General features: G+C 41.9%; 1 protein-coding gene across 1 annotated transcript; it reads right to left on the reverse strand.

Moving 5' to 3' along the window:
* Positions 1-26,998: 26,998 nt before the first annotated feature.
* Positions 26,999-43,951, reverse strand: AQP6 (aquaporin 6). Its single transcript, XM_070736013.1, has 4 exons — positions 43,543-43,951; positions 33,311-33,469; positions 31,708-31,788; positions 26,999-28,982 (listed from the first exon to the last, which is right to left on the reverse strand). The coding sequence occupies exons 1-4, from the start codon at positions 43,900-43,902 to the stop codon at positions 28,785-28,787; spliced, it is 798 nt and encodes a 265-aa protein (XP_070592114.1). The 5' UTR covers positions 43,903-43,951; the 3' UTR covers positions 26,999-28,784.
* Positions 43,952-72,089: the final 28,138 nt, after the last annotated feature.

Below are 72,089 nucleotides of genomic sequence, written 5' to 3' on the forward strand. Positions count from 1 at the left end.
AGAAATGGGGCCGTTTGCTAATCCTTTTAAGAAAATTACAGGTAAACAAAAAAAACAATTAACACTACACAAATCTCAAGATAATATCGCACAGCAGTTGCGAAGGACATCAGAGTAAACACACGGACCACAGAGCTGGGATTTAAAGGGTCACTTTATTTATTAAATCAGGGCCTGTAGAAGTGAAATAAATGGGGCGGAAATCAGGTTCAAAATTCGTGGGCAACTATGGGTGAAGCTTCCTGCTGTCCATGGGAGTGAAGCCTTGACCTTGTCCCTGGCCATGAACTTCGCCATGAACTTGGCCTTGGCCTTGACCTTCCCTGCTCTTAGCCATGCCCAATGCATGTGGGAAGGCATGTCACCTGTAGGCTTGTGTGGGTGAGTCCCAAGGGCATCCCCCCTCCTTCACCCTGGCCGGGTCGGCACTGAAGCTTCTGGAAAGGGGTGGTCCTTCACCTTCCAAAAGGTGCTCCAAAGGAGATCACATAGTTGCTGTTAGCCCATTTTTTCTGCCCCATACCGCCTTCCCCAGCGACCAAAGGGATTTAATCAAATTGACCTAGTCCTAGTGAGATGACCCATGCTGGCACCCCCTAACCACTCCACTCCGCAACCATCCCCCAGTGTGAAGTAGGGGAAAAATGGCTGATTGTAAGTGCATTGGGGCCACCCAAAATTCCTACTCAGCCCCCGGCGACCACTATTCACACTGAGATAAGGGGAGGGCAGGTGGGTGCCCGCAAATGTGCCAACGAGCCGAAGGGGAAAGAGGGCAGGGTTGGCGAGCCTGCCTTTATATGCAGCTCACCTCCCTGCCCTCAGGCTTCATCATGCTCCTGTGCCAAGCACAGGGCATGACGGGTGATTGCGCAATGGCGCGATCATCCTGCTATCTCTTGTGGTGCTGGCGGTGGTCCGTGTTGCCCGATCCCGCTGCAACCGCTGACCAGCCTTGAGCGGCTAGTCCTCTATTTCTGGCCCAGTTGAAACAAGTTGTGACTCCTGACTCACACCTTTCAGAAACCACTTGAACAAATTTAAATTCTTTCAATAAGCTTGTTCCATATGTACCTTCAGCTGGGTTGTAGCTGACGTAAGCAATTATCCTTGGGTGACCCAGCTTAAAGCTTGATCAATATTTGCAAAGAGCTGTGAGCTAACACACACTTCAATCTGTTGATAGATACGGTAATTTCTTAGCATTGTTTATTATGGGAATTTTGACATCACCTTTTCAGAAGTATTCCTCAGTGGATATTACTAAAAGGAAAATTACAATGCAGAAAAAAAGCCCAACTATTATAAATTACAAAGGTTGAATAGAAGCCTGCTTTTTTAGAGAAAAATGACTAACACAACAGTCACTGTAAAAGGCCGTCAGGAATACTAAAAGGCCAAGAAAATAAGTGCCAGGAAGTGCCAAGAAGACTTCTGGAAAAAGCATTCTGGGGATCGGTCACCTTTTCATAATCAGCTGTCACGCTTTGATCTTGGAATGAAGGTAGTCCTCAACTTATAACTTATAGTGACCATTCAAAAATACTACGGCACTGGAAAAGGTGAATTTATGACTGTTTTTCAGGTTATGACCTTTGCAGCAACCGTATGATCATGTGATCAAAATTCAGATGCTTGGCACTTGGTTCATATTTATGACCGTTGCTGTGTTCCAAGGTCATGGGATCGTCTTTTGTGACCTTCTGACAAAGCACTGCCAATGAGGAAGCCAGATTCATTTAACATGGCAGCCCTACATAACATTGGACCAGAATACTTATGGGACCGCTTTCTGCCTCATACATCCCAGCGACTGATAAGGTCCCACAGAGTTGGCCTTCTCCAGGTCCCATCGACCAAACAATGTTGCCTGGCGGGACCTAGGGGAAGAGCCTTCTCTGTGGCGGCCCTGGCCCTCTGGAATCAGCTCCCCCAGAGATTCGTATTGCCCCCACCTTCCTTGCCTTCCGCAAAACACTTAAGACCCATCTATGTCGCCAGGCATGGGGCAGCTAGATCATGCCCCCTTCTTCTCTGACTGTTAAATGTTATGTATGGATGTGATTGAGTAGTCTGACTGTTTTTTATATAATGGGATTTTAATTACTGTTTTTAACTATTAGATTTGTATACATATTGTTTGTATTGCATGTTGTGAGCTGCTCCGGGTCCTCTGAGAGGTGCGGCATACAAGTATAATAAATAATAACAACAACAACAACAACAACAACAGCAACAGCAACCAGTTACTAACTTATCAACTGCAGTGATTCACCTAACAACTATGGGGCAAAACTAACATAACAAGTGTCTCACTTAACAACAGCAATTTTGGGCTTAATTGTGGCCATAGTCCGAGAACTACCTGGATATGCTAAGACTAAGTACTTAGGCCAGTGCTTCTCAATTATTTTCTATTACACCGCACCCCTAGGAAGAAGTAAACATTTCACACCCCACCCAACTCTCCCCTCTGGGCCCCAATGGAATTTTAGTGTTAATATTTATTATTTTACTTATTATCAGCTGCAAGCAAACTATAGGCTGTGGAAGGCTGCTCTACCCACTTACCTGGGAGCAGGGGCACATTGCTCCTACTGCTTCTACCAGTGCGCTGCATGCGCTGCTTTGGGTGTCTGGTGTGCATGCATGCACACATCTCAGTATGGTTTTGCTTCTGCACATGCGCAGGAAGCAAAATCTTGCAAGGGGAAGCAAGCATGTGCGAGATTTTGGCCTCTTTTTTTTTGCTTACATGTATAGAAACATAGAAACATAGAAGATTGACTGCAGAAAAAGACCTCATGGTCCATCTAGTCTGCCCTTATACGATTTCCTGTATTTTATCTTAGGATGGATCTATGTTTATCCCAGGCATGTTTAAATTCAGTTACTGTGGATTTAACAACCACGTCTGCTTGAAGTTTGTGCCAAGCATCTACTACTCTTTCAGTAAAATAATGTTTTCTCACGTTGCTTCTGATCTTTCCCCCAACTAACCTCAGATTGTGTCCCCTTGTTCTTGTGTTCGCTTTTCTATTAAAAACACTTCTCTCCTGAACCTTATTTAACCCTTTAACATATTTAAATGTTTCGATCATATCCCCCCTTTTCCTTCTGTCCTCCAGACTATACAGATTGAGTTCATTAAGTCTTTCCTGATACGTTTTATGCTTAAGACCTTCCACCATTCTTGTAGCCTGTCTTTGGACCCATTCAGTTTTATCAATATTGTTTTGTAGGTGAGGTCTGTAGAACTGAACACAGTATTCCAAATGTGGTCTCACCAGCGCTCTATACAGCAGAATCACAATCTTCCTCTTCCTGCTTGTTATACTTCTAGTTATGCAGCCAAGCATTGTACAGAAAAGGTGAAGCCATTGTTGAATCAGGCAAGTGTTGCGTGGGAAAAACCAGAGCTGGTTTTGATTCCCCAGTGCAGAAATGGAGTATCCAATAAAGTTATGCTTTGGGGATTACAAAGTTCCTGAGAGTCCGGCTGTTGACACTGTCCCAAAACCATATGCCATGGTGTCCCCACAGCACAACATATCACTGTTGATCAGGGCAGATTTTATCAGACAGAACCACAATCTCATTTCTCAATAGCAATAGCATTTAGACTTATATACTGCTTCACAGTGCTTTACAGCCCTCTCTAAGTGTTTTAAGAGAGTAAGCAAATTGCCCCCAACAATCTGAGTCCTCCTTTTACCGACCTTGGAAAGATGGAAGGCTGAGTCAACTTTGAGCCTACTGAGATTTCATCTGCCAAACTGCTGGCAGCCAGTGATCAGCAGAAGTAGCTTGCAGTACTGCCCTCTAACCACTGCACCACTGCGGCTCAAGCATCCCCAATGGGAATATAGCAAATCCATTGTGAGATCCACTAACTGGAACAGTTAACACTCGCTGAGGAATGCACCAGTTGGCTGTGGGAGCCCATCCTCAGACAATTTCTCTGTTGTACAGCTGGTAAAAATCTGTGGTTAACCTTTCAAAAGAGAAGGATGGTGCTCTGGGCTGCTCTGCCTGCAATGCGTCCTGTTTGCCCAACTCTGCTACTTTGCTGATGAGTGAGTAAGCAAGTCCCCTCCCCGCACTTCCTCTGGCTAAGCGCCCGTTCCTCCACTTGGCCTTTGCTCTCTTTGTAACCTCGGTCCTCTAATGAGCACTGTGCTTTCAGCAGGCAACTGGGAACGGAAAGCCCTAGAGGGAGAGAAATATAATTAATCACTATAATTATTGCTTAATCCACTTGCTCCTCTAATTGCTTTTGTGAGTGATAATTAGTAAAGGCAAAGTCCCGCATAATTGCCATGTAACCACTAAACAAACGGTGGAACGGGGAAAGCTGGCAGGTCCCCAAGAGACACCGGGAACCAAGCAGCAGGTGGGACTCACTGAGAGTTATTGTTAAGACCATAATTACAGGGCCCGTCAGACGGTCCAGGGTTAAGCACGAAGCGAGAGGTCCAGGATGCTGAGCGATTTCCAGCTCTTTCCACTCTTGCCAAAACGGAGACAGTCAAACTGATCTCACCGAATTGTTTGGTATGATTAGTTGTTGCTGGGTTTTTCCCCCTCCAGCCCAGAGAGAATGATTCAAGAATTACCATACTGTAAGGTGTCATCTCAACCCAACAACTACAACTGTTTGGGAAGCATGAGCATGATTTCCAGCTATATCCTGCCTAAGCAAGGGGTTGGACTAGACCTCTAAGGTTCCTTTTATCTATTCTATTCTATTCTATTCTATTCCATTCCACTCCACTCCACTCTATTCTATTCCATTCCATTTATTCTCTTCCTCTTCCATTTTATTCCTATATTATTCTATTCCTATTCTATTAACATATTCATTAGCATCCAATCAGACACAACATCTAAGTCACATATGAATAAAATTAAACCCTAGCTTGTTGCCATGACTAAGCAGACCCACGTTTATGGCCTTGAAAATTTGAATCTGGCATTCTCCACTGCTCTGGTGGGGAGAGACAGTTCTTCTCCAGCAGAGCTAAAATGTGCTTTCCTTGCCTTTGGAAAAATCACATAAATAAATAAAGGCTCTATTTCAAAATTGGAAATCCTGGTCAACAACCGGATTTGCCAGAGGAAAAACAATTCTAAAGAAGAATTAAGGTGCCATTTTTATTTTCTCTGGATTTGTCTAGGCCTCTAATTTCCCTAATACAGGTAGTCCTCTGCTTACAACAGTTCATTTAGTGACAATTCAAAGTTATGACAGCATTGAAAAATGTGACCTATGGCCATTTTTCAAAGTTAGGACCTTTGCAGCATCGCCCTGAACATGTGATCAAAATTCAGATGCTTGGCAACTTACTTGTATTTATGACTGTTGCTGGGTCCCAAGGTCACGTGATCCTCAAAGCAAAGTCAATGGGAAAAGCCAGAGTCACTTAACAACCGTGTTATTGACTTATCAACTGCAGCAATTCACTTAACAACTGTGGCAAGAAAGGTCGTAAAATGGGCAAAATTCACTTAACAACCGTCTCACTTAAAAACAGAAACTTTGGGCTTATTTATGGTCCAAACGTCTAGGATTACCTGAGACTAGTACTTTGCTTTTTTCCTCCTGATGCCTAAAAAATTATTTTAGGAAAAAAATGGTAAAGGGGTACAGTTGTAGAACAATTGCGGGCTCTTAGGTTCGACTCAAAGGCATTAGTTTCATGCTTTCAAAAATGCATCCCCCTGACTGAAATAGTCCTCTGTTTATAATCACAGTGGAATCTGGAATTTTGGTTTTATGTTACTGTTGTTTGATTGGGCTGTAAAACAAGGTGTCACATCTTTTGACTGTTTCTATCTTTTGACCATTTTTACAACAGACATAAAATGAGTTATCGTAGTTCAAATCTCACCACCGGCTCAAGGTTGACTCAGCTTTCCATCCTTCCAAGGTGGGTAAAATGAGGATCCAGATTGTTGGGGGCAATAGGCTGGTTCTGTAAACCACTTAGAAAGCACTATGAAGCAGTATATAAGTCTAAATGCTATTGAAAATTATTTATTTTATTTATTTATTGGATTTGTATACCGCCCCTCTCCGTAGACTCGGGGAGGCTAACAACAGTAATTAAAAACAGCATATAACAATCCAATACTAAAACAACTAAAAATGCTTTTGCTATAAAACAAAATATATGATCATTAAGGAAATCCATTCTTCCGAATGGGCGTATTTTTCCCCCCACCTTCCCAAAACCAATACAAATGTTGCAAACCCACAGTTACATGACTACAGGGCATTGTAACCGGTCGTAAATACAAGCCAGTTGCAAAGCCCCTGAGATGCAACCATGTGGCTGCGGGAGAGCATGGGTTGTAAGTAGCTGAATGAAGCCTGTCTTGATTTTGAACTGTTGTTAAGAAATTGGTTGTATGTCAAGGACTACCCGTACTTAAAAAATGATTTAAAAGACATCGTACTTCTCAGCCAGTCCCTATAGCAGTCTGGCTTATTTCTAGATCTTGTGGTGCTCATGAGTCAAATGAATGAGTGTGGTAGAAGTAGGCCATGCTGGTTCAATAGTGTCAGAGACATGCAATATTTTTACAGATTTGAAGTCCTTCCTCCAAATCAATGTACTTCTGAGAAATGGGGGCACACAAATTAAGCAAATACAGTGTTCCCTTGATTTTCGCAGGTTCAAATTTCGCAAAAAGTCTATACCATGGTTTTTCAAAAATATTAATTAAAAAATACTTTGTGGTTTTTTCCACTATACCATGGTTTTTCCCGCCTGATGACATCATGTGTCATCGCCAAACTTTTGTCTGCCTTTAATAAATATTTTTTTAAATAAACTTTAATAAATAAACATGGTGAGTAATAATCTAAATGGTTGCTAAGGGAATGGGAAATTGTAATTTACGGGTTTAAAGTGTTAAGGAAAGGCTTGTGATACTGTTCATAGCCAAAAATAGTGTATTTACTTCCGCATCTCTACTTCGCGGAAATTCGACTTTCACGGGCAGTCTCGGAACGCATCCCCTGCGAAAGTCAAGGGAACACTGTAACATCTTTGTTAAGCAACATCTTTGAAGTAACCCAAACTTCATATTGCTTCTCTAACTGATATAGCCCGGTACATCAATTGTACATCAAACTTGTTCTGGCCCAGCAGCCGGACAAATGAAAACAGCACAAATAGGTGCCTTGTTTTAATAGTAACAACTACTAATTATCTTTCTTAGCAGTCATTCTAAAGTCTATGAAAGTATACATCAATCCTTTGTGCGCAACAGCTGTTAATTAGCCTTCTTAACAGCCGGCAATAGTCCAAGCAAAAAACCCCCACAAGTCTGACAAAGAGTCTTTCTGATAACAGCAGTTAATCCACACAATCTTACTGTTGTTGGCAAAATGCCCAAGAACAATTTGCAGGAAATGTGACGATTTTCAAACAAGACAGGAACAGGAGTTTTGAAGTCAAAGACAAGACATGGAATAAATGAAGTTGTTTCGTGAAAATAGGTCACTCAGTTTCCTCCCTTAAATAGGCTATGGGAGTGCCGATTAGCCTCAGACCTACTCCCGAGTAGTCCTTCTACTCAGGAGCCATTCCTGCCTTTTGACAGCTCTGTGCATGGACACATTGAGAAAAGGTTCCTCCTCCTCTTCTTCTCCTCTCCTCCTCCTCCTCTTCTCCTCCTCCTCCTCCTCCTCCTCCTCCTCCTCCTCCTCCTCCTCTTCTTCTTCTTCTTCTTCTTCTTCTTCTTCTTCTTCTTCTTCTTCTTCTCCTCCTCCTCCTCTCATGGCATCTTCTGCAGGTTCTGATGGCCCTGGCTGAGTCCCAGCTTCTGGCATTGAGCCTTCTTCAGCCTCCTCGCTGTCCTACTCTGATACCAGCTGCACAGGCCACTGGTATATCACAACACCAGCCTTCTCTCTGTCTGAATCAGCTACCAGCTGCACAGGCTACTGACAGCCATAACAACCTTCCCCTGTACTGTAATACTCCCTAGTCTTTCCTGGCTATCAGTGCTACAGGCAAGCAGATGGAAACAGATGAGCTTATATAGATTAAATAAATTTTAATACAGCTGTAGCAGAGATCAAATACTTAGGAGCAGAATTGCTGCAATGTGTACAACCTATATATCCTTCCTCAAAAACGAAGATGTAAAGAAAGTAGTTTATGCCCTCTTACTGATTCTGTAAGAATAATTCTTAAAGTAGAGCAAAATACTAAAGGGCAATGTCAAACATTTATGATATATAATTCAGACCTTAAACTTCTATGAGAAAGCAAACGATAAAATAATGGAGATAAAACACTGGATATTTTATGAAAGCAGATATAAAATGAAATTTGACTCTTGAAAGTTTTCTTGGAAATTAATATACTGATAATATTCCATCTTGATTCTTACGGCAAAAAAGTATCTTAAAAAAAATAGGATTACCGGTATATCTCAAGATTGCTGGAAAGCATGTGACATGTATATTGGCATATATATGGAATATATTAGCAGAACCAGGGGCGTTGTTGCCATATGGAATTGTTTTTAGGGAGAAAACAAGCTCTTTGCACCACCAGTTTAAGCAACACAAGAATTACATATTTTACCATTATTTAAAGGGGGGGGGGGATCAAAATATTAAAAAGGCAGAATAAAATTGAACTGCTGACAGGAAATACATCTATATTCCAGAATTGAAGAAGACTTGGATTCAAACTTTTTAAGGCTTTTGGTGGAATTCCAGATTATTCCAGATTGTTTTAATGAAACATCTGTTCTTATATATTTTATTAGGTGGATTTTATATTATGTGTACATCTTTTTATTTGCTTGTGCGTTTTATCATATTGCACTTTGTGATGTTTTTAAATATTTATTTTATATCAATGTGTTACTATTTATAACACCGAAAAAATTTGTAAAAAAAAATTAATTTAAAAAAGGAATGAGACACTTTGCTTTTAATATAATTTGGAAAGATTTTTTTTCACCTTGCAATCAATTAGAAATCCATTAAAAGTCATTTATGGTCACTGAAAATGTGGATTTTAGGGAATGAAGTTGAGAGATCATTCTAAGGAGGAGAATTTAAAGAGTATGTCACAGATTAATTATTATGTACATATGTTATTTAATTATTCAACATTTGTAATTGTTTTTAATTTCCTAATAGTTCATGCTGAATTTTTAAAATTGGTGTAGATAAAAACATGAAAATATAAAATGTAAATATTGTAAATTCATTAATGAAATAAACAAAAGTATGTTCATTAAATGCTATAATCATATTTGCTTTTAAATCAAAGTAAATCCTACATGTTTTGTTGTCCCATTGTGATTATTAGAAACAGAAACATAGAAGATTGAGGGCAGAAAAAAACCTCATGGTCCATCTAGTCTGCCCTTATACTATTTCCTGTTTTTTATCTTACAATGGATATATGTTTATCCCAGGCATGTTTAAATTCAGTTACTGTGGATTTACCAACCACGTCTGCTGGAAGTTTGTTCCAAGGATCTACCACTCTTTCAGTGAAATAATATTTTCTCACGTTGCTTTTGATCTTCCCCCCAACTAACTTCAGATTGTGTCCCCTTGTTCTTGTGTTCACTTTCCTATTAAAAACACTTCCCTCCTGAACCCTATTTAACCCTTTAACATATTTAAATGTTTCCATCATGTCCCCCCTTTTCCTTCTGTCCTCCAGACTATACACATTGAGTTCATTAAGTCTTTCCTGATACGTTTTATGCTTAAGACCTTCCACCATTTTTGTAGCCCGTCTTTGGACCCGTTCAATTTTATCAACATCTTTTTGTAGGTGAGGTCTCCAGAACTGAACACAGTATTCCAAATGTGGTCTCACCAGCGCTCTGTACAGGGGGATCACAATCTCCCTCTTCCTGCTTGTTATACCTCATGTATTTAGTAATGATTTAATACCTGCGTATAATTTATTCTTGCCTTTTCTATAGGTCAGTGTGATACCCCAGTGGTTAAGACTAGAGTGTTGTGCAAAAAGGTGAGCTTCCTCTTTTCCTGGCTCCAGCCCACCAAGCAGTTCGAAAGCATGCAAATGCAAGAAGATAAATAGGTACCACTCCGAGAGGGAGGAAAACAGCGTTCCATAACATCATGCTGACCACATGACCTTGGAAACGTCTTCGGACAGTTCTGATTCAGTGGCCTTGAAACAGAGATAAGTGTATCTACAGTCAGTTATAACTTGCGAAGTAAAATCTACGAGGACTCCTTTTCTTTTCTCTAGGAGCTCAAGCATTTGAATTTTAATGTCCTAAATTCTGTTTCAATACTTTCCCTCTGTTGCATGCATTTCAAAGCTCGAGTGCAGCATTTGGCTTAAAAATAATCTCATAAAGCCTCCCATGTATTTTTGATGCATCTACATAATATGGAGCATATCAACACACTGCCAGCTATTTTCTGCGGGTAAACGACACCTCTTGGCTCTCTAGGCAACTAGATATTGAAATCAACGCAACTGACATCTGGTGTGCAGAAATGCCAGCAGAATTGCTAGAGAAAACCTGTTTTTTCATAAGTTCCCCTGTGGTAGCCATGCTGGCAAGAGGAAGAGGGGGAGAAACAGAACCCCTAAAATCTATAGTAGCAATTGGTTAATAGAAGTATACAAACTCAGTAAAAATTTACAAGCATGTTGCACCAGATGGAAGATCAGGAAGTAAATGGGGATGCAATAAATGCTATGGCTAAACTCTGAGTCACAAAGAGATCTATGCCCAATTTAAGTTTCCTGGATCTACAATCCATTATGCTCAGATCTCTGCTCCTCTTGATTACTGACTATATTCTCTTGAGAATTTCAGTTAAAGGAAACAGTCACTGGGGAAATTCAGAGCTCTGCTTTGGATACTTTTTTTCTGGAGTAGAAATAGCTGCAAGCCATTTGTTATATTGGCAAGTACAAATTTTGGAAGAAAGCTACCAGCCTGCTGTAGTAATTTGGGGCAAAGGAAGTAGACACGTCCATCTCCAGTTTAAGTCATGATGATAAAAACAGCATTGATCCATATTGACTGATGCCTGTTAATTCTATCTTCTTCCTAAAATCAATAATGTACAGTATTCTTCAAATATCCCCTCCATATTCAGGATGTCCAGGTGTTGTGGTTAGCTCTGGCCCAGCTCCTGCCCCAAGGACTGTGGATGTGGGGGAGACATCCACATGCCGCAAGCCTGTTTTGCCCCCAGTGGAATCTGATGATGAAGGCTCCTCTGACCAAGAAGACATGAGTGACAGGGAGGAGGAGAGTGTGGCAGACAGCTCAGAAGGAGATCAATTATCCACGCATGTGGAGAGCGATGCATAGGCAATAACAACTGAGAGATTATTATCAAAGAAAATGAGGCCACCTGTGGTTGGGTGGGGCTGTGGTAATTAGTGAGGCTGCTATAAATAGCAGCCTGTGGGTTTGGCCATTGTGGAGGATTATCTGTTCGTTGTGTTTCATGACTGCTTTATTGACTGACTTGTTGTGTGTGCTGATTTTCCCCCGCTTTGAAACTAAACCAGAGCAAAGTGTGTTTCACTTTGTGAAAGAAGAAGGACTTTGAATTGCCTCACAGCTGCAAGCTAAGTATCACAGAACTGATAAGGGACTTGTACAAATTACCAGTTTGTTTGGAGATGAGTGCTCTTTGCTATACCAAAAGAGGGCATAGTTTAAGTGAATTTTCCTTATAAAGAACATTGTTTTGAATTTTCAAACATGTGTGTATATCTGAAATTTGTACCTGTGAATTTTTGGGAGGAGTCTACCAGAGAGCCCGACAGAACAACAGGTAGGCATTTTGTGAAGATTTGACCATCCTCCTGAACCGAGTTCCTTGCATGACAAGCTGATCTCAAAGCTTGTTTGTCAACTCCTTCCGTATGCCATGAGAGAAAATAGGTTTTATGGGTTTTATATCTATTTATTAGAAAATTTATATTGCCATCTATTTGCACATGGTGATTCAAAGTGGCTTACAGGGATATAAAAACATCACATATAAAAATAAAATAAAATAATAATATAATAGCCCCCAAACCCTCACCTTGTTTCAAAGACTCTCATAACCTATTGACTAAAGGCAGTCATTGAGAAGTGATACTTTTGTGGTTTCCCACCCTACAACAAGCTTTTCTGAAAGGCTAATCCAGTTGAAGGCCTTGTTTGTCCTGCACTACTGCACTTGGAACTGATATCAAAAAAGGGGTAACTTTAACAGAACAACCAAATAACAGAGTTCGAAAGGACCTTGGAGATTTTCTGGTCCAACCCCCTGCTCAATCCTATACCATTTTAGACAAATAGTTGTCCTATCTTTTCTTAAAAACCTCCAGTGTCAGAGTATCCATGACTTCTGGAGATATATTGTTCCATTGATTAATTGTTCTAAATGTCAAGATATGACATGTACCACATAACAAAGCCAGTAATGCAAGTCTCTTAAGCATCATATTGTCTAATTTAGAGAAGGCTTTTTATTTTATTTTATTTTATTTATTTATTAGATTTGTATGCCGCCCCTCTCTGAGGACTCAGAGCAGCTCCCAACAAACAATACAGTCTACAAATCTAATGTTAAAAGAAGAACAATTAAGAAATTCTTATTAAGAACAATCACAAAACTCAACATACCATACATAAAGTGGAACAGCCGGGGAGAATAAATTTCCCCATGCCTGGCGACATAGGTGGGTTTTCAGTAGTTTACGGAAGACAAGGAGGGTGGGGGTGGTCCTAATCTCTGGGGGGAGTTGGTTCCAGAAGCCCAGGGCCGCCACAGAGAAGGATCTTCCCTTGGGTCCCACCAAATGACATTCTTTTGTCGATGGAACCCGGAGAAGGCCGACTCTGTGGGACCTAATTGGTTGCTGGGATTTGTGCGGCAGAAGGAGCTCTCGAAGGTATTCTGGTCCGATGCCATGTAGGGCTTTATAGGTCATAACCAACACTTTGAATTGTGACCGGAAACTGATGGCAGCCAGTGCAGGCTGTGGAGTGTTGATGTAATATGGGCATATCGGGGGATGCCCATAATTGCTCTCGCAGCTGCATTCTGCATGATCTGGAGTTTCTGAACACTTTTCAAAGGTAGCCCCATGTAGAGAGCGTTACAGTAGTCGAGCCTCGAGGTGATGAGGGCATGAGTGAATGTGAGCAGTGACTCCAGATCCAAATAGTATTAGTAGGTTAATATTTCACCCAGATTTGTGTTGCAGAGCTGGCAGCAGAGTCAGAGAGTGAGGAGGTTGGGGAGGAACATGGGTCAGTCCTGGGGGCTGGGGACAGTTTGGTTGAGGGCTCTGCATCAGAGGCAGAGAGGGAGCTAGACAGTAGTGAGGCAGAGGAACAGCTGGACCCTCTTCCCAGTGTGCTCATGTGCAGAGCTACCAGAAGACAAGAACAACTAAGAAAGCAGGGTCGACTTGTGAGTAAAGTCACACCTTGGAGATGATTGGCCCCTCCCATAGGAAACAAAAGAGGAGCAAAAGAGGTTTGGGATTTTGCAGGACACAATTAATTCGGTGGGTCATTCCAAGAGTGGAAAGTTCTGTTTGTGACTCTCATAGACTCCATGCCAAGTTTTGCCTTGCCCTGCATTTGGATACTAGTTTTCTGGCAGCATTCCAAGTGATACAAGGTTTGTGTTGATAAATATTCTTGTCAAGGCTTGAGGACTGTGAATGAAAGGAATTCACAGCTCTGTAAGCAAAAGAGGTTTTGCCGGGACTAAGACTTTGCTTCATGTTTTCTAAGGAAGCCTAGGTCAGAACAATTTGCCTCCTTATTTTATTTATTTATTTATTATTTAGATTTGTATGCCGCCCCTCTCCGCGGACTCGGGGCGGCTCACAGCAAGATACAGCAAATCGTGACAAATCCAAATAAATTTAAAATATTTTAAAAAGTTTAAAAAGAACCCCATTTACTAACAAACACACACACAAACATACCATGCATAAATTGTACATGCCCGGGGGAGGTGGTTCAGTTCCCCCATGCCTGACGGCAAAGGTGGGTTTTAAGGAGTTTACGGAAGGCAGGGAGAGTAGGGGCAGTTCTAATCTCTGGGGGGAGTTGGTTCCAGAGAGTCGGGGCCGCCACAGAGAAGGCTCTTCCCCTGGGCCCCGCCAACCGACATTGTTTAGTTGACGGGACCCGGAGAAGGCCCACTCTGTGGGACCTAATCGGTCGCTGGGATTCGTGCGGCAGAAGGCGGTCTCGGAGATATTCTGGTCCAGTGCCATGAAGGGCTTTAAAGGTCATAACCAACACTTTGAATTGTGACCGGAAATTGATCGGCAACCAATGCAGACTGCGGAGTGTTGGTGAAACATGGGCATACCTAGGTAAGCCCATGACTGCTCTCGCAGCTGCATTCTGCACGATCTGAAGTTTCCGAACACTTTTCAAAGGTAGCCCCATGTAGAGAGCATTACAGTAGTCGAACCTCGAGGTTATGAGGGCATGAGTGACTGTGAGCAATGAGTCCCGATCCAGATAGGGCCACAACTGGTGCACCAGGCGAACCTGGGCAAATGCCCCCCTTATCTCCCTTATCTCCAACGATACCTGCGCAATTGGTCCCTTCTAGCCATGAGCCTGTGCATTTGGGCATCTATCCACCCAATCCTCCTCCAAGTCTGATGACTCACTAATGGGGTCATTAACTAATGGACTGGCTGCACCCATCTCTCCGTCTGATTCTGCTTCCCCACCGTCTGACCTTGGCAATGAATCTTCACTATCAGAAGCTGCTGGCAATAATACAAGTCTCTGTGACCCTGAGGATTCCCCTAAACCAACGTCCAAATTCCCTGTTGTTGGAGCTGGCCCAGAGCCAGCCACAACACCTGGATATGCAAAGTGTGGACTCCCTTCAATGACATTCAGCCGGTCTTTGAATCTTAATACCGTGGAGATGGATTTTTCCATTTCCCGTGAGAGAAACGCTGGAACAGACGTTGGTGTTCACAAATAAGGACTAATCAGCAATGAACATTTGTGTTGTTTTGCATCTGTTACAGAGATTCACTGCGTGACCATAGAGAATAGCAGACTTTCCATGAGGGTACAAAGGTTGGGTACCAGATCTAGGCTGCAAAAATCTAGACATTAAATACTATAGAGGCAGCAAAGAGATCATTTTCTGTACCTCTTTGCTGCCATCTAGTGGTTATCTGATTATTTTTTCTTAGCTCAGATAAAGAAGCCATATATTTATGCATGAGAAAAGGCTTTCCCAAAAGAGATTTACCTCTATACATCCCAAGGGAGATGTATCACCTGTGCCTCTGATTTTACTAGATCTTAAGCATTTATATACACAGAGAACATTTCTTTCAGATTGCCTTCTTCTTGATTTTTGGATTTTGGAAGAAAGTGTGGCAAATGTTCTGAAGCTTTTAATACATATACAGTTTGTGCTCAACTTAAAACATTTCCTTTACTGAACATTGAAGTTACAATGGCACTGAAAAAAGTGACTTAGGATCATTTTTCGTAGATATGACGCTTGCAGCATCCCCACACTCCCGTGATCAAATTTTAGATGCTTGGCAATTGGTTTATACTTGTCTTGCCTTCTCCCAAGAGTCCCTGACAGTGAGAACAATTTATCAGTGGAACAGCTTGCCACCAGAAGTTGGGAATTCTCCAACAATGGAAGTTTTTAAGAAGATGTTGGATAACCATCTGTCTGAAGCAGTGTAGGGCTTCCTGTTTACCAGGGGGCTGGACTAGAAGACCTCCAAGGTCCCTTCCAACGCTGTTATTCTGTTATTATTCTTTCAGCAAACTAAAACAAAACACAGTACCAGTATAATGAGGTTTTCTAAAACGTAGTTCTGGTTTCTTTCAGATGGCTGCCAAATATGCCTATTGGATTTACTGCTAACCCTAACCCATATTGACATTCTGAATAGAAATACTGGGAGATATGGTCTCAATACACCCCAAAGATGCTTTTTCAGGAGGCAACTGGACTTTCTTTCTTTCTTTCTTTCTTTCTTTCTTTCTTTCTTTCTTTCTTTCTTTCTTTCTTCCTCTCTTCCTTCCTTCCTTCCTCTCTTCCTTCCTTCCTTCCTTCTTTCTTTCCTTCCTTCCTTCCTTCCTTCCTTCCTTTCTTCAGTTTATCTTACAACAGTGATGGCTAATGTTTTCCGGACTGAGTGCCCAAAGTGTGCATGCTAATCCCCAAAATGGAATGCGTGTGTGGGCCCCATGCATTTGCCCCATCCCATGCATGCGCACACATCCCTCTTGGTGCAACCCGCTCCATGCATGTACATGCCTTCTCCATGCGCCATACCCTCATGCATGTGTGCATGGCCTCCCTGCACTCTTCCTCCACATGCATATATGCCCATGCATGCACAGCAGAGACCCCAAGGCCAACTGGCCAGCGGGAAGCACTTGTGCATGCGCGGTGGAGCTAAACTGGGGTGACAGCTCGGGTGCCCACAGAGAGGGCTATGCATGCCACCTCTGGCATAAGTGCCATAGATTCTTCACCATGGCCCTATAATTAAAGCAACCTAAGCAGTCCTTTTTCTTGCTATATGCCCGTGATGGTGAACCTATGGCACATGTGGCAACATGGAGCCATATTGGAGGGCACGCAAGGCATTGCCCTCTGTTGCTCCAGTGCACATGTGCGTGCTAAGCAACTGATTTTCAGCTTTGGGGGAAGGCTATTTTACCCTCTGGAGGCCTGAAGCAGTGAGGGGCTGCCAAAATTTTTACTACCACATTGTGGGCATGTCTTATGCATCTTGTTTCAACATCTTTCAGTGCAAATTTATTTATTTATTTATTTATTTATTTATTTACTTACTTACTTACTTACTTACTTACTTACTTACTTACTTACTTACTTACTTACTTACTTACTTATTTGATTTTTATGCTGAAAGAAAATGCAGGGCTTCCTGCATAAGCCACTCCCACAGTGTGGTAGTAAAAATTTTGATAGCCCTTCACTGGTGGTAGTGTGCATGCTCAGGGGCAGCAAGGAAGTGCACAAGTATGTGGGGAGGGAATAGGTGTGGGCATGTGTGCTACCACACGCACACACACTCTTTCGGCACAGGAAATAAAAAAAGGTTCAGCATCACTGCTATAGCCAATCTCTTCTTTCATCATGGTTATCTTTCCAGGGCTCTAGAAATAGATGCCGACAGGGAGAAGAGAGAACTGCTGCATTGGTTTCAAAACCCGGCTTATGGATGAAACAGCTAGCGCACTAATTAGATGCAGACGAACACAATTCAGTTGTTTTTTTCTTCCTGGACTCTCCTTTAATTAAAGTTGGTGTCTTATGAAGTGCAACTGTTGATCATGATGTATGAGTTACAGCCCCATCTTAGGACCTGCTTATTCAGCCTGCTATCTTGGGATAATCATTCCTGAACCTGCTTCAACTTCTAATTTGCTTATATGCTCAAGTGATGAATTAGCAGTTGAAATAAGGTGAGAGAAAATGAGTTGACCTTGGCAAGATTGAGGTTCTTTCTTTTCCTTTCCTTTCCTTTAGCTGGGGACAGGGGGAAGAGAGAAATATAGTGACTTAAGAATAATCCACTGGTGTAAGCCTCTTAGACATCATTAAAAGAGCTGAAAATGGGGGAAAAAATTCTTTTGGATCTGTGCCTCTATTTATTTATTTATGGGCTTCCAAGCCAGGCAATGATTGTCACGCTGTGTATTGACAGCCTCCAGAGACATCTAGAAACATTCAGTAGTTAAATAGTTAACTCTTGCATGTTAATGTAGCTCCTCCCTTTCTATGATGTAAACCTGCTTTCCTCACTTCCTCTCTGTGCAGGAAGAGAAGGCAGACTCCATCTTTCTGGAGAAGTCTTACGATGTAAAGACGTGTCTCTTGCCTGCTCTCAGGCATTATTACTTTTTATACTTTTTCTAAATAAAAATAACTTCGTTTTGAAGATCTCCTCGCAGCTTATTTCCATCGACCTCCGTGGTTAGTCTCATTTCAGCTCACACGAGCTGATCCTATTTTGAGTCTATCTGCGACAATGATGTCACTGGAAGTTCCCCTAGGGAGAGGTTGGTGATGTCCAGGGGTGGGTTCTTTACTTTTTCCTACTGGTGCGCATCGCAACATTTCGCGCGTGAGAGTGTAGCAATGTCTCCACATGTGATTTCACTTCCATGCATGCTCAGAGGGACAATTTTACTTCCGTGCATGCTGAGAGAGTCGAATAAACATGGTAAATTGCCAAAAAAAAAACCATATGGCAATGCCCACGGACCAGCACAGACAGCACTGGAGCCATCGCGCCAAAATTGCATCATCAGCAGGCCATTACCGGAGTGCCTGCACTGGACCATATTGTGAGTGCTCTTTGTCCACGTCAGGTCATGTCAGATTCTGAGGAGGATGAGCCAGGCTGCTCTGGATACCCTGGGCCAGGGGGGTTGCCAGCTGATGCAGAGAGTGAGAGTGAGGGAGAAAGTGACCTGAGTGAGCCTGAGGAACCACTAGAATGGTCCCAGTCAGAAGATGAGGAAGACATTAGAGTGGAAAGTCACAGGATAGACTCTCGCTATAGGAGATTGCTGAGAAGGTGAGAGGATTTGCATAGTAAAAGGTATTAGCTTATAGACTTAGCCTCTTTGGGGTGTGATGTCACTTCCAGGTAGTGTAAAGGCAAAGGATTTTGGGCAATTGGGTGTGGGATTTCAACAGTGTTTAATGGAAGAGGTTGTAGAGTGGGGGTGTGCTTGAGCAAGGCCTCAAAACCATGATTTCTGCCTCAATAAAAGACATTCTTTGCTGCAGGATTTTTGCTCAAGAGCCTGGTGAGCTGATTCATACGCTTAAATGATAAATGGACCTATCTAAGGAATTCCAATTGGCTGCGTTTGGTGCCTTTCCCAGATTCTGTTGATGTTTAGCTCCGAAGAGAGAAATAACTCCCTTTTCCATGCCGTTCAAAATCTGCTTGTCGCTGTGCGTGCTTTTATCGATAAAGAGTTTGATTTTACCATGAAATAAGGGTGTTTTGAGTCAGTGGGTTCACTTCGAGGGCTGTGTATATTCTGCACGACCCCTGGTGATGTCCCCAAGTTCAAAAGACTGTAAGTTTTCATTTATCTATTTTTGAGACTTATATTTTTTTTTAAAAAAAATAGACAATTGTTCCAATGAGCATCACAGAAGCCATAATCGGCATACATGATCAATTGTTCTGAGGTTCGGGATTGATTTTCATTTCACCATCTCAATGCACATCCACCTTGGTATGAATCTGTACAGTCATCTTTTGTTCCCATTTGGGGATTCTAGGGAATCCCCAGAATCCCAAAGTCTTGCTGGGCCTTGGCAGCTTTGCTTGTATTGGTAGGCACGAGGCTTCCATGGCTTTGCGCCAGAGAAGGTATTCAACCAGCTTGGGTCATTTCAGGCAAACCAGTAATGGCCATTTTGACCAGTTCAGAGAACTGGCAAATACCACTTCTGGTTGGCCACACCCTCCTGCCTCCACCATTCCCTGTCCTGTATTCCCTTTTAGCTCAGCTGTTTGTTTTTTTCTTTTTTTCTTGTTTTTTAAAAATATAATTTATTAATTTAATGAAAGAGGAAGAGGAAGAGGGGAGTACAAAATAAAAAGGAGGGGAGAGGAGGGGAAAGGAAAATACATTTATATTGGTTTGAGAATAAGAATTGTGAAAAATTGCAAAGATCCGTTATATTCCTTAATATATATACATTATTATACAACGATTCACATTATTACATTAGTTCTATTCATGTTTCGGTCTTAGTTTACATTGCAATGAGCATCTTTATTATCTATACCTTATGTTGCTTGATAAATCTATTCAAAACATTTAAATATAATTAGTCCTACTGTAATTTTGTCAGGTATATAATATATTTAGGATAGTAAGAGGTTGTACTTTTTTAAAAAAGTATTTAGAGAGGTAGGGATTGAATAAGAAGAAGGAAGTGGGATAGGGAGGGAGTTGTCTGCATCAATAGCAGACCTTGAGTTTAACGACTTATCTTTTTTATGCTCAGCTGCTTTTTGCTCAGCTGATTCACACGGCAGATCAGATTGCAGCACCTCAGCTAAGCTAAACAACAGCCCCACCCCTGCACATGTGCATGTGACACCCTCCACACTGCCCCATCCCTGCACATGTGTGCATGACCCTTCCCCACTCCCTGACTTCCAGTGGGCCCAGTAGACCTTTTTTTCCCCACCCTCCCCAGGCTCCAGAGCTTTCCTGGAGCCTGGGGTGGGTGAAAACTGTCTCTCCCACCACCCTGGAGGCCCTCCGGAGGCAGAAAATGCCTTCCCAGAGTCTCCTGTGAGTCAAAAATCAGCTGGCATATGTGTGCTGGAGCTGAACTAAGACAATGGCTTGCATGCTGGAACATATGGCTCTGCATGCCACCTGTGGCACATGTGCCATAGGTTCGCCATCATGGACCTAGACCAGTGTTTCCCAACCTTTTTGGAGCCGCGGCACATTTTTCATATTTTCAAAATCCTGGGGAACATGGGGGGGGGGGGGCGCTAAAAAAAGTTTGGACAAAAAAAATCTCTCTTCCTCCCTTTCGCTCTATTTCTCTCTCCCTCCCTCTTTCTCTCTCTTCCTTCCTTTCTCTCTCCATCCCTCTTTCTTTCTCTCTTCCTTCCTTCCTCTCTTTCTGTCTCCTCCTTCCTCTCTCATCTCTTTCCTTCCTCTCCCTCCCTTTCTCTCTTTCCTTTCTCTCCCTTTCTGTCTATCCTTTCTATCTCTCACCCCTTCTCCCTTTTTCATTCCCTTTCTCTCCCTCCCTTTCTCTCTCATTCCTTTCTCTCCCTCTTTCCTTCCTATCTCTCTTTCTTTTTCTCCCTCCTTCATATCTTCTTTCTCTCCCCCTTCCTCCCTCTTTCCTTTCTCCCCCTCCCTTTCTCTTCCTTTTTCTCTATCCTTTCTACTTCTTACTCTTTCTTTCTCTCCCTCCTTCATTCAATTTTCTCTCCCTCCCTTTCTCTCCCTTTCTCTCTCTTTCCTTTCTCTCCCTCCCTTTCTCTTCCTTTCTCTCTATCCTTTCTACTTCTTACTCTTTCTTTCTCTCCCTCCTTCATTCAATTTTCTCTCCCCCCCCTTCCTCCCTCTTTCCTTTCTCTCCCTCCCTTTCTCTTCCTTTTTCTCTATCCTTTCTACTTCTTACTCTTTCTTTCTCTCCCTCCTTCATTCAATTTTCTCTCCCGCCTCCCTCCCTCTTTCCTTTCTCCCCCTCTTTCTCTTCCTTTATCTCTATCCTTTCTACTTCTTACTCTTTCTTTCTCTCCCTCCTGCATTCAATTTTCTCTCCCCCCCTTCCTCCCTCTTTCCTTTCTCCCCCTCCCTTTCTCTTCCTTTTTCTCTATCCTTTCTGCTTCTTACTCTTTCTTTCTCTCCCTCCTTCATTCAATTTTCTCTCCCTCCCTTACTCTCTCTTTCCTTTCTCTCCCTCCCTTGTTCTCCCCTGGGGCTGCCTGTGCCTGCCCTGCACCACCCAACACGGACGGACAGCCCCCGGTCGTCGGTTCGTCGCCCCCCACCCCCCCCACGGAGGGAGATCAGGCTGGCGAGGGCGGTAGAACTACGTCACCAGCCACTGGAGGGAGATCGGGCTGGCGGGGGCGGCAAATCCACCTCCCCAGCCGCGCGGAGGGAAATCCGGTAGGCGGGCGGGTGGCCGCGGCTCCCTGCACGCCCCTGGAAAAGCGTACAGGGAACGGTGCCCGGGGCCGCTTTAGCCGCCCCCCGCTCCCCCCGCCATCTCCCCGCGACTGCCTGTACCGCTGCAGCCGCGGCCCCCCCCGCTCCCACCGCCAGTGCCCTCCCGCCGGGCCCCAAAGGACACTTGCCGATGACGACAGGGAACCTTCAGCTGGGCGGGCGCTGCCGTGCCAGTGCCTCCGACCTCCCGGTTCCTGCTCGATGCCGCGGTTTCTGGCGCTCTCCTGCTGGGCCCCAAAGAAGGAAGGCGGGAAAAAGGCGCGAAGAATGGAGCTCTCCTTCCTGCCTGCCTTCTTTGGGACCCAGCAGGAGAGCGCCAGAAACCGTGGCATCGGGCAGGAGCGGAGAGGTCAGAGGCACCGCAGCGCCCTGCCCAGGCGGCACACCGGTTGGGAAACGCTGACCTAGACAATTGAGTCGATTTAAAAAAAAATAATTTTAATTGAGTTTTTCAATTTAAAAAAAAGAAAAAAAGAGAAAACAATACATATTCTTATTTACAGGTGAATCCACATCTTATATATACATTTTAATCTACATTTTCTTTTAGTTGTCTTTGAACATCTTGCTGTTTTATTTCGATGTTTCTTTTGAGTTTCTTTTCTTAGTCCATGTGCACCATTTTGTCCAGATTTCATAATAGTTTGTATCTTTCTGATTATTTAATTCCATAGTCAATTTGTCCATCTCCGCGCATTCATAAATTTTGCTGATAATCTCTTTGTCTTCATCAATTTCAATTGAGTTGATTAAGAAACCCAGTTATGCTGTCAGAAAACAGCCATAAAAATTGTAATCTTTAAAGTGACAGAAACATAGAAACATAGAATATTGGTGGCAGAAAAAGACCTCATGGTCCATCTAGTCTGCTCTTATACTATTTCCTGTATTTTATCTTACAATGGATATATGTTTATCCCAGGCATGGTTAAATTCAGTTACTGTGGATTTACCAACCACGTCTGCTGGAAGTTTGTTCCAGCAGACGTGGTTGGTAAATCCACAATAACTGAAGGGGGCTTAAGCTAAATATGTGGGGAATAATTTCACATTCATTTCATTTGTGTTTTAAATTTAGTTAAATTTAATTTTTGTCCTGGCATTACGCACTTTTTAGAGTAGGCCACCCTCCAATATATCTCTCAAGACTAGGTGTGATCTTTGGGCCAAAACAGATCATGTATTCCTGCCATGTAGCAATTTCTTCCAGGTGGCAACTCTCCCCAAATTCTGGAGTCTTCCAGCTTCTATTTCCTGAGGTACTTAGAGGAAAAGATTTCTCATTTGAGGAAACATGAACTAAACAGAAATGGATTTGCACACAGCCAGAACATTTTGGTGTCCCTGAGATTATTCATGCTGTGTCAATGGGAGAAAATTAAATTTGTCTTCTGAGCAAAACCTTCCTCAATTAGATGTTGGCATCAGGGGATAAATCTATAAAGCAAGGTGAAAGATTGTGTCTTAAATTGGACCCACGAAGGACCGAAGGCTTGCATTTGGCCAGCTTAGATGAAAATTAACTTTCTCTATTGAACTTGGCTGTATGGATTTTAGGAAGCATTATCTCTTCAACTCAGAGGACCCCTGTAAACTGGGGCACTGTAAACGTATTGTCCCTGAAGAACCTCGCGACTGAAACCAACTTGCAACAATTATAAAACCAACTTATAACAATGATCATTTGTTACTGTAGCAACATTTGCAAAAAAAAAGCACTGTGTAGTCAGCTTCTTAATGTCTGCATTGTACCCCGGTATTACCTGCTTTCCAGAAAAAGTTGAAACAGGTTATTTTTATGTTCTTTGCTATTGTAAGCTGCCAATAGTGTATTTACCATTGCAGCAGGATATAAATCTGATAAAAAAAATAACCTACAAATCTGAAATCTGTGCCAATGATTGGGTTTTGAAGATGGGGTTTTGGGGTACTGGGGGCTTCCTCACTGAGGTGCTATTGGTGGAGAAGATGAGCATGTGAGAAAGTGCTAGTTTGTTTATTTATTTGAGTCCCATTTTTATTAGTTTAGTGGAATAGTTTATTAGTTTAAATAGTTCAGTGGATTTGCAGGTGACTGAAGCATAGACATCAGAGGGTTGTTGTTAATGGCGAGTATTCTGAGCAGAGCCTGGTTACAAGTGGTGTGCCAAAAGGGTCTGTCCTGGGTCCTATTCTTTTTAATATGTTTGTGAGTGACATAGGGGAAGATTTGGTAGGTAAGGTTTACCTATTTGCCGACGACTCTAAAGTATGCAAGAGGATTGATATTCCTGGAGGCATCTGTAATATGGCAAATGATTTAGCTTTACTAGATAGGTGGTCAAAGCAATGGAAACTGTAGTTTAATGTTTCCAACTGTAAAATAATGCACTTGGGGAAAAGGAATCCTCAATCTGAGTATTGTATTGGCAGTTCTGTGTTAGCAAAAATTTCAGAAGAGAAGGATTTAGGGGTAGTGATTTCTAACAGTCTCAAAATGGGTGAACAGTGCGGTGAGGCAGTAGGGAAAGCAAATAAAATGCTTCTTGCATAGCTAGAGGTATAACAAGCAGGAAGAGGGATATTGTGATCCAGCTGTATACAGCGCTGGTGAAACCACATTCAGAATACTGTGTTCAGTTCTGGAGACCTCACCTACAAAGAGATATTGATAAAATTGAACGGGTCCAAAAACGGGTTACAAAAACGGTGGAAGGTCTTAAGCATAAAACATATCAGGAAAGACTTAATGAACTCAAATCATATAGTCTGGAGGACAGAAGGGAAAGGGGGGACATGATCGAAATATTTAAATATGTTGAAGGATTAAATAAGGTTCAGGAGGGAAGTGTTTTAAATAGAAAGTGAACACAAGAACAAGGGGACACAATCTGAAGTTAGTTGGGGGAAAGTTCAGTAGCAACATGAAAAAATATTATTTTACTGAAAGTGTAGTAGATGCTTGGAACAAACTTCCAGCAGACATGGTTGGTAAATCCACAGTAACTGAATTTAAACATGCCATGGATAAACATATATCCATCCTAAAATAAAACACAAGAAATAGTATAAGGGCAGACTAGATGGACCATGAAGTCTTTTTCTACTGTCAGTCTTCTATGTTTCTATTATTTTTGCTAATAACTCAAGGTGAAAAACATAAATAATGAAAACCTTGAGTGTTGTGTCATTGTGAAATGTGATGCTGACAGATCTAACTCAAACAAAATGTTTATATTGAGCTTAAAGTGCACCGGGAGGTTTTTTTCTCTCTCTCTCCGTCCCATTACGTAGTCAAAAGTTCATGAGCTCTGGGATCATCATCATTTCTGGAAACCATCTGTCACAAATTGACAGTCCACAAAGTGCCCTTGAAGGAGCTAATTCAAAGAGAGAGGAGTGCCCAGCAACATACAGCAGACTCTCTGGATGACCTTGGGAGCTACGGAAAGGAGTTGAGAGCTCAGTTAATCCAGGTGGAGAAGCAGAGAACAGATTCCTGGGAAGTTTTAAATAAATAAATAAATAAATAAATAAATAAATAAATAAATAAATAAATAAATAAATAAATAAATAAATAAATAAATAAATAAATAAATAAATAAATAAATAAATAAATAAATAAATAAATAAATAAATAAATGGATGGATGGATGGATGGATGGATGGATGGATGGATGGATGGATAGATAGATAGATAGATAGATAGATAGATAGATAGATAGATAGATAGATAGATAGATAGATAGATAGATAGATAGATAGATAAATCAATCAATCCATGGAAATGATAAGCCACCAGGAGTTGATCTCAAGCAGTGGTGGCTAAGAGGTAGCTTCAGATAAACAAAGTTGGAATCTGGAGGAAGCCACATTTACTTAACAACTGTGTTAGTACTATGTACATAACTGTTTGGGTTTGGCAATATATAAACAAACTATCAATGTATGTTTACATGAATTATAGCACTATAGCTTTAAGAGTTAGTGTTGCAGTTAGCCATAAGAGGGAGCCAGAAACGTCTCTCTCTCTCTCTATCTATCTATCTCTATCTTTCTCTCCCTCCCTCTTTCTCTCTCTCTCTCTGATTATTCTCTGCTATTACTGTTATGTTCTTTGTGACTGCTTTGTGCTAAATGCTGGCTCATGTGTTTGTAACCTGAACAAGTAAGATATAGTATTGTACACAGTGAAGGGCTACCAAACTTTTTACTAGCACCCTGTGGGCGTGGCTTATTCAGGACACCCTGCATTTTCTTTCAACATCTTTCAGTGCAAAGTGGGTGCTCTGGGGTGGAGCTCCATTTTCGCTACACCACTGCCTTCCCCCCCACCTGGGCAGTAGCCCACCCCTGATTGTATATGTATTGACTGTATGACTAGGACTGTTCTTGACTAAGATATTTGCCAATGTAAACAATATTTATACACTTAATGTATCTGGTTGGTTATCTGAATTCCTACTTATATCTCTGGACTATCAACTGAATATCTGCCACCTCCATGTTTCCTCTGTGCATCCTTGGTAACTCAAGGGTCACACTGCACACTCCTTAACACTTAACAAACGGCACAATTCACTTAACAGCTTCCACGATTCGCTCCACTGTGGCAAAAAGGTCACAAATTGACCCATCAAAGCTCATTTCGCAACTGGAAATGTTGGGTTCAAGTGTGGTCATAAATCAATGATTTCCATAAGTCTCTCCAGTAACCTCATTATATTATCAGGCCTGAGGCTCCCAAGGAATTCGATATATGTTTTGATGGTTCCATTGCTGAGAGGCCATTCTTATCTCACCTTCTTAGCCTGAGGCTTCTCTGTTTTTATTTATCTTTGAATGAGCCGTTTTGTTACATCTTCATTTCTGTTATTTTTATATTTGTTATTTCCTTTGATTGTTATATGCTGCCCAGAATGGATTTTTGTAAAACAGGCAGGTAGACTATTTGATAAATAAGTAAGGTTTGAGGTGACTTTTCTACTTTTTAAAAGCCTGATGGGAGAGGAAGGGTGAAACCTTTCATCCAATCTAGGTTTAAGCAACGAAGGAGAATATTTGTATCTCAGGGTTGAAATGAGGGTTTCCTAGGTGCTTGTTTTACTTGCAAGCGTTTTCTTACCTTAACACTGATGATGTTACCTAGTTAGGGTAATTAAACATCTGCAAGAAAACCAGCAATCTCAGAGAGCACCAAGGACCCCTCAAACTACGAGGGTCGCCCAGAAAGTAATGCACCACATTTCTTTCTTCAACAATTATTTATTGAACACAATGAAACTTACACACAAGAAAGAATGATGTTTCTTCTATACTCCCTATTTTTCCAAGTAATCTCTGTCCTGTTCTATAGCCTCCCTCCAGTGAGACATAAGGGAATGTGAGCCCTATCGGTACCACTCCTTGTTCTGGTCACAAAGCCATTTCTGCACTGTGCGAATCACCTCTTTATGATCCTCAAAATGTCTTCTATGACTAACCGTACTTCTGTCGACTGCAGATTCTCCACAAACTGTACACAAACATTTGTGAATGTTCCCAACAGTTTCTTTCTCCTCAGTGAGAAATCCAATGATGACACGCTGGTTGTAACGTACAATTCTTAGTGCCTTTTTGGCAATGTTGTTACAATGGGCTCTGGCACTTAGGTCATTAGATACGAGTACTCCTAGGTCCTTAGCAGAGTGAGGATCGTCTACAAGGTTGTATCCTCCAAGTTTGTATTTTGTGTTCTGATTCTTTTTGCCAAGGAGTAAGACAAAGCATTCATTGGCTGAGATTTGAAGTTGCCAATTATCGGACCATTGTGATACATGGTATAGGTCTTTTTGAAGGGCAGAAGTATTGTTGGTGGTGTTGAATCGTTTAACATCATCAGCAAAGAGAATGCAGCTACTTATGATATGATCACTATGGTCGGTCATGTAAAGAATGAATAGTGTTGGTCCTAGAATGCTGCCTTGAGGGACACCACTGTTGACAAGTGCAGAATTTGATAGGGCATTCCCTATTTTAACTACCTGTTGTCTGTTTGAGAAGAACACAATTATCCAATCATGAAAGGGACCAGAGATGCCATAAGATTTTAGTTTTAGAAGTCGTTTGTCATGTGCTACTGAATCAAAGGCTTTACAAAAGTCTATGTAAATTGCATCTATTGATTTACCTTGATCGAGTTATGGTCCATATGTTTTTGCAGTGTAGGAGTTGCAGGTTAGTGGATTATTTTTTTCTGAAACCAAATTGTTTGTTAGAGAGTAAGTTCTTAATTTCTAGGTGAAGGGTGATGGATTGATTTATAATTTTCCATGACTTTGCAGGTGATGCAATATAAAGAGATTGATCTATAATTTTCAACATTACTTAGATCTTTTTTTTTTTTTGAAGACAGGGGTGGACTGTGGCTAGTGATCACAAGTTGGGTAAGAGGCTAATCCTAAAGGATTTTTCAAACATTATGCTTAATTATGCCAAATTTTAAGCATTAAAATTGTTAAAATTAATTATTAAATTATTAAAATTAAAATTATGCATAATTTTAAGCAGTGTGCTTTTGAGGTGATTTATATTGCATGAGACACAGCATTGGTTGAAATGGTGCATTTGTCCACTAAGGATCCAGCTAGCATCCAGGATATTTATCCAAGTAACTTTTGCTTATCTTCTGGGGGAGAAAAAAAAAATCTGCCTAGAAAAAGAGAAGTTTAAACCTCAAGCAAGTTGCTCGTTTGGCACTGCAGTTCATAACTGTCAAGTTCATATTCGCTTTATGCTGAAAGTAGCACTTTTAATTTCCTGAATAGAGTGCTTAAGATACCCACATGACAGCTTCCAATCAGTGGGCAACAAAGGACCAGCTCCTGCAAGGCGCCTCTTGGTGCGAATGTAACAAAATCCACATGGCAAAAGTCAACGCTTCAGAGGAAAGACACCTGGAGCCCTCCAGCGGCTGGTTGTAGGATCACCATCCACAGATCCATCTCTTGCTGGGCCCATACAAAAATTCCTCCCCATGGAGACCCAAGAGGCTACAATCTATGCACCAAACTGGGCAATGGCACCACTTCTTTCTGCACGTTCTCCTCCTGCTTCCTCAGCTCTTCTTCATCATAGCTGCCTTTGAGAATGGACAGTCTCTGGCTGAAGGGCTTAGGGTCATAGTAAATAATGAAGTTGTAAAGGACAGATGCCAAGATCCCTCCAATTAAGGGGCCCACCCAGAAGATCTGTAAGGAAAGATCAGAGATAAATCAGCACAAGGAGGACTTGTCATCAATTGACCTAAAAATAACAAGCCCATTTCTCCCAAAGTCTCAGCCAAAGAAGCTGCAGCACCTTTAGAAGTCGAACTGAAAAGAACTGAGCCTAAGTTATTAGATCACATTTGTTTCTCTCATGGTTTTTCAAGATTTAGTTCCTTTTCTCTGCCTTGGAATCAGAACTAGGTCACTACAACCTTTAACATCTGCAACCAGGATCACAGCTGGAGTGTTCATAAAAGTCAAGACGGTGGCAACAATGATGAATGAAGCATTGCCTTAATTTTTTAGGTGCACCATATATGCAGTGCAATTAAAAAAAACCTGGGTAGATAGTTTCCATCACCATTGGTACTGCTGTCTTGACTTTTTTTGACTGTGATCTGTAGACGTTCCTGATCAGGATTGTTACGTCCTGCAGATATGAATCAACCCATCTCTTCCAATGTTGTGACATCTTCTGTGGAAAGCTGCTGTAGAAATGATTAGCAATCCATACGAGTGAGATAGCTATGTGTCAGAGATAGACAGCTTACCCTATCTAAAGACAGATATAAATGAAGATAATAAGGTGGATCATGTAAAGGAAAGCCAGACAAAAATGGAATGAATCTGTCCCACTTTCAGCAAAATGCTAGAAGTACATCCAAGATTTTCACACAACGAAGACTCGCCATTATGTGAAAACAAAAAACCCTGGCATATGATACAGTGATCTAGCCCAGGGGTATCAAACTCATGACCCACAAGGTGGATGTATCATGTAATGGCCACACCCACCCCTGGTTTAATGAAGGGGGGAAGTCATGATTATTAAATTCCTGACCCACAAGGTGGATGTATCATGTAATGGCCACACCCACCCCTGGTTTAGTGAAGGGGGGAAGTCATGATTATTATTATTATTATTATTATTATTATTATTATTATTATTATTATTATTATTTAGATTTGTATGCCGCCCCTTTCCGTAGACATGATACATATGTGACAACAACATGACGACGTGGGTTTGATGCCCCTGATCTAGACCGTTTCTCAAACTTAGCCACTTCAAGATGTGTGGATTTCAACTCTCAGAATCCTCCAGCCAGCCATGGTAAAGTCCACAAATCTTAAAGATGCCGTGTTTGAGAAACGCTAGTCCAGATGGACTGGGTCTTCTTGGCAAGATCAAAGTCAGGAAATGTTCAAACTCCCATTCCGGAAGATTTCCCAGAGTCAAAATTTACTATTAAATGGAGCACCGGCTTTAACTGGGGGAAGTTAAATTTAAATGCCTGCTGACTGAATTCAACTTTAAGCTCCTTTAAGGAGAGCTGGGTATGCAAAGCGGGAAGGGCTTGCTTTAAAGCTGTAAGCTGATATCGAGGTTAAAATGGAAGTAAGCGACAAGAAAATAAAGGGAAGTTAGATCTACAACTTCTCTCTCCACTTAGTCCTGTCCTTACGTTTTCCATCTTAATTCATCCTTTCCTGGAAACTTCCAAGGTCAGAAAGTTCTGTGAATAACCACATCTGGAACTAGAACTCTGGCAAGCTGGTGGCAGGCAGCTAGAGTATGTTACTCCCCGGTGGCTCTACATTAAGCAAAACAGAATAACCACCTAGGAGGAAAAGGCTAGGAAGGGAAAATTGAAAGAAGAAAGCTTGGCTGTTTAGCGCCATGCCTCTCTTAAGCCACCCTGTTGCCTGAAAAGACTGTAGGGCTTCACTGTCAATATTGAAGAAGGATTTAACTGCTAATCCAGTTAGCTTTTGCATGTGGAAAGGGGAGGGGTAGAAGAGATATAGACCATCTCGTTTCTGACTCAAGCAGTGACATTTCTTAGGCAGCTCGCCTAAAGAAAAAAAGATGTCAGGGTTTGAGTTTTGCCATACAAATGTCCCAGGCATGACTCTGGTCTTCTGTAGGGCACCAAGTCTCCAGGAGTAAGAGAGAGCTGGTTTGTAGCCCCTCTAGGAAGAAAGGATATTTTTTTTTTAAAGCAATCACTTGATTACCATATGTGCTGTGTGGGTTTTTTTTTACTGCTAGCAGTCACACAGACCACCACCGGAGGGCAGCAAAGATTTCCAGGGAGTTTTGTGTCTCTTTGCTGCCACTTAGAGGGAAAATCTGGAATTCTGTGGCCCACAGCTTATTCTTCATGCCAGCAATTGAAGCTATTTATGCAACCTCCGGGAAATTGCCTCCTCTGACTTTAATCTTAGGAACTGGATGAGACCAAAACTATTCTGCCACATGCAAACAGAAGATGCCTATCACCTCCCAGCTTTAAAATACTGTTGTTGCCAGACTGAGCTACAGGTAAGATATCTAAACAAATGTGGAAAATAGTTATGAGAAGCATTGCAGCCTTGCTACTTAAAAATCCCAAGATAGGCTCCCCCCAAATATCTGTCAGTAAATCCTTGCAGATTTAAGTTAAAGTTAAGCAGTGCTCTATGAGAGGTGCAAAGAAGCTTGTGGACTTGTAATACAGAACACTCATTTTGGGGGCGGGGAGGTTGTGTGTGTTTCCAAGATGAGTCCCGTTGCTCTTTGGGTTCATAGCATATACAATTAAGTCCTATCAAAATACAGGTTTACATGATCTGGTCCATGGGATAATTCTTTACCCAACTTTTCTTCCATCTAGACTCTGGAATAATGGGGGGTGATGATTATACAGAAAGAAGAGGGTTTTACCCACTGCTGAAGAAAATTCCCTGTTATGACAGCAGGACCAAAGGATCTGGCAGGATTCATGGAGCATCTAGTGTAGTAATGCTAGAAACGGGAAATCGGAAGAAAGCATTAGGAAAGGCAGCTCTTGTTGTGGTCCCATTCTCTGCTTCAATATTGCACTTCCACCAAAAGTCCCCCCCCCTCACTGTAGTCCAAGGAACTACAGGTAGCCCTCGACCTCTGACCCAATATTGCTGTCATTAAGTGAGACATTTCTTAAGTGAGTTTCGCCCCATTTTATGACCTTTCTTGCCACAGTTGTTAAGACTGTAACAAACTGCATTTGTTAAGTTAGTAACACCGTTGTTAAGTGAATGTGGCTTCCCCATTGATTTTGCTTGTCAGAAGGTTGCAAAAAGATTGTCCTTGAGACACTGCAACTGGCCTTAATCAGTTGCCAAGCATCTGAATTTTGATCACGTGACTATGGGGATGTTGTAATGGTCATAAGTGTGAAAAATGGTCATAAGTCACTTTTTTCAGTGCCATTTCAACTTTGAACGGTCACTACTAACTATTGTAAGTTGAGGATTACCTGTACAGTGTTGGGATAGAATCCATATAGAACAGTGGTTCTCAACCTTTCTAATACCGCGACCCCTTAATACAGTTCCCCATGTTGTGGTGACCCCCAACCATAAGTCTAGCGCCAACAGAGCTTTAAGCTGATTGGCAGGAAGGTCAGAGGGACACCCTCACTGTAAACGTCTAATTGGTTGGATTGTAAAAATATGTTCCAAGACGCCAAAATAGAAACTTTATTTCCTAACACCATGGGAAATTTGTCTTTTCCTAGGATCTTAGGCAACCCTTGTGAAACGGTCGCTTGACCTCCAAAGGGGTCCCAACCTCCAGGTTGAGAACCAGTGACATATAACATGACATTAGTGGAAAATGCTTGTGTTAACTCTTTAACTCTGCCCGATGTTGAAGACTGGAAGTTCTTTGGTTCAAGTAGCCACTACTGGTATCTTTCCTTCTAAAATGTCTCTTTTTCTGGAGGCAGGCTATTTCTGGGTGAAATATTTGCCCAAAGGGGTATACTCTGAATTTTGTGGTGTCAGTTGTGCATCACACCACTCACTGTAGTTGGATTATCTATGAGCACAGTTGTAAAAGCTTAGAATGTGGCTTACCATAGGAGCCGCTAGCTAATTTCAAATGCTCTCTGACATTTTTACATTATAGACTTTTGCAAAGTTTGCAGCCAAGAACCCAGTCCAGCTGCATCCAGATCGTGATATTTACAAGGCAGTTAAAACATTATTCCTTTCTTCCTAGATTTTAAGTGTTCTCTGCTTCATCTGGCCAATGCTGGCCTGGGCGTATTCTCCCTTTTATTTCCAACATTGATTTTTATTTTGCTCTGAATGCCTATTCCCCCCCAAAGAGCACTCTCTTATCTTTTTAAAAGCTTGCCTCTAGCATTTTAAACAAAATAAAGCAAAGCCTGTCTTGCTTAGGGCTCCCAGCTGTGGGTTTTTCTACTCTCAAGTAATCATCAGCTAGTTCCAATCGCCCTAATCTTGTGCTTATCTATCTCAGCCTCTTGTAATTTACTCACCCCGACCAAGTGGCCCAGACCAACTGAGAGGCCAATGATGATAGCAGGGGAGCCCTTAGTGCGTTGTGCATCTGTGGATGCAAAATAACACAGAACCAACTGTAGGGTCAAGATGAGCTCAACTGCAACAGCTTGTCCACTTGAAATATCGAGGCTCACCTAGGGCAGAGAAAGAAACAAAGGTGAAGGAGTCTTTAATCATATGGTTGGCATCTTTTCTGCCTGGGGAAAAAAAAGGATTATTGTATAGGTTTTAGCTTAGACCAGTGATGGTGAACCTTTTTTTCCTCTTTCTACTGCTGAAAAGCATGCAGGCATGCTATCGCGCATGCGCAGGTGCCCACATCCATAATTCAATGCCTGGGGAGGGTGAAAACAGCTTCCTCTATGGAGACTGGAAATAGCCTGCTTCCCAACTTCTGGCGGGCCCAGTAGGTTTGTGTTTTGCCCTCCCCAGGCTCCAAAGGCTTCCCTGGAGCCGGGGGAGGGTAAAAAATGCCCTCCCCCATCTCTCTGGAGGCTCTCTGGAAGCCAAAGATGCTCTCCCACAGCCTCTGTGTGAGCCAAAAATCATCTGGATGGCACACACATGCATGTTGGAGCTGAGCTAGGGTAACGTGTACCAGCATTTGTTTGTTTGTTTGTTTGTTTGTTTATTATGCCGCCCTTCTCCTTAGACTCAGGGCAGCTTACAACATGTTAGCAATAGCACTTTTTAACAGAGCCAGCATATTGCCCCCACAATCCGGGTCCTCATTTTACCCACCTCGGAAGGATGGAAGGCTGAGGTATGGCTCCATGTGCCATACCTATGGCACGGGTGCCACAGGTTCACCATCACTGGCTTAGGCAAATGCAGGATCCCCTAAAGTTCAATCAGAGCATTTTGTTATAAATAGCAGAATCCCTTTTATACCAACACATCACTGGGGATTCCTTCCTACCTCAACATTTATGGAGAGAGCCCTGAAGGATGTATACAGTGATACCTTGTCTTACAAACTTAATTGGTTCCGGGACGAAGTTCTTAAGGTGAAAAGTTTGTAAGATGAAACAATGTTTCCCATAGGAATCAATGGAAAAGCGATTAATGCGTGCAAGCCCAAAATTCACCCCTTTTGCCAGCTGAAGCGCCCATTTTTGCACTGCTGGGATTTCCCCGAGGCTCTCCTCCATGGGAAACCCCACCTCCGGACTTCTGTTGCCAGCGAAGCACCCGCTTTTGCGCTGCTGGGGTTCCCCTGCAGCATCACAAAAACACGGATGTCCGGAGGTGGTGTTTCACATGGAGGGGAGCCTCAGGGGAATCCCAGCAGTGCAAAAACGGGTGCTTCGCTGGCAACGGAGGTCCGGAGGTGGGGCATCCCAGCAGCAGCCGTGGGTTTGTAAGGCAGAAAATGGTTTGTAAGAAGAGGCAAAAAAAATTTAAACCCTGGGTTTGTATCTCGAAAAGTTTGTATGATGAGGCATTTGTAAGACGAGGTATCACTGTATTTCTGTGCAGGTGACTCTAGATGGAAAATGTTTTGACTATAACAGCTGGCTTTTATATTTCTCCAATAGGGGAAGCCAGCAGTCATCCCTGATCAACTGAAAAGGACTCTAAACTTTCCTCTTCCTTTTTTAAAGTTATAAACTGATGTTTTATAGCTTCGGGCAAATATCTGCTCCATCTGAAGTGGATCATATTGAGATTGAGTCCTGCTGTGATCACATCCCTCCAGTTTTCAGGACTGTTTACCTTTTGTCCACCCGGAATCCCTAAGGAGCTGGGCGGCATACAAATTTGAATAAATAAATAATAAATAAATGTTGAGACCAGGAAACCAGAGTCCTTCTGCTGTGTTCAAAGAGCATCTCTCCTGCTTTTCTTTCCAATCCCTGGGTGCAGCCTTGTTTACAGAGAGGGGGTTAAAAAGGGTTAAGTTGGTAGCCGCAATCATGCAATATTAGTCCTCTTCTTTTTGTGTGTGTGATGCATATTGCTTTCTGCAGGTAGTCCTCCATTATCAACCAAAATTGGGATGAGCATTAAGTGAAACATCACATCACTGTGCTCCAACTATGTCTATTCCACCACAGTTGTGACGCAAATCTGTCACCATCACTAAGCGCAACATCAGAGGGCTGAATCTTTAGAATAACAGAGTTGGAAGGCACCTTGATGGTCTTCTGGTCCAATCCCTTGCTTGGGCAGGAGACCCTACACTACTTCAGACAAATAGTTATCTAATCTCTTCTTTAAAACTCCCAGTGTTGGAGCATTCACAACTTCTGGAGGCAAGCTGTTGTACTGATTAATTATTGTCAGGAAATTTCTCCTAAGTTCTAAGTTGCTTCTCTCCTTGTTTAGTTTCTACCCATTGCTTCTTGTTCTACCCTCAGGTGCTTTGGAGAATAGGTTGACTCCCTCTTCTTTGTGGCAACTCATGAGATACTGGAACACTGCTATCATGTCTCCCCTGGTCTTTCTTTACATTAAATTAGAAATACCCAATTTCTGCAACCATTCTTTATATGTTTTAGACTCCCTGCCATCTCTTCAACTAACTTGGATTGTCAAAAATGGGATGGCTAATCTGATTGACTTTTTAAAAAACTCTATCTCACCAATGTTTTCAGGACAAAGGTGTTGCTGTAGACATAGCTTATCTTGATTTTAGCAAACCATTTGATACAATTCCCATAATGAGCTCATTAAAAAGTTATACTGGCTAGGGCTTAACCACTGGGTGGTTCAGTGGATAGGAAATTGGCTCAGGGATGGATCCCCAGTGGGTGATTGTTAATGGGGGTCTGTCTGAATAGAGACCAATAATCCCATGTGGTGTAACACAAGGATCAGTCCCAGGTCCTGCTCTGCTCAATGTGCATTAAATCAGGAGTTTCCAACCTTGACAACTTTAAGACTTGTGGACAGTGTTCCCTCTAATTTTTTTGGGGGGTGGGTGGAAAAGTATAGTGTCTGAGCGGCAGTCCCTTCGGGACTGGGAGGCACAGAAATAATAAATAAATAAATAAATAAACAAACAAAGAAGCAAACAAATAAAAAACCCACCCTGTTTTGCCTCAGAGAATTTCAAAATAAAATACTGTACTGTGTGTCTATAACAGTGAGCTCATAATAGGGCAACTCTATCAATATCAAAATGCCACTTAAATAGTTGAGCTAGTTTCAAACTAGATTTTTATTTTCTTTCTCTCTTCCTTACTCCCATTCTTTTTCTTTCTCTTTTCCTTCCTCTCTTTTTTCTATCTGTTTCTCTTTCTTCCTCTCTTCCTCTCTCTCTCCTTCCCTCTCACTCTTTCCCTCTCGGCTTCTGGGCAGGTTTGGAAAACTCTGAGTTGATGATGATTTTTAAGTGAGCAATTGCTCACTGCTCAGCTTAGAGGGAACTATGCTTGTGGACTTCAACTCCCAGAATTCCTCAGCCAGCTTTGCTGGCTGCGGAACTCTGGGAGTTAAAGTCCACAAGTCTTAAAGTTGCCAAGGTTGGAGACCCCTGTTTTAAATGATTTAACAGAAGGATTGCTAGGTAAGATATGCCTTTTTGTTGATGTCACAAAAATGTCATCCAATAATGTAATAGAGTTGGTGTTTCGGGGGATTTTCATAGTGTCCCTGTTCTAAAGCCCCATGTATTCGTAAAAATATGATATATGCAAACCATGTTTCTTATATATTCATTTTAATGTTTATACTTTTTAATCTTATGCACACTTGACAAAATAGCTAGCTAGCTAGCTAGCTAGCTAGCTAGATAGATAGATAGATAGATAGATAGATAGAGATGATAGATAGATAGATAGATAGATAGATTAGATAGATAGAGATGATAGATAGATAGATAGATAGATAGATAGATAGATAGATAGATAGATAAGATACATAGATAGATAGATAGATAGATAGATAGATAGATAAGATACATAGATAGATAGATAGATAGATAGATAGATAGATAGATAGATAGATAGATAGATAGATAGATAGATAGATAGATCACTGATTTTCAACCTTTTTTGAGCCGCGGCACATTTTTTACATTTACGAAACCCTAGGGCACATTGAGTGGGGCGGGTGTGTGTGTGTGTGCTAAAAAAAGTTTGGACAAAAAAATTCTCTCTCTTCCTCCCTTTCGCTCTATTTCTCTCTCCCTCTTTCTCTCCCTTCCTTCCTCTTTCTTTCTCTTCCTTCCTTCCTCTCTTTTTGGCTCTTTCTCTCTCCCTCCCTGCCTCCCTCTATGTCATTCTCTCTCTCCTTCCCTCCCTCTCTTTCTCTCTCTCTTACTTTCTTTCTCTTGTTCTCTTTCTCTCGTGCTTTCTTTCTCTCTCTCTCTTGTTCTCTTTCTCTCTCTCGCTCTTTCTCTCTCTTGCTTTCTCTCTCTCTCTCTCTCTTTCTTTCTCTTTCTCTCTCTCTTGCTTTCTTTCTCTCTCTGAGCTTCGCGGCACACTTGACCATGTCCCACGGCACACTAGTGTGCCGCGGCACACTGGTTGAAAAACACTGAGATAGATAGATACATAGATACATAGATAGCTAGATAGATAATAGATAGATAGATATATAGATAGATAGATAGATAGATAGATAGATAGATAGATAGATAGATACATAGATACATACATAGATACATAGATAGCTAGATAGCTAGATAGCTAATAGATAGATAATAGATAGATAGATAGATAATCAGAAGCTACTTGTTTATAAGATTTTTTCTATTTTTCTTCTAACCTTTTTCTTCCTTTGTTTGCACTATTAGTTTTTTACTCATTTCAGCTAAATGCTAGTGTAGAAGGAAAAAAATAGGCTTGCTGCTATTTAGTTTAAGATGTTAACAGAAGGCTAAACCTGCTCGTCTAGCCATTTATCAAAACCTTCCCCCTCTCTCCTTCATCTCCTGCCCACGTTAAAAACAGGATTGATAGATGTTTTCCCACTAGATGTGATATTTGCTTGGGGAGGAATGTTTATGCAGATTGGGCATCATTAGCATTTCATATTTTTCAGATTTGTACAGTACAGTATCACTCACTGTACAGTATCACGCACACTGTCAGGCACAAGTGACCAGATCTACATGTGTAGAGTTCAAGTTCCTTTGCTGTATTCTGCCTACAATAAGAAATCTCCACAGGCTGCTTGCCCTCCTTTGGGAACAGATAGATAAGATTCCTTGGAGCTTGGGGAAGGGGGCGGGGTCAGTCCTGGATCTCTTACAACTGTGCCGCAACTCAGGGCTAAGTCCCTGCTTAATCCCTCCTTCCTTTCGGCTGGGTGTTTCTGTTGTGGTGTGCCAGAGGCCTGAGGAGCTGGCAGCAGAATCGGACAGCGAGGAGGCTGGGAAGGACCATGGGCCAGGCCTGGAGTCTGGAGAAGTCTTGGTGCAAGAGGCAGCAGTGATGGGCCCCAACGGGTATGATCAGGTATGCAGAACCGGTAGAAAATTTCTCCCATCCATATATCCTTCCTCTACTTTTCATTGATGTATTCTATTCTCATATCTCTTCTTCTATCCCTTCCCTGATATTTACTACTACACGTTTTTATTCTCCTTAACTTTCAATTTGTATTGGACTAAATAAATAAACAAATAAATGAATAAATAAATGAATGAATGAATGAATGAATGAATGAACGAACGAACGAACAAACAAACAAACAAACAAACAAACAAACAAATAAAATTTTAAAAAAATTGCCCAGGTATGCAGAACCAATAGAAAAATTTTCATTTTTTTTTAAACCCAGTCGTAAAATTTTTCCCAATTCTTATAGAATATGGGTTAAAAATAAAAAATAAATGGAGAAAGGGAAAAAATACAAGGAAATATTACAAAATGTGGATATATTAAAATACTAAAATATTAAAATATCAATGGATAGCGTAGAAATGGTTATGCAAAACTTAGAATTCTGAATGATTATATCGGACTATTACGAATACTTTGATCAATCCAATACGATTTCTTCTCAACTGTAAATGTAATGATAAAAATAAAATAACAACAAAATCGCGGCAACCATATGCCGCCCAAATTAACAATCTAAACCTTTTTAGAACTATTATAGTTCAGTGGGGGGAAGGGGATGGGAGGAAGATCCAAAAGACTTAAAGGATAATGAACTACAGAGATATATTATTTTAACCATAATAGGTGATGATTTGGATTTGTTTATCAAAATAACTGAATAGAATAATCATATCATACCCGCGAGTATATGTTATCATAATGTTGTTAACTAAGATGCATCTTCCTCCTTTTGTATATAACTTTTTGTAAATTAATAAAAATTATTTAAAAAAAAAGAAAAATTTTCAATTTTTCCCCCTTTTGGCCTCTGGGCATGTTTTTCCTATCACAGTAAATGAGGTTGAATGTGTATAATTTTAGAAGAGCTGTGTGTGTGTGTGTGTGTGTGTGTGTGTGTGTGTGTGTGTACATACACTTTCTATAGTAGATAATGTATATTTTTGTGTGCCTGTGTGTAATATGTATGTACACATAAGGCATATACATAGAATTAAAGGGAATATTTTGGATGTTCAGTAATAGTAAATAGATAGGGAAATTGTATCTCTTTGAGGCAAGGAAAGGCCAGGCACCCTAACCCTAACCCTTGACATCAGTGACGTCAAGTTGGCCACCTTTCAGCCAGTCACATGACCTTTACACCACCCCACCATCACAGGATCACCAAGCCACTCCCACCTGGTCACATGGCAGGCAAGCCACACTCACAAAATAAGCCATGCCCACAGTTTGGTAGTAAAAAATTTTGCAGCCCTTCACTGAGAGGCAGGGATTCAGCCCATGCCATTCATTCATTCATTCATTCATTCATTCATTCATTCATTCATTCATTCATTTATTAGATTTGTATGCCGCCCCTCTCCGAAGACTAACAACAATAAAAAAGACAATGTAAACAAATCTAATATTAAAAATAATTTTTAAAACCCCAATTTTTAATCAGTTTGTCCTGACTCCAGAGCCTCCAGAGAGGCTGACCTGAGCGAGGCAGAGGAACAGGAGGAGCCTGTTCCCAATGCACGCATGCGCAGAGCCTACAGAAGGCAAGATCAGTTACGGAGGAGGTGGACTACTTGGGAGTAAGGCTTGGAGATAATTGGCCACTCCCATAGGTTATATAAGTGGAGCCCACAAAAGGGTTCGTCGCAGGATGCATCTCCATTCAACTCTACTTGTAGTCATTCCAGCTCGGATTCTGTTTCTGTTTGGTTTTGCCAAGTCTTTTGCTACTTGGTCCTTGGCAGTTTCTCAAGGAAGATCAAGGTTCGTGTGTTTATCCGCCTTTCCTTAAAAGACTGTTGTTGGACTTGTTATCATTTGTCTGGGACTTATTATGGTTGGCAATGAGAATAATTACCAGCCGTTAAAATAAAAGAGGTGTTTGAGATGCCGTTTGTGTCGTATTATTTAATCAGGAAGCCTAGGGCAAAAACAGTTTCCCAACACATACCAATTTAGATCGTCATAGTTTATCAGAAACTCCCTAGGTATAAGCAAACAAAATACGGAGCTGAGGGGGGGAAGGTATTGAATGAGGGATACTGAGTAATCATTGTCCAAATATAAATATCTCAATGGTTTCGTGTCCTTGTTGCTGCCTTTCATACAGCCGATTCTGGGACTTTCCCCACTCTTGCAACCAAGCGTTCTCCACCCTTTCTTAAATCCACAGAAAAACACTGGTCGTGCTCATTGCCAATCCCTACCCTGTTGTGATTTGTTGCTGAATTATAGCATCCTGATTAGACACATGCAGTATGGGATCTTTTCATGCGACTGTTTCAGCTTGTGCCAAACCAGTCAGAGTTAAAAGCATTTTAAAGCCCTGCCAACTGAGCAATAGAGCACCATCGGGCAACATGTTTTTAAATATTGGATTTGTATTCATTTTCCTTGTTGTGAGCCGCTCCAAGTCCTCGGAGAGGGGCGGCATACAAATCTAATTAACAATAACAATAACAATAACAATAACAATAACAATAACAATAACAATAACAATAACAATAACAATAACAATAACAATAACAATAACAATAACAATAACAATAACAATAACAATAACAATAACAATAACAATAACAATAACAATAACAATGTGCAACAATCCTCAAAACCAGCTGGCCGGTGGGTGGTGCACACACGGCAGAAGTGAGCTAGGGCAACAGCTTGCGTGCCTGCAGAGAAGGCTTTGTGTGCCACCTGTGCCACTTGTGCCATAGGATCACCATTACAGCCCTATGCTACAGTATTTCAGCCAAAAGGTAGTCCAATCTCTTCTTAAAAACCTGCCTGTTATTATAGCCGCCATGAAGCCATTTTATAGTTCAATTCCTGTTGCAATTAATTTCACTTTGAGTTCTAACCGTCAGTTTCTTCAAAAGCCCTTCCCATTGGACTCTTCCTTCCACCAAACCATCATTCCAGAATATCTCCGGGACCGCCTTCTGCCGCACGAATCCCAGCGACCAGTTAGGTCCAACAGAGTGGGCCTTCTCCGGGTCCTGTCGACTAAAGAATGTCGTTTGGCGGGGCCCAGGGGAAGAGCCTTCTCTGTGGCGGCCCCAGCCCTCTGGAACCAACTCCATCTGGAGATTAGAATTGCTCCCACCCTCCTCGCCTTTCGTAAGCTCCTTAAAATCCACCTCTGTCGTCAGGCATGGGGGAATTGAGATATACCTTCCCCCCTAGGCCTATACAATTTATGCATGGTATGTTTGTGTGTATGTTTGGTTTTTAATAAGGGTTTTTAGTCATTTAAATATTAGATTTGTTATATGCTGTTTTTATTATTGTTGTTAGCCACCCCGAATCTACGGAGAGGGGTGGCATACAAATCTAATAAATAAATAAATAAAATAAATTCCAGCGAAGTATGCTTAATGGATTTTAGTTTTTAAATTGGTTTGGTTTTAACTTCAATTTCTACTGGGCTATGTTTATGAATCTATTCTTTTTGTTGTAAGCCGCCCTGAGTCTGTGCACAAGGGCAGCCTAGCAATCAAAACAATAAATAAATAAATAAATAAATAAATAAACGAACGAACGAACGAACGAACGAACGAACGAACGAACGAACAAACAAACAAACAAACAAACAATCCTTTCTCTTCATTTTAAATCATAATCAGCTTCCCTCTCCCAATAATTTCCAAGTAGGACTTAAGCATAAAATGTATCAGGAAAGACTTAATGAACTCAATCTGTATAGTCTGGAGGACAGGAGGAAAAGAGGGGACATGACTGAAATATTTAAATATGTTAAAGGGTTAAATAAGGTTCAGGAGAGAAGTGTTTTTAATAGGAAAGTGAACACAAGAACAAGGGGGCACAATCTGAGGTTAGTTGGGGGAAAGATCAGACGTGATGTGAGAAAATATTATTTTACTGAAAGAGTAGTAGATGCTTGAAACAAACTTCCAGCAGACGTGGTTAGCAAATCCACAGTAACTGAATTTAAACATGCCTGGGATAAACATAGATCCATCCTAAGATAAAACACAGGAAATAGTATAGGTCCTTTTCTGCCATCAGTCTTCTATGTTTCTATGTTTCTAAGTAAACCAACAAAGAACATGCTTTGCACAGCCTTCTGTGAGAAGCCACTTCTGTACTAGAATAGAATAGAATTCTTTATCGGCCAAGTGTGATTGGACACACAAGGAATTTGTCTTGGTGCATATGCTCTCAGTGTCAGCGATTGACTTAGAATAACTTTATTGTCACTTTGAAATTACACTAACTGGCATACATTAAAACAAAATTTCATTGTCTAAAGTTCCCAAAGGGTTATATACTATATAGACTCACGTAGAACTGTAGCTATTTGTATCTGCCAGGTTTCACTCTCTAATCTAAAACAATCGGTGACAATATTTCACACCTTAACACCCCTGTTTGGTGCTTGGCAGATTCACAACTCAAGTCAATCCTGGTACACTTGCCGGGATACGTATTACTTGGTAGGTTACTTGAAGACAGTTCCCAAGGCAAATGCCTGTCCAATTGTCTTTCCTTTATCTCATATATCATATATATTTTCTTCCTTTCATATATCTTCTCCTCTATTTTCACTTTCATGCTTATATATATTACTTCATGTCTATTTTCTTCCTATGTATTTGTGTATTGGACAAATGAATGAATGAATAAATAAAAATAAATAATAAATCTAAGATGCCAATTCAATTACATACCTTGTTGACGCCCAGATATCCCCGGACCTTCGCAGGAGTCACCCCATAAAGGATGGCAGCCCCAACAATCCCTCCAGTCAGCTGGGCCACCACGTAGCAGACAGCCCTCACCAAGGAGACACGGGAGCCAAGCAGGAAGGCCACAGTCACGGCCGGATTCATGTGGGCTCCACTAACCTGCCAGGCAATCTGGACAGCTGTGGCTGCCGTCAGGTTGAAGGTGATCGAAGTCTGTAGGATGGAGGGCGTCTCTGGCCAATCCAGAACGGACGCCAAGCCAAAAAAGACGTAGATGGCGGTGGTCAGCAACTCAGTGAAGACAGCCTGGTAGAGAGCGATAGAAGCAAGTTCCTTACACATTCTTCGAGAAGCAAAGGGAGGAAGAGTGAGCACCTTCTGTGGCCTTTCCCCCTTCTGAGCCAGGGCAAAGGAGGCACTATTTAAATGAGCAAAGTTGCAACATCGGGCCAGACCAGGAAACTCCTGCAGTAGCCTTTCCTGCCCAGCCTATTGGCTTGGCACTGCTTCTGCTCCAGGGAAGGGCTCTCTCCCTCTGGGAAGCTCTGGGCCAACTACATAAATTCAGTGGAACAATCGTCCACAACAGATCCTGGGGAAGGAACAGCGGAGGAGGTCAGCATTTTAGATGCATTTGTTATATTGTTCTGATATATTGTGAGCCGCCCTGAGTCCTCGGAGAGGGGCGGCATACAAATCTAATAAATAAATAAATAAAAATAAATATCACCTGTGGGTCGCTACCATTTCAGGCAAACTGGTCCAAACTGGGGGGAACCCACCCAATTCAGTTCCTCCAAAATATCTGAAACATTTTGTCCCTCAGACTTTGCACCATTCTTGTTGCCAGTCTCTGGGCTCCTTTGATCTTATCGATGCCTTTTTCCAAATGAGGTCTCCAGAGTTAGACACAGTATTCCAAATGGGATCTGACTGAAGCCCTATATAGCAGGATTATATAGCGGGATTTGGAAACCAAAATCTCCAGTACAACCTTGGGTTTCTAAGTGAAGGAACACCATTCACCACTTTCCCAAGGTTGGCGGGTCTGTCCTCTGTTAAGGACAGGCTTCTCCTTGAGCGCTAAGGCATTTCTCAGCTCCCTCCCCAATAGTACCCTGGCTCTGTCCAACATCATCAGAAGCAGGTGCTTAACAATATTCAAGCCACGGCTTAAGCGGAGATACAGTGATTATAGAAAGTCCGAGGCTGAAAACTACTTGCAGGAAGGAAAATATCAAAATATTTTAACTGTGTTCAAAGGGTGGAGAGAATTGCCTGGCCCATGCCTGGTCACCTCCAGTTATCTTTAACCTCCAGTTAATGTGAGGTTATACCTTTCATTAAGATCCTATCTGACTGGGGACAAGGAAACATTTAGGAATCAGATAGGGGAAAGGTGTGCTCATTTACAGACTGGGAGGGAACTTTCCCCACCCTTAATTTCAGCTGAGAAGATTTGCCTGCGTACCTTGAAAGGCTTTCGTCTTGGACTTAAGCTATCGGTCCATTCCTACAGGTTCAGTGTATTTTAAAATATCACTAGCTTCAAGTAGCCTCGGTCTTTTCACATTAGTAAAATATTTATTTATTTATTCGACTTCTATGCTACTAGTGATGGGCGAACCCAACGGGTTCGACAAGTTCGGACGAACTTTACACAAAATTCGGCCGAACCCGAACTCGAACCCAAACAGGGAATCCCTCCCACAAAGAGATTCCAGGAGCAGAGCTTTGACGTCACCGGCAGGTTGCTAAGGTGATCACTTCCTGGATTCCATGGAATCCAGGAAGTGATCACCTTGGCGTCCTTAGCAACCTGCCGGTGACGTCAAAGCTCTGAATGCCAAACATGACACCGAACTTTGCCTGAAGTTTGAAAAAATTTCGGGTTCATGTTTGGCATACAGAACACCGCAAAATTCGGTAGGGACCCGAATTGTGCGGGTTCGGTTCACCCATCACTATATGTCACCCAATCGGGGTGAAATATCCCTTAGTCTTAGCAAACTATTGTTGCTTTGTGGGTACAATCTGACAGCTCCATAGGGAACGACCCAAAGGAGCATTGTTCAAATTTCAAGGAATCATTTCTCCATCTCTTGGAGCAGGAGAACACCTGGAACAACAATTTCCCAATAATACCAATTATGAGAATAATGAGAAAAAACTCCACCTCCCACTCTGTATTCATGCTTCTTTCTCCTCACCCCTCCCTGCTTTTAAACTTTTAATGATAATTTTTAGCATAACTATGATTATTGTTATTACTGCTTTATATTACTACATCTTCCTAGCTTACTACATCAGTTACAGTGAATCAGCAGAAAGAACAGACAGAGCAGCAGAGAGAATCATGCTTTCTGGCTCCCTCTTATGGCAATTTGCAACACTACTTCTTAAAACTATAGTACTTCAATGCATACAAGCATCCATTGTTAGCTTGTTTATATATTGCAAGCCAACTATTTTGTACGTAGTACTAACAAGGGCCAACAAAAAAAAACCTGATAAGAACTTTTATCAAGCTTCACTTCCCTAGTTTTTTGCTCATATTAGTGGGAACATTGCTCCTACTCTAGGGGAGGAGAAGATTAAGGTCTCCTTCATCTGACTTGACAAAATGAGAATGGGAACTAGTGTATTATTAGCATTGAACATGCTCCGTTATAGGATTGATAGCCCTTGCTAAAATGTGTTCATATTCCTCCACCTCTTCCATTTAGAGCAGTTTGATATTGTGCAGAATTAAGGCAGGCCCAAATCCATGGAAATCACTGAAGTGCATCTTTCAGGCTCTGTTAGATGCATCTTGTTTGCTCTTTGCACAATGTTAGAGCTTAGAATCAGCCGCTAAGAGGAAAACATAGCAATTACTAGGTTATAAACAACATATGGAAGATAAATCATGAGGGTCGGGGAGGAAGCTTTCAAAGAAAAACACATTAATCGTGGAAAACTTTCAATGCAACTTGCTGGCAAGCAGCTCTGACATCTTCAATTCTCCCGGGGCATATCAATTCTAAAAAATAAATTTGGTTCCCATTCAGTCTCTTCTCTAAAATAATCCTGAGAATTATAGTTGCATGGAAAGGCAGAGAGTTCTTCATTCCTAATCCTCTTTCTCTGGGCTAGAAGTCATTCCTCTATTCTCCAGAAGACAGAAGGGAATTATAAAATGAATTTCTTATAGTACAGTGATACCTCGTCTTACAAACCCCTCATCATACAAACTTTTCGAGATACAAACCCAGGGTTTAAGATTTTTTTGCCTCTTCTTCCAAACTATTTTCACCTTACAAACCCAAGCTGCTGCCACTGGGATGCCCCACTTCCAGACTTCTGTTGCCAGCGAAGTGCCCGTTTTTGGGAAACACCACCTCCGGACTTCGGTGTTTTTGCAATGCTGTAGGGGAATCCCAGCAGCACAAAAACAGGTGCTTTGCTGGCATCAGAAGTCTGGAGGTGGGTTTCCCAGTGAGGGGAGCCTCAGCGAAATTGCAGCATCACAAAAACATGGAAGTCCGCAGGTGGGATTTCGAGGACTTCTGTGTTTTTGCAATGCTGCAATTTCACTGAGGCTCTCCTCGCTGGGAAACCCACCTCCGGACTTCCGTTGCCATCGAAGCACCCATTTTTGAACTGCTGGGATTTCCCTGCTGGGATTCCCCTGCAGCATCACAAAAACACAGAAGTCATGAGGTGGGGTTTCCCATGGAGGGGAGCCTCAGGAGAATCCCAGCAGCGCAAAAAAGGGTGCTTCGGCTGACAAAAGGGGTGAGTTTTGGGCTTGCACGCATTAATCACTTTTCAATTGATTCCTATGGGAAACATTGTTTCATCTTACAAACTTTTCATCTTACAAACCTCATTCTGGAACCAATTAAGTTCGTAAGACGAGGTATCACTGTATTTCCTCTTTCAAGAATGATATGAAATATGTGTTGTGAGGGGGGGTTGTTCTTTCTGGACTTGCAGCTCCTGCTTGAAGAAAAGGTTGTCAGCTATGGCCAGGAAAGCTTTTGCACAACTCCCTCTTGTGTGCCAGTCACCTTGTGACATGACTCTTGCAGCCCTCTCTCCATGGGCCTGCCTTAAAGACCACTCAGAATTTTCAACTGGTCTAGAACACAGAGATGGGCAGTAATGTCCAAGTATCACCACCAGGGGCAGATTCCCATTCCTACCGCTACCAGTGCACTGCGTGCACAGCTTTGCTTCTTCTGTGTGCGCCCGTATACGTCCCAGTGTGTTTTTGCTTCTGTGCATGTGCAGGAAGCAATATCTTGCAACAGGATGTGCAAGTGTGTGAGATTTTGGCGATTTCTTTGCTTTTGCACATGCGTAGAAGCAAAAAAATTGCCAAAATCTCACACACGTGAGCATCCCCTCCCCAATATTTTGCTTCCTGTGCATGTGCAGAAGCCAAAACACACTGGGATGCATACAGGCGCAACGTTCACTACCAGTGCACTGTCCTTATCTGTACCGGTAGCAACCAGTTGCCAGTTTGTTTCTGGGTGTAATTCAAGATGGTTTGTGTTACTATTACTACTACTACTACTACTACTACTACTACTACTACTACTACTTATAATAATAATAATTATTATTATTTTTATTTATTTATTTATTAGATTTGTATGCCAACCCTCTTCGTAGACTCGGGGTGGCTAACAACAATAATAAAACAATATGAACAAATCTAATATTTAAATTAATTTTAAAAAAACCTTATTTAAGAAACCAATCATACATACAGACATACCATGCATAAATTTTATAAGCCTAGGGGGAGGGAATATCTCAATTCCCCTATGCCTGATGACAGAGGTAGGTTTTAAGGAGCTTACGAAAGGCAAGGAGGGTGGGGGCAATCCTAATCTCCAGAGGGAGTTGATTCCAGAGGGTCGGGGCCACCACAGAGAAGGCTCTTCCCCTGGGTCCCACCAAATGGCATTGTTTAGTCGATGGGAGCCGGAGAAGGCCAACTCTGTGGGATCTAACTGGTCGCTGGGATTCGTGCGGCAGAAGGCGGTCCTGGAGATATTCTGGTCCGATGCCATGAAGGGCTTTATAGGTCATAATCAACACTTTGAATTGTGCCTGGAAACTGATCGGCAACCAATGCAGACTGCGGAGTGTTGGTGTAACATGGGCATACCTGGTATTGTTTAGAAAACCTGTGAAGGCGTGGCTCTATACTCAGCCGTTGGCCTGCGTGAGGTAGAAGGAGAACCCCCAGGAAAGGGTGATCAGTAAACGTTGTTGGAAATGAGGATGGGGGAACAGAACAAGATTGAGGTTGTTTGGCGCCTTGCTCCCAATCCTATTTTGTTGAAACTGATCTCTTAAAATATGCAAGGCTGTTGCTATCTCCGGATTTCTCTCCAAGGCCATGGTAATAGAGCCTAACAGATTCCACACGTCTTTGTTGCAACAGCTATGGATGACTCATCTCACTTGCAGGCTGGAGACAAGATACGGAGGAACAACATGAGAAACGTTTTGCAGGAAAAGAGGGAAACGGTCTTCAAACCTCTGGATATCTACGAAAATCTTGGGTTATGTGAGGATTCGTTGTACTTAGTTGCTGCTGTAATAAATTGGCACTGTATCCTATTGTCTGAAAATCTAGAGAGTCAAAAGGAAGTGATATAAAAATACTGTACACTAAACCATCTTCTCCCCTTTGCTCTTTTAAACCCCTTCCAATATTTTATAAATGGACAGCTTATGTTTACAAACTAGTTGCACTAAAGATAACCCTTAAAACAGGATAGAAATTTCGCCTATAAAGGTTTTCCAGAAAGGCATATTTGCAGTCTGTTTTCAAGAAAAGAATGGACAGCCATTTGTCCAGAATGATGTAGGTCAGTGATGGCGAACCTTTTTTTCCCCCAGGTGCCAAAAGAGCATGCATGTGTGCTATCGCGCATGTGTGAGTGCCCACACCCACAATTCAATACCTGGGGAGGGCGGAAACAGCTTCCTCTCCCTGGAGACCCTCTGGAGGCCTGAAACGGCCTGTTTCCCAACTTCTGGTTGGCCCAGTAGGCTCGTGTTTCTTCCTCCCCATGCTTCAAAAGCTTCCCTGGAGCCGGGGGAAGGTAAAAATGCCCTCCCCCATCCCCCTGGAGACTCTCTGGAAGCCAAAAACACCCTCCCAGAGCCTCTGTGCGAGCCAAAAATCAGCTGGCTTACACCCACATGCATGTTGGAGCTGAGCTAAGGCAACAGCTTGTGTGCCAGCAGATATGGCTCCACGTGCCACCTGTGGCATAGGTACGCCATCACTGATGTAGGTTCTCCTGTTGAACTAGAAGATCTGGAAGTTGCATACTAACCCTGTTATTCTATAGTGAAAGGGTCAAGCTCATGAATGAATCCATAATGTAATGTGAAGCTGAGAAGGAGATAAAATCAGATCTCTGCTGCTCCTCATGATTTTTATACAGAATCCACCTGAAACTACAGGCGCAGTGTAGTTCATATCTGCCTGCACACCATGAGCCACAGCACTCACCAAGCCAATCCTTTGTGATACTGCGATGCAAAAATTGTTGGGTTTAACTACTCTACTACATGCTTGCACTGTCTTGTAACACACATCTCTATGGTCAGGTCGCAATTAACTGACCAGTGTGTCACCTTTTGATGACCAAAAGGGACAGGTACTCTGCAGACTATATAAACCTCTGCAGAGTAGATGCTCCTCCCTTCTCTTCTTCCTCTTCTACCTTCTTCTTCTGAACTCCTGTGTGATCCATTGTCCTCGGCTGAGGACACATGTGTGAGATGAAATCCAAAGCCATCCTCACACATGGGACCATCCAGAAGTTATTAATATGGACTGGAATATAAATTAACTGCCTGCAACCTATCAATTGCATGAATCAACATAATTGTAAGTAAAGATTGTATTTTTCATCTTTTTGAAGGAGTGGTCATTCATTGCTAACAAATGGGATTCTGAACCACGTGTTATTTCTTGCTATGCTAACTCCGCAGCAAATTAAGCCAGCTGAACTCTGCTAATACAAATAATATTAATAATAATCAAAATACCCAACAAAAATATGGACTGATGGTATGGACCCTCATAGTTTTTGCATGGGTTCTGCTTGAAATTTCTGTCAAAACCAGAAATTATATCTGCAAAAAGTAAGTCATAAAAAATATGGTCAAGTTTTGGCTCTCCCATGAAAAAGAGAGCACTAAAATGCCTTAGTGGCATTTTAGTAAGTAAAAAAAGCATATTCCAAACAAAACTGAAGTTGGTTACGGGTATTTATTCCTATTCCCTAACTTGTACGACAACTCAAAAGATTGTTAAATCAGGTTAAAACTGCTTAAAATGTATAAAACATTGAACCTAAAATTAAACATCACTCCATATCACATATCTTTGTAATAGAATAATTAACCACACTGTAATTCTTCTAAAAACATGATTATCAATTAACAGGGTAGTGTAATGAATGATGTTCAAATCACAAAAATAAATGATATATAAGGAATTCTGTCTTAATTTTCCCTTCACACTCCCAGAGGCTCAACAACTCATTTTTTTTTTGCCAGTGAAACAGAACAATTCAGAAATATTTCAGCCACTTCTATATAGATTTACAGTATGTCTGTATAGTCAAAGGAGCAGATAAACAATTATATTACCTACACAATTTGACCGGTGAATATGGCTTAAGGGAAAATAACTCTTTTGAATGAATATTTTGCAGATTGAATAAACTCAGATTAAAATTTTCAGCTCTTGACATGCACAGAATAGTTGCAACCAGTAGCAGGTTCCTGCCGGTATGGTCGAAGTCATCATACTGGTAGCAAAAATGGAGCTGCATGCACAGCTCTGTGTCTCTGGCATGTGCGTGCATGAGTCTGAGTGGGATTTTGCTTCTGCTCAGGCAGAAATATTATTACTTCTATTACTTCTATTATAGAGGAGACCCCTGCTTGAGGAGTGAGCTAGTGAGGAGGGGTCTTGGAGACCAGAAATGCCGCACCCGCATGTCAGCTGCTGAGGAGGCATCGGCTGGTGAGTGAGACCGACACCGGGTTTGCGAGTGAGACGTCGGGCCTGCGAATGAGACCAACACTAGGTCGGTGACTGAGTGGGGAGGCAAGGAGGCAAGGAGACCTGCACTGCACCCTTCTGCTGTTTATTGGGAGCTATTGGCTGGTGAGAGACGCCAACACCGAGGGTGGTGAGCAAGTGGGACCGAGGCTAGTAGAGTCGCCAGGACTGCGGAGTGAGTGAGGAGGCCCACGCCACATCCACGCCACACCCAAGCCAAGCGAGGAGGCTGACACTGAGGTGAGCAAGGAGGCCAACACTGAGGCCAGTGAGGAGGCCGACACTGAGGTAAGAGAGGAAGCTGACACTGAGGCTAGGGAGGAGGCCGACACTGAGGTAAGAGAGGAAGCCGACACTGAGGCTAGGGAGGAGGCCGACACTGAGGTAAACGAGGAGGCCGACACTGAGGTAAGTGAGGAGGCTAACACTGAGGTAAGTGAGGAGGCTGACACTGAGGCCAGCGAGGAGGCCGACACTGAGGTAAGCGAGGAGGCTGACACTGAGGTAAGCGAGGAAGCCGACACTGAGGCTAGGGAGGAGGCCGACACTGAGGTAAACGAGGAGGCCGACACTGAGGTAAGTGAGGAGGCCGACACTGAGGCCAGCGAGGAGGCCGACACTGAGGTGAGCAAGGAAGCCAACACTGAGGCTAGGGAGGAGGCCGACACTGAGGTAAACGAGGAGGCCGACACTGAGGTAAGTGAGGAGGCCGACACTGAGATAAGTGAGGAAAACCAGAAGGCCACCAGAGACACAAAGTCACCAAGCCACTAGTGAGAGAGGTCAACTCAAGAGGAGAGGGGGGAAAGCTGGAGACACTACAACTACAGAGGATGCAGGCCAGTGAGAGGGGCTGACACCAAGGTAATGCCACAGAAGGGATGATGGAATAATGGCTGGAGGAGCAGCTTCCCAGTCAAAAATGGCCGGAGAGTGAGAGTATCTGGCTTGGAAGCTGCTAAAGCCAGAATATTGAAGATACAGGTTGCGTTCCAAAAGTAATGCACTTATTTTTTAAAATTTAATTTATTGAACAGATTTGCACAAACACTTAAAATTCTTCAAAGTACTGTCCTTGGGCCTTTATACATTTTTTCCAGTGATTCTGCCATGACCGATACAAGCCCTGGAAGGCATCTTCGGGGACCTCTCACAAGGTCTTCGTCACGGCTGATTGGATCTCTTCTATGGATGAAAAAACGGGTTCCTTTCAGGGCTGCCTTAATCCGAGAGTTGAAGTCCACAAGTCATGACTTCTTAGCAGCTTTCACTACCATTGACCATGGTATCCTTCTGCACTGACTGGAGAGGCTGGGAGTGGGAGGCACCATTTTATGGTGGTTCTCCTCCTACCTCTCTGGTATGTCACAGTCGGTGTTGGTGGGGGGTCAGAGGTTGGCTCCTAGGTCTCTCCCTTGTGGAGTCCCTCAGGGGTTGGTTCTCTACCCCCTGCTGTTCAATATTCATGAAACTTCTGGGCGAGATCATCCGTGGCATGGGGTAAGCTGTCATCAGTATCCTGATAACACTCCACCTCATGTCCAATCAGTGAAGCAGTGGAAGTGATGTGTCGGTGATTGGAAGCTGTTAGGGTCTGGATGGGTGTCAACGGGCTCAAGTTCAATCCCAAAAAGAGAGAGTGGCTGTGGGTTTTGCCTCCAAAGGACACTTCCATCTGTCCATCCATCATCCTGGAGGGGGTGGCTTTTGACCCTCTCAAAGAGGGTCCACAACTTGGGTGTCATCTTTGATCCACAGCTGACTTTAGACCATCATCTCTTGCTTGTGGCAAGGGGTCCGTTTCCCCAGGTTCGCCTGGTGCATCAGTTACGGCCCTATTTGGACAGGGAGTCTCTCACAGTCACTCATGCCTTTATCACCTCGAGGTTCAAGGGCTACCTTTGAAAAGTGTTCAAAAACTACAAATTGTGCAGAATGCAGCAGTGCCAGCTGTCATGGGCCTGCCAAGGTATGCCCATGTTTCTCCAGCACTCTGCGGACTGCACTGGCTGCCAATTGGTTTCTGGACCCAATTCAAAGTGTTGGTTATGACTTATAAAGCCGTACATGGCATGGGACCAGATTACTTGTGGGACCGCCTTTTGCCGCAAGAATCCCAGCGTCCAGTTAGGTCCCACAGAGTTGGCCTTCTCCAGGTCCCGTCAAATAGACAATGTCATTTGGTGGGATCTAGGGGAAGAGCCTTCTCTGTAGGGGCCCCGGGCCCTCTGGAATCAACTCCCCCCAGAGATTTGCACTGCCTCCACCCCACCCCACCCCTTGCCTTTCATAAGAATCTGAAAATGCATTTATGTTGTCAGGCTTGGGGCCACTAGACCCCAGCCTCTGCCCAGTGAATGTGTAGGATGTGGTAGTATGCATGTGAATGTTTGATTTTTATATGTTTTGCTTTTTAAGATAATTTTTAAATTAATTATTTCTATTAATTGGATTAGAAGTATTTTATATATTGTATTTTTATTGAAATGTTGTAAGCCACCCTGAGTCCACGGAGAGGGGTGGCATATAAATACAATGAATAAATAATAAATAAATAAATATTACAATGCCCATATTATTGGGCATTGTCAGATAAAACATGGTTAGGCCGGTCCCTCTGATAACGTGAGGATGAAGATATGCTGGTGTGCTTGCTCCTACAGAAGGACCTTGTAGATTTTATCATGTTGCATCCATCCAACCAAGGATGTTGTGGCATCAGTACCTGGATCCGGTCCCAGAAATGGCAAAGGTGACTTTCCAGATGTTTGTACCCCTTCTGCAGTAATTCCAACCTTCAGTGGCTTTAGTGGATTTTTATTAAATGGGAATTTTAATTATGGGACAATAGTTAATTGGGGCTGCACTTCTTATTATTTACCCCCTAATGCAATTGCTTTATATACCAATCCCTGCAAATATAACCTGTGCAAAAGTAGTTAATTGTACATCTTCAAGTAAAAAACCTCACTGTCTTCGCATTAACTCACTTAATTTAAACTGTGCCATATTTGAGGAGATTTTCTTTAATTTTGCCCATGTTTGGCTTCCAGAAGGATGTTTTTTTACATGTGGTCGAGAAACTTTTAATTATATCCCTGATAATATTAGTGAAGCGCAGTGCTGCCTCAGCTGGCTGATTCCTGTTTGGGAATGGGACTTTTTGCCTCCACCAGTTGGATGAAGCTCTTTCCTCCGCAGCAGCTGATCGGCCGCTGCCTTCACTCCCTCGCCCAAAGGCCCCTAGCTCTTGGCCCCAGCCCTTTGGCCACAAAAATTCAAATTCAGCCAGCCTTTTGGCCACATGGGACACTTCGCCACCATCCAATCAGAACGGTTGTTACAAAAGGCTACTTTTGGAAGGAAAGAATGGGACAGTTTGCTCTTTCATACACAAACACACACATTGAATGATAGAGAGGGAAGGGACCTTGGTGGCCATCTAGTCTGACCCCCTTCTCATGCAGGAGACTTACAGAATGATAGAGAGGGAAGGGACCTTGGTGGCCATCTAGTCTGACCCCCTTCTCATGCAGGAGACTTACAGAATGATAGAGAGGGAAGGGACCTTGGTGGCCATCTAGTCTGACCCCCTTCTCATGCAGGAGACTTACAGAATGATAGAGAGGGAAGGGACCTTGGTGGCCATCTAGTCTGACCTGACCCAACTTCTCATTCAGGAGACTTACAGAATGATAGAGAGGAAAGGGAACTCAGTGGCCATCTAGTCTGACACTTTTCTTGGTTAATGATCTCTCCCTGTTTACAGAGAGAGAGAGAGAGTGGTCCGTTCATGCTGTGGGCATCTAGACGATCCCATGCCCTTTTCACCCCCTTCTCTCTCCATGTGGACAGTCCACAAAGTGTGTGCGTGTGTGGGAAAGAGTTGGAGGGCTAATGATCCCTCCCTGTTTGCAGAGAGAGAGAGAGAGGTCCGTTCATGCTGTGGGCATCTAGATGATCCCATGCCCTTTTCACTCCCTCTTCTCTCCATGTGGACAGTCCACAAAGTGTGTGTGCGTGTGGGAAAGATAGGAGGGCTAATGATTCCTCCCTGTTTGCAGAGAGAGAGAGAGAGAGGTCCGTTCATGCTGTGGGCATCTTGACGATCCCCTGCCCTTTTCACTCCCTCCTCTCTCCACGTGGACAGTCCACAAAGTGTGTGTGGGGGGAGAAGATAGGAGGGCTAATGATCCCTCCCTGTTTGCAGAGAGAGAGAGAGAGAGGTCCGTTCATGCTGTGGGCATCTTGACGATCCCCTGCCCTTTTCACTCCCTCCTCTCTCCACGTGGACAGTCCACAAAGTGTGTGTGGGGGGAGAAGATAGGAGGGCTAATGATCCCTCCCTGTTTGCAGAGAGAGAGAGAGAGAGGTCCGTTCATGCTGTGGGCATCTTGACGATCCCCTGCCCTTTTCACTCCCTCCTCTCTCCACGTGGACAGTCCACAAAGTGTGTGTGGGGGGAAGATAGGAGGGCTAATGATCCCTCCCTGTTTGCAGAGAGAGAGAGAGAGAGGTCCGTTCATGCTGTGGGCATCTTGACGATCCCCTGCCCTTTTCACTCCCTCCTCTCTCCACGTGGACAGTCCACAAAGTGTGTGTGGGGGGAAGATAGGAGGGCTAATGATCCCTCCCTGTTTGCAGAGAGAGAGAGAGAGAGGTCCGTTCATGCTGTGGGCATCTTGACGATCCCCTGCCCTTTTCACTCCCTCCTCTCTCCACGTGGACAGTCCACAAAGTGTGTGTGGGGGGAAGATAGGAGGGCTAATGATCCCTCCCTGTTTGCAGAGTGAGAGAGAGGTCTGTTCATGCTGTGGGCATCTAGACAATCCCCTGCCCTTTTCACCCCCTCCTCTCTCCATGTGGACAGTCCACAAAGTGTGTGTCCGTGTGCGTGTGTGTGTGTGTGTGTGTGTGTGTGTGTGTGTGTGTGTGTGAAAGAGCTGGGAAGGCTAATGATCCTTTCCTTTTTGCAGAGAGAGAGAGGTCTGTTTATACTCTGGGCATCTAGACGATCCCATGCCTTCTTCTCCGTTCATGTGTAGAGTGTGTGTTTGTGTGTGTGCAAACGCTCCTCGTCTTCAAAGAAACAGGAATTAACAAAAGAGTGAGGAAAAGATAGGAGTTATCATTCTACAAATTGGCAAAGCGGGTCACATTTAGTTGGGGCAATAGACCTCATGACCCCTTTACCATATATCACACCAAAGAAAGAAGAGTTTCCTAAAACAATTAGCATTTCAAGGGGATATAGGAACAGCTTACCACATGCTCCTTTTTTTATAACTAAATTCTGTACTTGGTGATTTTGATTCCATATCTATTGATGGGATAACCATTGGAGTTTAGCTTTGTTGAAAACAAAAGTTCATTGTTGCTGATCATGTCTCTCTCTCTCTGTGTGTGTGTGTGTGTGTGTGTGTGTGTGTGTGTGTGTGTGTGTGTGAAAGAGCTCCCAAAGCCCCCCACATACTTTGGGGACTCTACACATGAATGGAGAAGAAGGCATGGGATCGTCTAGATGCCCAGAGTATAAACAGACCTCTCTCTCTCTGCAAAAAGGAATGGATCATTAGCCTTCCCAATTTTTCCCCACAACCCCCCCTGCCCCCCCACTTTGGGGACCCATGCCTCTTTTCACCCCTCCTTCATTCGTCTTGAGGGTCCCCAGAAGTGGGATGGGGAGGGGGCATTGAGAGCTCTTTCACACCCACAAACACACCCACACACCTACACATACCAATTCTACTCAGGACCCCTCCTCAAGCAGGAAACTGACACAGAGTCATAGAGATGGATGGTACCTCAGAGGCCATCTAGTCCAGCCCTCTTCACAAGCAGGAGAATTGGTCTCCCTGTAAAATTTCTGGGGTGCTAAATTGGCTGGTGGAACTCCCTGCCTCACAACAAGCTAATTTGGGAAGCCAATCAGATTGGTCCTCACAAAAGACGGGTGGGTGGGAGAGAGAGATAGGTAGGATTCTATTAGCAAATGACAAAAGGGAAGACTCGTTTGCTGTCTGGGGCCCCTTTATGACCTGCTTGTCATGATTATCTGTGGAATTTTTACGATGCCTCGAGGCAGATGCAAAAGGAACATTGGCTGGGGAAACACATTGCTACAAGCTCCTTTCTAAATCTCCCTTTGCATTTCTCTCTCTCTCTCTCTCTCTCTCTCTCTCTCTTTCTTCAGGGTCCCTTCCAACACTCTTCCCCCCCCCCACTTTGTGGACTGTCCACATGGAGAGAGAAGGGGGTGAAAAGGGCATGGGATCGTCTAGATGCCCACAGCATGAACGGACCTCTTTCTCTCTCTGCAAACAGGGAGGGATCATTAGCCCTCCAACTCTTTCCCACATGCACACACACTTTGTGGACTGTCCACATGGACCGAGAAGGGGGTGAAAAGGGCATGGGATCGTCTAGATGCCCAGAGCATGAACGGACCTCTTTCTCTGCAAACAGGGAGGGATCATTAGCCCTCCAACTCTTTCCCACATGCACACACACTTTGTGGACTGTCCACATGGACAGAGAAGGGGGTGAAAAGGGCATGGGATCGTCTAGATGCCCACAGCATGAACGGACCTCTTTCTCTCTCTGCAAACAGGGAGAGATCATTAGCAAGAAAGGTGTCAGACTAGATGGCCACTGTGGCTCCTTCCATCTCTATCATTCTGTAAAACTCCTGAATGAGAAAGTGGGTCAGACTAGATGGCTACCAAGGTCCCTTCCCTCTCTATCATTCTGTAAGTCTCCTGAATGAGAAGGGAGGTCAGGTCAGACTAGATGGCCACTGAGTTCCCTTTCCTCTCTATCATTCTGTAAGTCTCCTGAATGAGAAGTTGGGTCAGGTCAGACTAGATGGCCACCAAGGTCCCTTCCCTCTCTATCATTCTGTAAGTCTCCTGAATGAGAAGGGGGTCAGATTAGATGGCCACCAAGGTCCCTTCCCTCTCTATCATTCAATGTGTGTGTTTGTGTATGAAAGAGCAAACTGTCCCATTCTTTCCTTCCAAAAGTAGCATTTTGTAACAACCGTTCTGATTGGATAGTGGCGAAGTGTCCCATGTGGCCGAAAGGCTGTGGCTGAATTTGAATTTTTGTGGCCAAAGGGCTGGGGCCAAGAGCTAGGGGCCTTTGGGCGAGGGAGTGAAGGCAGCGGCCGATCAGCTGCTGTGGAGGAAAGAGCTTCATCCAACTGGCAGAGGCTAAATGTCCTAAACCCTTCCTGTTTTGCATTCCCAACAACAAGCAGCCTTACTTAATAAAGCAGAATATGTCGTGCTGGCTGTGTCTATAGTGGGTGATCCAGCACTTGCTGCTCACCTTAACATTAAGGCTGTTGCGTGTAATTTAGCAAAAACAATGAATGCTACTTCTTCAGCTATTTCAGCAATTAGCCATCAGCTGCAGGTTTTGAGAAAGGCAATTTTACAATATCATGCTGTTATTGATTACCGGTATTTGCTTTTGTGTTAACATTTAGGTTGTGAAAGTTTTGACAGACTGTGTTGTTTTAACCTTTCAGATGAGTCATGAACTACCCAGCACCAGCTCAATATTTTAAACAATGTGGTTTCTGATTTGAAAATTGATACTTTAGGATCTTGTTGGGAAAGCCTTTGGGCTTATTGGGAAATGACCTATGGTTTTTAGTCATTATTTGGGTTATTTTGATTGGTGGGTGCCGCTTTGTTCAATGTCTTCCTTCCCTTTTCAACATAGGCATCACAGCTTTTCACCCTAAATCTCACCCACCATGTTTCCTCAGGGTCAGGTTTGTGCCTCTATAAGCAATTGCAAGGATATTTTTCTCCTGATCATGACAATTTTATTAACCCCTTTTTTGACAATGTATTGTCTAACAAAATAAAAGAGACAGAGATGTAGAGATAGAGGCCAAGGGGAGGTTGTGTGCAGCAAACTGCCTACCTCAAATGGGCCTCTCATACGTACAATATCTCACCCAGTTCAAAAAGCCTGGGTGATATAGGACACTATCCCTGGCTGGTACATGATCTCATCTAGATTCTATCAACAAAATGTTCTTAAGGATTGGCAAGGAGAATTCACCAATAAAATGATGTTATTCTTTGTTACCTTTTGCTGCTTGTAAAATTGTATAAAAGCAATAAGCACTGCAAAGGCAATCAGACATCTTAGCATCCTGCAATGACTTGTCTCTAACTCCAACACAGATGTTAGTCAACTGGTTCACATTTATGATGGTTGTGAGGTCCACATTTTGTGACCTTCTGAGAAAGCAAAGTCAACAGGGAAGCCAGATCCCTTAACGACTGCAGTTATTCGAATAACAACTTCTGCTTGAAAGTTTACAAAATGGGGCAAAACTTCCTTAGCAAGAAAATTCATGATCAATGGTGGTCATAAGTCAAGTATTATCAATGGTTTGCACTGGTCCTTTGGAAAGGAGCTGCTGCCTGTAACACCTCTTTTTCCCAGGACAGGAACTGAGTAAATGAACCAAAAATAGCATTTTGTAAAACTGGTATTTTTATAACTGGCTATGCCCACCATAGCAACCATTATATAACAGGCAAACTCTCTATGGGGGGCATTTTGTGAAAACGCCCACAATCTGTGTTTCAAAATTTCCACTGTGCGCACTGGTCTAAAAAGCTTGCTGGTCCCCACCAGGTTCTTCATATGAGTTCTTTTGCCCTGGTTTTCAAACTTCTGTTCTTTTACGTCTTCTGAGGGGTTTTCAGATGGAGGCTTCTGGCACTCTCAATGAAACGACACTGAGCCACAATTTTTCTTCTTCCTTCTTGGCATTTTCTTTCTTGTTAAGAAGAAAGAGCAGTGTGTGGGAGAACAGAGAGGAGTTTTACGTAGAAAGTGGCATAATTTGTTGCCTCAATGCAAAATAACACCCTCACCTAGAATCAATGCTTCCTTTCCGGTAAAGTCAGACACTACTAATAGCACTCAAAGAAAATCACAATGCAGTCTAATGTAATCTCACAATTGTGCTCTGTTGCTTGGGGTGTGGTACTCTCAGCTGTTTACCTGAGCTTGATTTCCAGTAGCAGTTTAAAGGAATGAATACTGATGCAGGAGGCAGGCTTTCGGTGGGGGCAGTTGCTTTGACCAGGAAATAGAAGCGTTAAAATTTTAGTAATTTAATTGGGGCAATTGACTTGCTTTGGATGGCAGTCAGACACAACAAACGACTCCCGCCAAGTGTATTGTCAGACACAGAAGAGAAGCTTAACTTTGCAAATGTCAGTGTGGGGCATGTATTAATAAGGCTAAGGGCGCACGAAGCAGACCGGTAAGAAGGTGGCAATCCTATCAGGGATTATGTAAGAGCTGAGTTTTTAAAAATCATAGGGCAAGAGTCACACAGAGAGCCCTGGAAGCCACATTAAGCTGTTAGGAAGTTGTAAAATCAGACCCCCACAATAGATTTTTCCCCCTAGCAACCTATGTTGACAACAAGAAGCTTTTGTTCTACAAAGATTGTCATGCCCAAGGAACATGTCCAGCTGAGTCCAATTTATATTTTAGGGGAAATTTATTCCCAGGGAAGATAATATCGTCGTGTACCCACAGTCAAATTCTGTGCTTTGAAACGTAGAAACATAGAAGACTAACGGCAGAAAAAGACCTCATGGTCCATCTAGTCTGCCCTTATACTATTTCCTGTATTTTATCTTACAATGGATATATGTTTATCCCAGGCATGTTTAAATTGAGTTACTGTGGATTTACCAACCACGTCTGCTGGAAGTTTGTTCCAAGGATCTACTACTCTTTCAGTAAAATAATATTTTCTCATGTTGCCTTTGATCTTTCCCCCAACTAACTTCAGATTGTGTCCCCTTGTTCTTGTGTTCACTTTCTTATTAAAAACACTTCCCTCCTGAACCTTATTTAACCCTTTAACATATTTAAATGTTTTGATCATGTCCCCCCTTTTCCTTCTGTCCTCCAGACTATACAGATTGAGTTCATTAAGTCTTTCCTGATACATTTTATACTTAAGACCTTCCACCATTCTTGTACCCCGTCTTTGGACCCGTTCAATTTTGTCAATATCTTTTTTGTAGGTGAGGTCTCCAGAACTGAACACCGTACTCCAAATGTGGTCTCACCAGCGCTCTATAAAAGGGGATTCTTTTCTTTTTCTTAATGTTTGAATAAATCTTATTGTTTTAAAAAAGATACATACATAGTGTTGTGGTTGGCTCTGGCCCAGCTCCTGGGAATGGGGAGGTGGATGCAGGGGAAAATTCATCATGTCACAGGTCTGTGTTATTGCCGACAGAATCAGTTCAGAGTTTAGTTTCCTGGGATGAAGAAGAAGGGGGGGAGTGACTTGGAAGAGGGGGCTTGGCACACAGCCCAGGCAGTCAATCTCCCTTATCTTCCTTTGATTTGGATGATGACGTTTTGGACCCACGCAAGTGCAGAATTATGTGTAGAAGAGACCAAGTAAGGACATATTACAGGAAATAAGAGAGGCCACCTGTGTTTGGGTGGGGCTCCAGTAATTAGGGCTGCTGCTATAAATAGCAGCGTGTGGGTTTGGCCGTTGTGGAAGAATATCTGATTGGAGTTCATCAGGAATCTTGTGTTGCTGGACTTTGTTGCTTTTTCACGCCTTTGAAACCAAAGCAGAGCGATGTGTGTGTGTGTCTCACTTCGTTGGAAGAAGAAGGGGTGTGAAGTTTCTCCACAGCTGCTGGCTAAGTACTTAATGACTGCTTAAGGGAAATTGTACAGACTACCCGGTTGTTTTGGGAAGAGTGCTCTTTGCAATACAAAAAAAGTGCTTTGTTTATTTTGAATTTTGTGATAAAGAACATTGTTTTGAATTTTCAAACGTGTGTGTGTCTGAAATTTGTACCCTTGAATTTTTGGGAGGCTCCTATCAGAGAGTCCGGCAGAACACATAGTGTATTTGCAAAAATAACTTACATTATATATAATCATGGTAATGATAGTAATAGCAAGGAAACAGGACAACAAGAAGAAAAATGGAAAAAAAGAAGAAAAGAAAAGAAAAAGACAAAAAAAAACCCACCATTTAAAAAGAGAGAAATATCCTATTTGTCTTTTGACTATCTCGGTCTTAATTATTTCTTATCATATCTTATGTAGTTAATCATATCATTTAGCACATTTACATTCTCATATTTGGTCTCATATAATTCTCTTTTATTCCTATTCAATTTATTATTAATAAATACTTTATACTATAATTAATTCACTGCACCCTTGTCTAATAGAACGGTCTACTATACTAAGTTACTCTTTTCTCACTCATTATTATCTATGCATATTCTACCATCTCTATGTATTTTCAAAACTTATCATCTCTATACTATTTATTTTATTTATTTTTCTTCATTTTATCTCACCATTTATACCATTTGTCCCATATTTGATAATAGTGCTTTTCTTTGGCTAATTTATCTGTTACCTGTCAGTATCATTTATTACCACTTTAGTTTGATGGATAAGAACTCAAAATAGAAACATAGAAACATAGAAGTCTGATGGCAGAAAAAGACCTCATGGTCCAATTAGTCTGCCTTTATACTATTTTCTGTATTTTATCTTAGGATGGATATATGTTTATCCCAGGCATGTTTAAATTCAGTTACTGTGGATTTATCTATCATGTCTGCTGGAAGTTTGTTCCAAGGATCTACTATTTTCTCATGTTGCTTTTGATCTTTCCCCCAACTAACTTCAGATTGTGCCCACTTGTTCTTGTGTTCACTTTCCTATTAAAAACACTTCCCTCCTGGACCTTATTTATCCCTTTAACATATTTAAATGTTTCGATCATGTCCCCCCTTTTCCTTCTGTCCTCCAGACTATACAGATTGAGTTCATGTCTTTCAAAATACTTGTTTACTTATTTTAGAAAAAGAGAATGAAATTCGAGATTACGTTTCCTGTTTTTACCGGTAAAATGAATCCCTCAGGTTAGATTACCCCAAAATTAAAACCGCCAATGCTTTTTCCTTTTTGAAATTCTTTTCAAAGTTACTGAGTTGAAACGACAGATTTGAGCTTCTTGCTCAGCTCATTAGCACCTCTATAAAAATCAAAGCCTCTTTCCTTCAGGCGTCCCTCTCCCACCAGCATCCATGGATCATAGGAATATAAATAAATTTATTTGTATTTGATATTTCTAGGTCGCTCAGTCTTTCAGAGTTAACAAATAGTAAAAATCAAACATAACCAGCACTCCCAAAAATAGTGCCATCCAGATCAGGCAACAACTAGGAAAAACCAATTTTGTCAGATCTTATTGAGAAATTATAGGAGACAAGACAATCCCTCCAAATAACTAGGCCCTAATAGATAATAGATTTGACTTCTCCAGTGACTAATAAACATTGATGTGTTCTAGAGAGAACTAGGGTTTATTCCTGATGGTCTGTTCCACAATCCAGCTGAGGCCCTGATCATTTCTTTAACCGAAGGGCAGCTGAGGCTTTGGATTGGATCACAATCACACAGCCACTTTCCTTTTGTGTAACTCATTGTTGTCCATGATTTGGAGAAGTGGAAACAGATGAAACAGGAGAAGCAACATCTGGAGCTTTGTTCCAGAGCCAGGGTGGCACAGTGGTTAGAGAGTGCAGCACTGCAGGCTATTCAACTAACATCTAGCTGTAGTTCACCAGTTCAAATCTCACCAGCGGGTCAAGGTTGACGCAGCCTTCCAGCCTTCCTAGGTGGGTAAAATGGGGACCCAGATTGTTGGGGGCAATATGCTGATTCTGTAAACCACTAAGAAAGGGCTGTAAAAGCACTATGAAGTGGTATATAAGTCTAAATGCTATTGCTATTCACTTGATCAAACACCAAAGAAGCCATTATTAAGGCATATCTGGTATCAACATGAGAAAATATTATTTTACTGAAAGAGTAGTAGATCCTTGGAACAAACTTCCAGCAGACGTGGTTGGTAAATCCACAGTAACTGAATTTAAACATGCCTGGGATAAACATAGATCCATCCTAAGATAAAATACAAAAAATAGTATAAGGACAGACTAGATGGACCATGAGGTCTTTTTCTGCCGTCAGTCTTCTATGTTTCTATGTTTCTATCACTAAAGCAGCAAAGCGACATTCATTTAAACATTTATTTCATTCATTCATTTACAACAGTTCATTTAGTGACCGTTCAAAGTTACAACAGCACTGATAAAAGTGATTTGTGACCATTTTTCACACTTACGACTGTTGCAGCATCCCCCCGATGACATGCTTTATATTCAGATATTTGACAACTGACTCATATTTATGGCATCAGTCATGTGATTCCCTTTTGTGATTTTATTTATTTATTTATTTATTTATTCGGATTTGTATGCCACCCAATTCCCAAGGGACTCTTCTGGCCTTCTGACAAAGGAAAGTCAGTGGGAAAACCAGATTCACTTAACAACCATGTTACTATTTTAAGAACCACAGTGATCCACTTAACAAACGTGGGGAGAAAAAGCTGTAAAATAGGGCAAATTAAAAAATGGTGATTGGCAGGAAGGTCAGAGGGACACCCCCACTGTAAAAGCCTGATTGGTCGGATTGTAAAAATATGTTCAAGGCGCCAGAATAGAAGCTTTAGTTCCAACACCATGGGAAATTTGCCTTTTCCCATGATCTTAGGCAACCCCTGTGAAACGGTCGTTCGACCCCCAAAGGGGTCCCGACCCCCAGGTTGAGAACCACTGATCTAGGATAATCTATTTTCTCAGTCTTTCTCTTTCTAGGCGAGATGCTGTTTATTCTGCTTCTTTAAAAAAACACACAGAGGAGATAGTAAAATGGTAGTAAGAAGAAATACATCTGTTTTACAAGTTGCAAAGCTTTCCTTAAAAGGATTGCTTTCTTGAAAATATACCCCTTAAAATGAATATTTTCTAACTTTATCCAGCATCTCTCTGGATTTTTCATTATTAAAGACAGCATGTATTTCAGTCCAAACGCCCAAGGATATTATTTCAAATTTGGAATGCCATCCCCTCTCATTAAAATGTAAATGTAGCAGTGTTTCTTTTTTAAGAAATCAAGGTCATTTTACACCAAAATAAAAAGTTCAAGATCTGTACTGCTAATCTTCTAAGTCTACTTCCCTCTTTAAAATTGGGATTAAAGAAAAATTAGGCAATGAATTATACTGATTACAAAGTATGCAGATTTTTATTCAAACAGATAGACTGGTGGCAAAATTCTGACATCTGCTCAATATATATGATAATGGTACAAATGTATATTCATCAAAAAAAGAGTATAAATTATTAATACAATAAATATATGATAAAAATTGGAGCATACAAATCTTTGAAGGAGATAAGGGATGTTCTGATAAGGAACGGGTTTGTGAAGGGGAAATTTGTGCTTGATTTCATAAAGGTGAAGAGTTTGTTTATAACTGTGATGAAGATCAGAAGCCACTTTTTACATATTTATTTTCTTTTTCTTGCTTTCCCATTTTCCTTCCTTCCTTCCTTCCTTCCTTACTTCCTTCCTTACTTACTTACTTCTTTCTTTCCCTCTAATCTAAAACTTTAAGAAAAAATATTTAATAAACAAGGGAAGTGCTTTGAAAGAGAATACGGCAAAGGAAATACATATGGAAAATCCAATTCCTATACTCTCCCACCTTTACAGAAATAGACTTCATGTTGTTGCATAACTAGCTGGTCACCCCACCTAACATTTCATAAACAGATAAAACAAGTATAAATAAATGTTAATTGCAGGGTAAAGGGACAATTGTATTTATGTAGTGATTCCCCTATGTAGAAATATGGTATTTCAGGAATGTGTGCTAATTACTAATAAAAGAATAACAAAAACATCTAGGTCTCTTGTCAGCAGTTTTTGGGAAGAAAATTAAGGCACTATTAAAGTTTTTATTAATGGCTACTAGATTAGTCATAGCAAAATGCTAGAATTATCTAACCGGGCCATCAAAATAAAATCGGTATGATAAACTATGCTCTATTGCCTCAATGGATAAATTAACATATACATTGAAAACCTTTAAAGAATACAGAGTTTATATATTATATACTGTATTATTATATAAACTACTCAAATAATAAAAACTGTAATCAACCACCTACAACACATTATGAGAGACTATAAAAATTTTAAGTATTGTGAACTGAATATATATGTCACATATTATTAATATTAATAATGTCCTTGCCTTGGAAGATTTTAAACATCTATTGATTAAAATGTGTTGTACGCTGCCTGAAGTCACTTTCTGCGAGGCCATATAAATGTGATTAATAAATGAATAAATTTTGTGAAATGTGACTGTTTGCAGAGTTGTTAACATAAAATAAAGAGGAAAAGGAAAGATCGGCAGAGGGCCCAGCTACTGAAAAATAATCTGTCTTCCCCCCCCCCCTGCCCTCAGTTGCTGCTAGATCTCAAACTCCCATGCCAATTGTGAATAACCTGGTGAAAGGGAAAAAAAATTGTAAACCAGTTGCAACACAATATAGTATCTTTATCTGCCAGATGCAATTGCTTGAATAATTGATCTAGTCCACACGTGTCAAACTCACAGGTATCACATTGCTGTCATGTGACGTTTCATGACGTTTTGTCCATTCGCAGAGTTGGGGTAGGCGTGGTCTGAGCATGATGGGTCTAGCCTGCTGGCCATCAGTTTGACACCCCTTATTCTAGTCGAAAGCTGGCTAGAGGATTCTGGGAGTTGAAGTCCACACTTCTTACAGTTGTTGAGCTTGAGCAAATGACCAGGCTGATTCCAGTTTTGGAAAATATTTTTCCATTTGGTGAGGATATTTAATAATAATAATAATAATAATAATAATAATAACAACAACAACAACAACAATAGTAATAATAATAATAATAATAAAAATATTATAGCGAAACAAATCTAATATTAAAAAAGAAGCATATAAAACCTTATCATATTTAAAAACCAAACAACAATATTTGGAGTGGTGCTGTGGCCTAAAGGTGGAGCTCTTGCCTCACAATCAGGAGGCTGTGAGTTCAATTCTAAGTAGAGGCAGATATTACTCTCTCTGGAAACAAGGAGAATATGTCTGCTGAACAAAACTCCACATTGGTGACAGGAAGGGCATCCGGCCATTAAACACTCTGCTAGCTCCATTCAGTTGCTTAGACTCCACAGCGCAAAGGATTACGGAGTTGTTTCCAATCTTTTTCTTCTGTTCAGTTTCATCCTACCCTGCTTCCCCACCCTTTTTTATATGCCTTTGGTCAATCTTGACTTCTGTTTCCTCTGCAATTTTTTTGGCATCGTGGTTTGGAAGTGATTTGCCCTTGCCTGTTTTCTAAGGCTGAAGGAGAGTGACTGGCACAAGTCACCAGTCGGCTTAGTGCCTAAAGCAGGACTAGAACTTATAATTTCTGGGTTTCTAGCTCAGCACCTCTGTCTACACACCAGCTGGCTCTGTGTTAACTATGTACAGTTTTACAATCCAATTCATAACTTTTTAATGTCCTCAACATACCTTATTTCTATATCTGTAAACTTTATTCAGTTTTGCTGGTATGCTGGATATTTTTTACTGAGGTTTTTTCCCCCCTCTTTTAAAAATGCAATATTCAGCACATCCATTAACCTGTTTGACAAGCAGATTGCCAATGTTTAATATGGGAAGCTGATTTTAAGATCCTCTCTCGCTGTATTTTTAATTTATTACTTTTCGTTTCCAGCTCCATCAATATTTCATAAAAGCATACTATCATATATTCATTTAATCTTTAAACCATTATACGCCATCGCTTTAAACATTTTGTTAGCAACATAATTTATATTGTTTTTCTTTCAATTGTATTATAAAAAAGAAAAAAATTAATTCTGAAATTGTATATATCTCATCAAACTTGAAAAATACTCCCCCCGTACAACTTTGCAATCTTAACTATACTTCCAAGTCATTAAAAGAGTAAATTTAATTGATCTCATAGGACTTAAAACTTTTGAGAAAACCTGCTTATGCTTCTGATTCCAATTAAACTAGCAGTTTCTTGGTTTTTTTAGAAACCACTGGCAGAACTTGATACTATAAATTATTTATACTATATAATAGGGCAAACTCAGAGTATCATAAATTCTGCATAAAGGGATATGTATCTGTGCTTTTTCTTTGAGTATAGGGTTTCTTTTACAAGATGGAGCATTTACAAGATGACTTTACATGATAATATAATCCTTCAAAGAGCCCTATTACAAGTTCTTGCTTTAGGTAGCTTTTGTTACTATTTTTCTTCTATGTTCTAGGCTGCACTCCAAAACAGTGGTGAGAAATGTTGGAGCTGGGAAAAGAGTGTTGATTTCATATTTAAACATAATTAAAATTAAATGACTTTACTGCAGTATATATGATTCTTTCCCATATATTTTCTGCCATTGTTGCATTAGTTTTGTGCTCACTTTTGGAATTGGGGAGTTTTATAGCCCAGTAGCCATGTAGATTTATGCTATCATGAAAGAAGGCAAATACATGTATCCCTGGATAATGTTGCAGGATCCAATCAGAGTCGGTCCAGAAAGATCTCTTGAAATTGAGTGAGTGGGCAACAAAGTGGCAAGTGCATTTTAACCTAAACAAGTGCAAAGTATGCATATCGGGGCAAAGAACCCCAGTTATACCTATCAACTTGGGGTTTTGGTGGACAGCTCAATGAAGATGTCAACCCAGTGCGCTGAAGCAGTAAAAAAAGCAAATGCCATGATTGGCATGATTAGGAAGGGAATTGAAAATAGGTTGGCAAGTGTATTGCCTCTGTACAAATCGATGGTGAGACCACACTTGGAGTACTGTGTACAGTTCTGGTCACCGCACCTCAGGAAGCATATAACAGAACTGGGAAAGGTGCAAAAAAGGGTAACAAGAATGATCAAGGAAATGGAGCACCTCCCTTATGAAACCAGATTGCAACGCCTTGAAAGACAGCGTTTAAGAGGTGTATAAAATCATACAAGGGAAAGAAAAGGTGGATAGAGAAAAATTCTTTTCTCTATCACACAATACTAGGACAAGGGGGCACTCCCTAAAGCTCATAGGTAAGAAAGTGAGGACAAATAAAGGGAAATATTAATTCACCCAGAGGGTCATTGGTTTATGGAATTCACTTCCAGAAGAGGTCGTGACAGCCATCAGCCTAGCTAGCTTCAAGGCAGGATTAGACAGATTCATGGATGCCAAGTGTATCGGTGGTTATTGAAACAGATGTCCATGTGCCGCCTCTATGTTGGTTGAAGCAGGCAGGATTCCTTTGGGTACCATTTGTTGGGGGTCAAGGGAAAGGGAGGGTTTTGCCTTCTCTTTCTGCTCAAGATCCCCATGTACAATTGGTAGGCCACTGTGTGACACAGAATGCTGGAATCAATGGGCTTTGGCCTGATTCAGCATGGCTCTTCTTATGTTCTTATGGTCACTGAGATGAGAGATTTATGTTCTGAACTTTTGGACTGTTGCTAGAACCCAGTGCTGAAATCCAATTTTTTTTACTACTGGTTCTGTGGGCGTGGCTTTGCAGGTATGGTGTAGTTTGGTAGGCGTGGCTTGGTGGACATGGCAGGGGAGGAATACTGCAAAATCCCCATTCCTACTCCACTCCTGGGGGAAGGATGCTTCAAAATCCCCATTCCCACCCCACTCTAGGCTCAGCTGGAGGTGGTATTTGCCGGTTCTCCGAACTACTCAAAATTTCTGCTACTAGTTCCCCAGAAGCTGTCAGAACCTGCTGGATTTCATCCTTGCTACAGCCCATCCTCAGGGAACTTCTTTCTAGCAGAATGTGTGCTTTACACAGTACTGCATGTGTTATTTTTATGGTGCTTATTGTATGTGGCTTTTTAGATGTTGATTGGGTTGTTGATGACTCGTTATTAAGTCATTGGCTGTTGTTTGCTTATGCTACCAAGCCCTGGCTTCCTAAGTACTTGATAAGCTGGTAGTAAATCAGCACTTGACAGATTAGGAGGTCTATTTCCCAGGCTTTAATTACTTCCCTGTCTGTTTTTGTGCCTGCTTGTCCAACAATCTTCATAGCTGCTGAACTGAATTTATGTCCTTGTTCCTTGCAGTGTGAGACTACCGATGAGTTCAAGACTCCTCATCTGACTGCTCACTTGTGTTCTTGCATGCTGTCATTTTCATGCTGTCATCTCTAATGAGGCGGGATGCAGAACATCGCAAGATCTAAGAGGCGTAATGATTTAATTTGTTTTATTTTACGTTTCATCAGTGTTTGTACTGAAGCATGGTTACAATTGCATTTGTCTTCCTTTCCACAATCTCCCCCTATTAGCTTGCGTAGAAGGGAAGAATACAGCTTCATAGATTTCTTCCTTACCCAAAGCTGTACATGATTTTGGAAGCAATATTTCCCTTTAAAGATAGATGCTTGTTTCCTCATTCCTCCTCCTCTTTTCCTTCTTTTTTATGGCCTGTGAATCTCAGGATTGAGGCTATTCTTTAGCAAACCTCAATGCTGCTATCCAACCTTCTTTTAACAATAGGGAATAGTATTTTATGTAATCTAGAATAAAGTGGGAAATGAATCCAACAGAACAAAGAGGTCCTATCTTGGGAAAGACAATATTATTCAGTTGAACAGGAAACATTGAAGCTATTTATTTGTAGTAGCATAAAACACTTCGAAGATTGTGGTTTTGGCATTCAGGGACTCCTTGACTTATAATCATTCATTTAGTGATTTGAAGTTACAACGGCACTGAGAAAAATATGACGAAGGACCATAGTTCCCTCTAAGCTGAGCAGTGAGCAATCGCTCACTTAAAAATCATCATCAACTCAGAGTTTTCCAAACCTGCCCAGAAGCCGAGAGGGAAAGAGTGAGAGGGAAGGAGAGAGAGAGGAAGAGAGGAAGAGAGAGAAACAGATAGAAAAAAGAGAGGAAGGGAAAGAGAAAGAAAAAGAATGGGAGTAAGGAAGAGAGAAAGAAAATCAAAATCTAGTTTGAAACTAGCTCAACTATTTAAGTGGCATTTTGATATTGATAGAGTTGCCCTATTATGAGCTCACTGTTATAGACACACAGTACAGTATTTTATTTTGAAATTCTCTGAGGCAAAACAGGGTGGGTTTTTTATTTGTTTGTTTGTTTGTTTGTTTATTATTTCTGTGCCGCCCAGTCCCGAAGGGACTGCCTCTCAGACACTATACTTTTCCGCCCACCCACTCCCAAAAATTGGAGGGAACACTGCGTAGGACTGTTTTTTTCACTGCAGCATCTCCAGGATCACGGGTTCAAAATTTGGATGCTTGGCAACTGGCTTACATTTATGACAATTGCAATGAGCCGGGTTCAAGGGAATCCCCTTTTGCAAACTTCTGACAAGGAAAGGCAATGGGGAAGTCAGACTCAATTTACAATTGTGTTATTGGTGTAA

The sequence above is a fragment of the Erythrolamprus reginae genome, chromosome 2 (genome assembly GCF_031021105.1).
Source record: "Erythrolamprus reginae isolate rEryReg1 chromosome 2, rEryReg1.hap1, whole genome shotgun sequence".
NCBI classification, from domain to species: Eukaryota; Metazoa; Chordata; class Lepidosauria; order Squamata; family Dipsadidae; genus Erythrolamprus; species Erythrolamprus reginae.

Coding starts and splice junctions, on each gene's coding strand:
- AQP6 (XM_070736013.1), bottom strand. CDS start 43,902: ATGTGTAAGGAACTTGCTTCTATCGCTCTCTACCAGGCTGTCTTCACT. Junction 33,470..43,542: donor GATATCTGGGCGTCAACAAG/GTATGTAATTGA, acceptor TCTCTGCCCTAG/GTGAGCCTCGATATTTCAAG. Junction 31,789..33,310: donor GTCTGGGCCACTTGGTCGGG/GTGAGTAAATTA, acceptor TCCCGTTTCTAG/CATTACTACACTAGATGCTC.